We start from the raw sequence: 72089 nt of genomic DNA on the forward strand, positions 1-72089 counted from the left end.
CATTTGAGTTTAAAGTTCAAACTAAAGTTTTCTTTCTACTTAATGTTTTGATTAAAATGTGTATTGGATTGAAATAATTGTTTTTTTCCAAATTCTCTTGGCATAATTGTTCAAATTTCCAGTTTTGGTTTGAATTTAACAATTAAAATCAATAATCATAATTAAGTATTTGTGTTCATATTTTAAGATAATCTAGTGTGACAACTTACCTGCCGATGGGGCAAATTGTCACAAGTGCACATTCTCCATTCAACAGTCTACAACTCCGTAATGAGATAAGATATGAAAATGTAATGAATACATCATATGTGCCCGAGACTTCCGTCTTTCATTTGGTGAAACATTTATTACGTTGTGATGTATGGTGCTCAGTAAAAGTTAGTCAGTGTGAAGAGTGTGACAACTTACCCCGCTCTCCCCTACTTACAAAGTCAAAGTTTTTTAATTATGCTAGAATACTGGAAGACAATCAACTTTTAGTGTTTTCCGCATATTAATTATTCTGAAATAGAGACGGTGACCCTAACTGTACAGAAGCACTAAACAACTGACAATCTAACAGACATCATTGGCCTGAGCCGTCATGCACAGTGAGTCTGATCCTTTGCTGTGAGAGTCTGACAAGCATGTTTCTGGTCAGTTTGGAAGAAATAATATCACAATGTTGATCTTTCTTTCCAACATTCCTTCTCTTTTACAACATAAACTATGATCAAAGGTACTTATGTTCACAGCATGTAATAATACTGACAGTCCAGGGCATTGTGGTCTGTTGAGCTAGGGTTAGGGTTAGCAATTCAGACATATGTAATCAATATTAAACGTCTCTGACGTGGGCCACTGTCCGCAGTGTTGGGAAATCCATACCGGGCTGGAACGAGTCAAGGTAGGTGAGCATACACGAGAAGACACGGCAGATGCATCCTACTAATACTGACAGGACCAGGAGACTCCAGAAACCGAGCATCTTCTTTTCAGTGCCATCCTCTCCTGTCACCCTCTCTGCCCGCAGCTCTTTGAGTATGGGGTAGATAAGGGCGCAGAGAAACCCTTATTACTAATTTGTATTATAATTCAATTTTCATGAAATATTCATATTCAGTATTGGTCCTTTTATATTATAACCACGTATCCACCCAGGCTCACGGTGGGGCAGGGCTCTGTCCTGGGATGCTTGAGTACAAGGTAATGTACACCCTGACGAGGTATCCAGTCTGTCAGAATTGTTTTCAATATTTGGTTAAAAAACATGAGTGACAACAAAAATCCAACTAGGATTCTTGCATATGATGAATGAAGTCTGTCTTTGACTGTATTGTCCAGCTGATCCATCAAACCCCCAGCAGGTGAACCTTATTCATGACATAACACCGCAACAATGTAAAAAATGAAACAGCAACAGTCTAAATGTAAAGTGCATTCTAAAGTCCTCTTCAATAAATCATATGCAAAGAGTCATTTGGGACTGTAAAACGTGAACTACAGAACCCAGAGTCTTCATCATTAAATCTCTGGTTGCTTCATTTTTCTATCCTATATCAGATACTTTAAGGTTAGGTTAGGTAAAGTTGCATTCTCATGGTGAGGCAAAGTGCTTTATGTGTGTGTGTGCGTGTCATGAACGGCTATAAAAGGCCTATAATTAAAGAAAGCGAGGTTTGAGTTCGAGTTGCGGCAGACTGTCACTACTTGTAAATGGAACGCAGCCTCCCTACGGCGGACAGCTAATAACAGGAATCGGACGCGGTCCACCCAAGTCCACAGCAACCACCATAGCAACCGCCTAGCATGACCTTAAAAACATATTCTGTCTTCATAACTATCAAAAACATGAAATGATTTGCAAAGTGTGAAAGTGTTACAGCTGCAGAGAGCTATGGCGGTATCTTTGGAAGCTGTTTACATAGCTAATAATATACGATGTAACCATGGAGACAGTCACGTGAGCTAGCGGTGCATGTTTGCTACAGTGAATAAGGTGATTGCGTGCACACGCTGCAGAGGGTAAAGACATTACTTCAATATTGTTTTATATTGATATATATTTGCCTTCTGTTGACCATCACCTCAGGTTCACCATTACAGTTTCAGCATACAGATGCACACTGTCTAAATATGAACACATTCAAAAACTCATGTCTCAGAAATAAGCACAGCTGTTCATGTTTGTCATTAGAGTTTTATTTGTAAGAAAATTATGAGCTTCATATTGTGCATTAAATAAAAGAACATTTCACAACTCTGAGTCAACAGAAACAGGTAACAGAAATGTCTCTAATGTAGACATGTACAGTGTAGTGTAAGCATTAAAAGATCATGAAGGAAACACTAACATTCATGTGAAACTAATTGTAATAAAAAAAATGAACAGGTGGTTTATAGATGTAAAAGAAAGAATCTGAAAACAACACTTTTTTGGTCTAAGTGATCAAAGTAGAAAACAAAACTGGTGTTCAAGAACAAACCGTAGCTGCACTAATATTACACATCTCCATTGTTGTGGTGAACAGACATGTTGCTTTTAAAACCACATGCAGTGTGTGACCGTGACTATTCACTGAGACCATGAACGCCACTTCGCTGAAGCCTTCGCCTTCTTCTTCTTCTTCTTCTTAATTGGAAGCAGAAGGAGCACGAGCTGCTCTGATCTACTGAAAGGAAAAAGCAGAACATCTGAGTTGAAACCAGTCAGCTGAAATCATTAAGACAGGAACAAATTCAATGCAGTGTCTCAAGTGGCTTAGCCTGTTACAACTGTTGATACAAGCTAAATACGGTTAACACACAGTGTCAGGGAGCTCCAGTGTGGGAACTAGTGGCTTTAGGTTTGTAGTCATTTAACTTTCATCCATTCATTCATTTAATTCAGGAGGAAGAAATGCCAGGTTGGTGCAGGCTGGTTACATGCATTTGGTCCCATGCTGTCTTTAACTAAATGACTTGGTTCACTTTATGGCTGGGCTGTATGTGGGGTTATATCATGTTATTTGGGCAGGAGTACCTGTCCTCTGTTAGACTTAGAAAGTTTCTCCATAAGTAGAGTTTGTAACTCTTATAGCACATCTGTGGCTGACAGCTTTTTGGTGGCTCTTTTTACCCCACACTGGTTGTGAGTGTGTAAATAGCCCCACTAGTTCTTTTGGGTTGCAGTTAACTTGGAAGGAAGAGGTAGTTCTGCCATGACTAGATGATTAACAATTATCTGGGATACATAAATTTCATAATGCATGCATATATCTCTATAAACCTGGCCTGAGGGCTGCCATTTTTTACATTCAGTTATTTCTTTGTTGAATCTAAATAATAAATGTGTCACAGTTAAACTGACACTGGTCAGTGTAAATGGCTCATTGGGAAACAGACAGAGGTGGGACCAAGTCATTGTTTTGCAAGTCTCAAGTAAGTCTCAAGTCTTTATCCTCAAGTCTCAAGTCAAGTCTCAAGTAATGTCAGGCAAGTCAGAGTCGAGTCTCAAGTCACTGGTGTAAAAGTCCGAGTCAAGTCACAAGTCTGAAATTTTGAATTTCAAGTCCTTTCGAGTCATTAAAAAAAACGAAAAAATAATGTTGCAGTTATGCTAAATGTAAATATTAGACCATGTAATTTTTAAATCTGTTTTTCTCAACACATGACAAAATAGTGAACTTAGAAAATATACACAAATTGTGAAATTGCACCTCTTTAGAATGCAGCTCAATTAAACCTAGCTCCAAGAATAATTTTCACCGACAGTTCTGAGATAAGCTGCATGTTATTCTTGGATGCGGTTGTAGGACCGGCTTTAAAATCGCATGACAAAAATATCATATACATTAAAAAAAAACTGCATCACCAACGTAGCCTGGAAAACATTTGCTAGTTAGATGAAGTCAGCTATCTCATCGTAGCATATTTATATGCATATTTATAATCATACGGTTCTTGGAGTGAGTGCATACACTCATGAAGTTTAGTAACTTCAGGTCACTGCAACAAGCCCAGGTACAGTTTACTGACGGATGGGTGCAGGACCTTGAAATGCACCGTGTAGAACGAAAGACCATCGTACGTATCATATAAGTTTACCAGTCTCACAAATCGTCTTCATAAATACACATTCCTTAACCGTTTATTAATAGGACCTTTGAGCTCAACGGTAATTAATTAGCAGTGGAAATAATTTCTGGTAGCATCACAGAAATGTAGCAGTGACAATAATACTGTATGCTGTAATCGTACTGGGCAATTAGTGATACAAAACAACTGTTTTACCCTGTGAATAAAAGTATATGTTTTTGTCAATGTACCATAATAACAGAAGCGAAACGCAATATTGTGTCAGGACAATTCACTATTTATGCACAATAAATAAAGGAGCATAGCGCGACCATTTCTGTTCAGCGCCAGACTTGCTTGTAACCTATATCACCAATTATGTTAAGAAAAATGACGTATTAACTACTAAAAAACACTGACCTTCGTGTAAATGCTTGGAGCAGACTAACCTGTGAGCTGGAGTGTTCTGGGACGTTATATTTGGTCTTTGAATGGCTGTAATCCAGGCCATCCGTCGCCTGTTTGTCACTTCGGAAACATGGCTGAACAATTTCTCTTCAACGACATAATCCGATAACAACCGATCTCTTTACCCGTCGGCTTCCCGTGGCTGTCATGCGACCGGCTATTGCAGTTAATAATACAACAGCTTCTTGACATTTTTGTGTTTCTTTTTATCGCTGTATAACTGATTTCAATTGAAAGCCTGCGTGCGCTAGTACCTCTTGCCACGAGTTCCCAGAATCCTTTGCGGTTCTACCCGTGAATGACGTCACATTTTCAATCTCTATATAATATGCATGTTAAATTTTATATTTGGGGTAAAATATCAAGTCTTTTCAAGTAAACCGGTTCAAGTCCAATTCAAGTCCCAGGTCATTGGTGTAAAAGTCCAAGTCAAGTCACAAGTCTTAGAACATTTTTTCAAGTCAAGTCTAAAGTCATAAAATTAATGACTCGAGTCCAAGTCATGTGACTCAAGTCCACACCTCTGGAAACAGAAACCTTTAAATTAAACCCTATCACCTGATATCGAGTGTCAAACAATATCAAAGCTGTAAAAGCTGTTTACAGTCAGAATTTATAAAACTATGATTGTAAATAAATTCAAACAAGTGAGCTTTTCTCTTTGTGCTGAATATCAACACTGTGGTTTCTTAGACTGTAAGCTTTACTTCAGCACAACCAGTTGCAGAAGCTGCCACTCCAAATGTCTTTTGATAACACGAAAAAAATACCTTTTCAGTCCACGGCCTGAAGTTCTTCTCTGACATCTTCTGCCATCAGCTTTGTCTGCTGGTTTGAAGACAATAAACCACAAAAAAGATGATTTAGTCACTTTGTCTGCATCATGCAGCTCGAATGTGTCGTGTAACGATGTTGAATAGCCGTCGTTATCCCTCTGCTGTGTCAGTAGGATTGTATTGTACAGCATCTCATTGATATGTGAGGAATGCTAATGTAACATGATAACAGACTTACATCATTAAAACATAAAGGACAGGAGATATTTAGATATTTTTATATTTATATTACATTTTATAGCTGACGGATATTACTAAATAGATAGAATTTACTAAATAGCTGGATGAACATGAAAAATATGTCTATAATAACAAATGACCATGAGAGCCAGTAGAATTAATTCAACTAGACACTCGAAAGACGTCCTTAAATGCTCTTTAAGTGGCAGAACAGATAAACAAACAGTTAATTGCTTACTTGAGATGAAATCTGCTCAGCTACTTTGAAAACAGCTTCTAACTGGTTCCTCCTTTAACAGGATGACTGCTCAGGGGTAAGGCCATCATGTAGTCCAGCAATCTTTATGGTTCTGCTTTGATTCACCTAGAATTATTAGGGAAACCTTCCAGCGCCTCCTGTGAAAGACACAGGCATAAACACACAAACATTTATTAACATGTTCCACAGTCTTCCAGTTTGATTTTCTCATCCTGTGGACAACAACGTACAGGGATGCAGGTTTATTGTTAACTTTTGTAAGGTTTATTTAGTGAACATATCCAGCTGCAGCTCCACTGTGATCCTGAACTGGATAAGCACTTAAGAAAATGTGTCAATAAATGGACATACATCAACTTACTATATTTATCCAAACAGACGGGACCAATAATGCTTCACTGAGTTAGAGACTTTAATGTCTCTTCTATGTAAGAATGTCTCGTGCTGACATACTTGCAAACTTGACAACAAAGGTTTTTCAGACTGCATGTAGCTGTCCTCTATGTCAGCTCACACATTTACATTTATGTCACACTTATTTCTGCTTTCCCATTTTATAATTATTACTTACATTTTGATTAGATACCTTGAGTTTGTAAATGATCAGATTACATAATTGGAATACAATGTATCCAATTCAGGGTTGCGGGAGGATGAAGCCTATCCCAGCTGATACAGGACAAAGACAGGCTGCCAGTTTATTGCAGGGCGAAAACAATATGTGTAACAGAAAATCCACTTAAATGTTTGATATTTCTTATAATAATCATAATTATGACTATTATTTAAAGGTTTCTTTATAAATACATTTTGATTTTTTATAACCTCTAAAATATAAACCTGAGCTGTTTCAGATTCTGACCTCTGACCTCACTGCAGCTCCCTCTTGGAAGTACGTCTGCTTCTTGTCTACCCCCAGTGTTGACCGCCTGCCCTTGATATCACGTACTGTACCTGAGGAACAAAAAAGGACAAACACTTGCCTTCATTTAAGAAGTACATTCATACAGAGGTAATCTATGGAAACACACTAGTTGACCCGTCCCATCCTGGCAACAAACTGTTCCAACTTCTGCAATCCGGTAGAAGGTTCCGTATCTTCCGGGCAAGGACAGAGAGACTCAAGAGGAGCTTCTATCCCCAAGCCATCCGTGCCCTAAACACACACACCCGCCCTCTCACATCATCTATAATTGACTGAGACAGGACTCTCTTCCAGACACTCTAAACCAAGGCACAATGTACATTTCAATTCCTTTAATTTTAAATATGTTTATATTGTCTATCCTGTAAAATAGTCAGATGTCTATTCATATTAATGTACAGAATTCACCTGCTTGCTGCTACTACTGCACATTCACCCAGTGTATATACTATATGTATATATATACTATATGTACTAATATATATATATATATATATATATATATATATATATATATATATCGTTCTACCTGTTTTTCAGGTAGTTGTTTACATTATATAATTTATTGTGTTCTGTATACGTCACTACAATGTGATTTGGAAAATGTCTAAATATACCGACAACAGGCACTTCCGCGGCAATCTCTTCAATCGGAGGACCCTTCACGTCAATTCCCGAGGCGAGAGGGGTACCCTGCACGTCCATAAGTGAAGCAGAGGGAGCCTGACCATGCGTCACACGTTTGACGAGTTGGGAGTGAGAACGTGTTGTCTGATCACCACCAGTAGTCTTGCCCAAGGACACAACGACCGCGACTGTCCAAGCCGGGGCTCGAAATGGCAACCTTCTGATTACAAGGTGAACTCCCAACTCTTGAGTCACGATCGCCCTTGCCAAAAGGTAAACAGACCGGTGTTACATAATACACAACCTGAGTAGTACTCAAAGCGCTTTAAACAATTTTCTTTATTCATCCATTCATGGAAGCATTTTTTATGCTTAAGTCTTTTCTATCTAACATTCACACATTCATGGAAAACAACTTTGTGTTAGTAGTTTGCCAGGGTGCTTGGAATGCAGGCTGGCGTGACCAGGGAATTAAAATGTTCTTGTGCATGTTTATCCCTTTGTTGTGTGATAAAGGCACAAACGTCTGATGACATTTTGTGTATGGGTGTGTCTGCTTCTGAATGAATTTGTTTGCTTTGGATTTTGTATTGCTCTTTCTATGGCAGTTGTGCTATAGTCCTGCCCTGCTGCATCAGTGCCAAGGTGTTGGGTGGCTCTTCCACCTGTGAGCAGGTGTACACACGGGTGCTCACACACACAAACTACACCCTTTTTGGCTCCTACCTCAAAGCACACTGTGTTCTGTTGATCTTATGTGCTGCACAATAATGTTTAATATTTAGTATTTACAGTTATATTCCCATAGATCATCGTGATGTTGTTTATTATGTTGCTCTCGTTTTCTTCTACTTGTTTTCTTTTTTTCATTCTTAACAGGTGAAATTAAAAAAGTATCTACTGTTATCTATTGTTAGCTAGTTTATTGTGATGGTGTTGTTTTTATTATGTTGCTCTTTGTTGTTTGTTTGTTTTCTCTTCTGGTTTTTTATCTCCATACAGTTGATCCAGGTGTTTTGTCTTTTTTTTTTCTTCCCCCCTTTCTCACCATCTCTTCTCCTCTCTATTTTTCTTTCTCTCCCTCTCTTTCCTTCATTCTTTCTCCCTGTCCTATCCTCCAGTCATGTCTGTCCCGTCTTTAAAAAACGAAAATAAAATAAATACATAATTATAATAAAGGTCAATCAAATGGACCAATATGGCAAGGCCATGATGATCCACTTGGTAAAGTAAATCCACTTGGGATCTTTCTTGGCCTTCAGACAACAATTCTGATGGCTAAAGATCCAAACGGGACAGTCAAAAAAAAAAAAAGCAAACTAACAAACCTCTTCTACTCATACAGCAACTTTTGGTTTGCAGATGTGATGGATTCAGTAAAGCTGATTCCAAAGCCAAAAGAGCCACTGCTTCTCCCAAAACCAGGTGGTGATGGCTGCGTGCGCTGTGCTGTGGTAGGTACTGGAGGAATCCTGAACGGCTCAAAGAAGGGGGTGGAAATCGATGGCCATGATTACGTTTTTCGGTAAGACAAAAAAAAAAAAAAACCCAAGCAAACCTCTTGGCTTTGTTTGACAGGCACTAGGCCAAGTGTAGAAAAGATAAAGCAGTGTAAAGCATACTGCTTTATCTTTCTCTGTGACTTTCATATAGGGCTGGGTATCGTCACTGATTTCTAGAATCTATTTGATTCTGATTCACAAGGTCCCAAATCGATCCACGATTTGATTCAATTCGATTCACGATTCGATTCAAATTGGGGAAATTTTGCCTCAGACAGTCAGAAAAATTATAATTCAGATCATGCATCAGTACATTTCCATATTTTTATATCTATAAAAAGAGAACTGACACTTGCGAGACTTTATCAAAGGTGTAAGCATCACAGCAGATGCTGTGATGTTACTTGTTAAGTAGCTGAGGATGAAACAAAGAAAAACGTGAAGGTGATTTTCCTGACCTGGGATTTTATAAAAATATTCTGCAGTAGATCAAAAACGAAAGAAAATCATTAATCAACATATAAACATTACCTGATGCTGCTGACCTGAAGCAGAGCAAAGTTACAGAGGTTTTATTAGAGACAGAGCTAAGTATTTTGCAATTTTGCATAATTTAAAGTTTAAATTTGTTCAGTATTGAACAGCAGAAATGAGGCTTTCCTTTTGGAAGTAAGTAAAAGGAAAAAAAACAGCGTCCCACAGCGCTGTAAACAACGGTAGACTTTTGCGTAACAAGCAAGCGAATAATCAGAAAACAGAAACTCTTCTTGAAGTATACTGAGAGCGAGAGAGAGCTGTGCATGAAGTGTGATTTTATCATGGTGGAAGCAAAACGGCAAAAGTCAGAGGGAATTCACGACGATGTTTAAGTGAAGCCTAGTTTGGATCTTCTTTTGCTGCTGGTTTGGTCAATATTGTTTGGTGAGTGATGAAACCTGCAGCTTTTTGTGAGGTTTAACCTGAGATTCTGGTGTTTAAATTTATATTAAAAAGTCGATTCAGGATTTTAATGAATTGATATCACGTTATCCAAGCTAGAATCGATTTTAATCGATAAATCGATCATCAAAACCCACCCCTACTTTCATACCATAATTTACAAAATTAACTTTATTTTGTATTCAGTAACACTTTAAACTCGTGAGAGGTAGAAATTAGACAGCAGGGGACCCAACGGTTGTTTTTTATCATAGACTTCTGTACAACTGCTGTCATTCACGAAGAATGGAGGCTTCCATATTCATTCACTTCCGTACTGGCTTTACTCTTTCGATGTCCAACCTTTATATATAGTCTATGGCTATATAAATCTCGTATCAAAGAAACTCTTGTATTGATTTTAAAAAATCTAAATAAAATGTTTATAAAATTCCACAAAAACAACATTTTTGTTTATTTTCTAACTACAAAAAGTTGGAACAGGTAAAAACAAGGAAAATGAAGTAGGGCTACCCCCCCCCCCCCCCAAAAAAAAAAAACAAAACAAAACAAAACAAAACAAAACAAAAACACCTAGCTGAACATTCAGCTAACTAAAAAGGTCAGTGACATAATTGGGTATAAAAAAGAGCATCTTGAAGAAGATGGACAGCAGTTCAACAACATACAAAACACCAAGTCTACAAATTATGGAAAAATGTTCCTCAACAAAAAAACATAAAAGGTTCCTAGACTTACATCATTGTTTCTATAGAAAAATAATTTAGTCATTATTTGAATTCAATTCGATTAATTTTTTCATATACCAACTATCATCTGAAGGCACTTTTTATTGTAAGGTAAAGATGCTAAAATAATACAGAGAACAAGCCAAGGACCCCTCCTGAAGGGAAAATGTCCTATTTAACAGAATATCCATCTACTGTGACCAGTTAGGGGTGATGGTTTACAGTACAATGTTTACAATTTGCAGTATTTACTGTGAATAATATCATAAAAAGATCCACACAGTCTAGAGAAATCTCTACAAGAGAGAGGGCCACAAATCAATATTGTGCTTGATGTTTGGACCCTCAGGTGGCCAAAATCATTTAACCTCCTAAGACCCGAACCCTTTCATAGCATCCATTTTTAATTTCTCTTTGCTGTTTGGGCTGACTGGGACTAGATAAATGTAAAAACAAAGAATTAGCTGATTTGTATTTTTTTTCCTGATTTTTGTTTTTGACAAAAATGAGATCCACATATGAGGAAATGTGTTTTAAATATCGATTCAATAGTGACAGCATAATGTCCTCGTAAGTGGATATCAGGCCCTTGTAGAGTAAAATGTAGTATTTTGGTCTAGACCAGCCAAAATATGATCTCCACATATGTGGACGCCAGATCCTAGGAGGTTAAAGTAACTAAGGCAGAGTGAAAAACTAGTCAGAAAAATTGAAAGTTGAAACTTGTCAGAGATTTACAGTTAACAAACGGTCAGGTGAATAAAGAAAACTGAGACACTTGATACTGATAACGTGCGGCACGGGTGAATCTCAGACAGAGAGACACCACGAACTGCAGTATTCGTTTATTTTTATAGGTTACATCGTCAATATGCAAATATAATCACATTTCCTGTTACGCAGGTCCTGATGCTGTCTGTGCGTAAGCTGTGTTTGTGTGTGTGTGTCACAAAGTGTGTGTGTTGCAAGTCAATTTCTAAGAATAATATAATGCAAGTCAACTTCTGCGGATGTGTATTTCTGTACTGATCTCTTGCGGTAAATGAACACAGAGACACAGGGTCAGCTTCCTGTTTCTACAGAAAACTGAGTCTGGTGAAATATGTGAACATAAGTATAACATAACATTTGAAGCATAATCAAATAAAACAATAAAAACTCCCTAACAAAACTCTTTTTAAAATTATAGTCTTTCTCTCTCTTCTCTCTATGAGAACACAATGTCTATCTATTTATGGTTTATGGTTATCAGTGCTTAAGGAATTCATTACATGTTTCAGCAAGACATACTATTACATCTATTTCAACAACAGTTCTCCACCTGCTGAACTGGCCTGCCTTCAGTCCACACCCTACAATTACTAAAATAACTTTGTGAGATGTGAAATGATGAATAGGATAGAGATGACACAGAACACCACAGTTCCCAAATAGTTATGGAGGTTTATTAGAATACAGACAGTTGATGCACAGTTGTAAATATGGACAAATCTTTTTAAGAGGTGTTGGTGCCATCAAAGTGTAATATTCTTCTTAAAATGGTACATTTTTTTTCTGTGTTCCATTGTGTATAATATGTGTGTTTATCCGATTTGCAAATAACTGCAGTCTGATACACTTTACACAATGTTCCAGCATGTTTCGAATTAGAGTTGCTTTATGATGATACTTCACATGAAATTGCTCACTGTCCCACAAGCAGTTTATATATGGCAGATATTTGTAGTCAACACCTAGACATTGGTATTGCACTTTTAGCTAGCAACAACTGATAAAATGTATTCTTGTCTTGTCTGGCAGGATGAATGGTGCCATCACTAAGGGTTATGAGGAAGATGTAGGAAACAAAACATCGGTTTACGTTCACACAGCCCACTCCATCACGACATCACTTTACTTGCTCAAGAAGTACGGGTACAAATCTGCCCCTCATGACGAGGTACTTAAACTTCAAAGACAACAGTGTTGTATCGTACTTATTTTCCCTGCACAGAATAAACATAAGGGCTCCCCTTTTCCTTTTGACAGGGTATAAAATATGTGTTGATTCCAGAGGGGATGAGGGATTTCCAGTGGCTAAAGGCTCTTCTGAGAGGAGAAAAGGTCTCTGCTGGCCCATACCGCAATAAACTGTGAGTATAAAATGCAAAAAAAAGAAAGAAAATTAATCAAGAAATGTTTTCACCACTTTCAAAAAGTTGCAATTATCCCATTAAGGAATTAAGACTCCAACTGTATTTGTTTACGTTTTGTTTTGTTTTTTGAATCATGATGTAAATGTTTTGTACTCCCAAACACATATGTTTGTTTATTTTTCAGTAAATAAATAAACACTATAACCTTCTATTTTTCTATTTCTATTTTATGGGACACATAATGATGCCACTGAGGAGAAAGTTATTAAGATTATTTGTACTATCATACATTATCCTTTACAGTATTTATACAACAATTGGACAAAATAAAATATTAATCAATACAAATATATATATTTAATCTATTAATTTATTCAAAGTCTGTTATCTTAGGTCAACACTGTAACATAATATAATATAGAAAAAAAAGAAATAAAAACAACATGAATTTAACAAATTAAATTCAACCAGTTGCCATTTGTTTCACAAATGCAAATTTTGAGTGTACATGGAAGCTTTACCTGCATACATATAAAATGTTTGTGACATGTAATTTAAATGTATCTTTCTAATATAATGTCTTTTACAAATCAAAATATCTTCTGTGGCATATATGTGACTAACAAGTGTGCCATATTTCGTCTTCTAACCTCACCAGACCAAGGACCTACTATTCAGGGCAATACAATGAAAGTCGTTTCTACGTTCTGCACCAGGACTTCCTCCGATATGTGCGGAACAGGTCAGCCTGCAATTAACACCCTGTACATAGTATTTTTGTTAAAAAGGCTATGAATAGTTAGAAGAAAGCTTTCATGGCTACTGGATGGACTCACGCGCAGACAGTTCTTTCTTTGAGAACAAAAGGAGATTATTTATTTACAACAGGGATCACCTCAGTGCTATATATATGTGCAGTGAGTTGGGAGGGGGTCCAGGGAGAGAAGGGGGGGGGGGTATCCACACACATGCTTCCTCTTCCACACAGTCACCGCCACAGCTCCTCCGCACACACGCACTCCTCTTCAGCCACACTCGCTCTGAAACTCCACACACGCTGCCACACCCGTTTGTTGTTTACAGCTCTACCCCAGGAATGCAACCTTGTTAGCTAATTCAACCATACAGTTGGGATTCCTATTAGAAATGAACAATAAGGATGAGAAACAAGCAAAACATCACTGGAATAACTGTTATAAGATTGTAACTCAGACATGAATGTCAGCATGAACAGAAGTCAGCATGATCTGAAGTCCAGTCTTCTTGAAGAACATCAAGTAATTTACACTGAGTAATTTTCTATGCATGTGTTCTTTTACAGTGTGTTTGGGATTTGGAGGTTGCCTATTCTGCTGTCATAGAAGTGTAGCTCATTTTCCCCATGTGTATGCTTAATTGATGCTTCTTCTTCACTCACAGGTTCTTACTGTCACCTAATCTGAATAAAACATCCTGGTCTTTAGTCAGACCAACCAACGGGGCATTCACTGTCTTCTTGGCTCTGCACACCTGTGACATAGTGAGTTAAAACTACTTGAAATTTGTGTGCTTATTGTTGGTATTCACAGCTTTAGAAGCATTGACCTGGCAATTAACTCTAGAATGAGCAAGTCAACTTTCAGGATTTTTCTCACACAGCCCAGATGAATCAGAAATAAGATGAAGAGTCAAAGACACCTTTCATGAAAAAGCACATTTTTGCTCTGCAAGTTAAACAAAAGGTCCGAACCATAGGGATTAATACAGTGCCACCCACCACATACTTCCCTTCATGAAACATAAGCGTTTTCACTGTTCTTGGTGTTTTAAATCCAAGAATAACTGGGATGAATCTGATGGATCCCAACCATCATAGCCTTTGCCTCTCTAACTTTGTCCTCAACCTGCCTTCCTCTTATTTTAATAAAAAGACACACACACACACACACACACACACACACACACACACACACACACACACACACACACACACACACACACACACACACATATAATTATAATATATTTGTCCTACTCTTTTCCCCCCCTTTCTGTCTTCCTCAGGTGGATGCATATGGATTCATGACTGACGACTACGTCAAATATCCTAACTACTATGTTGAGAAAAACATGAGCAAAGTCATTTTCTACCTCAACCATGACTACATTTTGGAGAAGAATACATGGAAAGACCTTCATAACAGGAAAATAATCAGGCTGTATGAAAGAACTGAGTCAAAAGCAAAGAACTAAAAGCAACACTGACATGATCAAGATTTCTGATTACCAGATTTAAAAAACAACTATGTGTACTTTCCAAAGACTGAGACAATATGTGATGCTCAGTTTTACTCATTATGGTAGCTGGTTTTATTTTTCTGCAACTCCTTTTGTGGTTTTATCAAAAGCAAAAGACGATCGAGCAGTAATATCTCATTAATGATGCAAACTAAACCATCCAAAGCAAAGACGCTATGATTATTATCACTCATGTTATTTTATTAATGTGCATCTCTGTGGGTAAATTTCCATAGATTAAAATCAAGCATCGACAACAGCTGGGATTGAGTCAAGAGCATTAATGCAGATGAACTCTTTGCCTCTTTTTTTTTTTTTTTACTATTGGTTTAATTTGGTCACATTGAAGGGTTTTCAGCATAAATGGCCTGTTTTAAGTTATGCCAACATTGTAGTTTAGAAATTAAGTAGGAAACTCTAAAATCTTGTAATCTCTAAAATTTTTTGGACATTCAGATGTGGAGTTGGGGTGTGTTTTGGATCTTTGTCCAAATTCTGCATAACCAAAGTGTGCTTGAGCTCCAGAGCATTCATAGCTATATCACTTATTGGCTCTGACAATCACGTTACCACAACTATGTTTGCCTGTTAATTTTATTGAAGTGCTGTGTTAGTAGCTTGTCAGATGTGATGGGACGCAAACCTTCCAAATATTTCTGATTTTCTCTCATCAGTCCAAAAAATATTTTCAAAACAACTCTTGGGGCTCATCAACATGTTTTTGGCAAATATGTGATGAGGCTTTTTTTTTTGGTCAGCAGTAGTTTTCTTGATTCAGTAGGCAGTAATCGGGCCTTGGTCTGGTTAGTAAATTTGTGGTTAATCAAAGTTAATTCATGATTTAAAAAGCTGGGGCAATTCCTTTTTTACTTGGGACCAGGTAGGTTTGGATATTTTTTCCCCTTTAATAAAATATTTGTATTTAACTTTTGTTAATTTATTCTATTAGCATCTTTGTATAATAATAAAATGTGTTCAATGATCTGAAGTAAGGCTGACAAATATGCAAAAAACAAAATCAGCAAGAGGGCAAATACCTTTTCATAGCACCGCATGCATAGCTGGACTGGCCATCGGGCATACCGGGCATTTGCCTGGTGGGCCGATGGTGATTTTTTTGTTTTTATGGGCCGATGTTTTTTTTGTTTTGTTTTTTCCGTAACGGTATAAACACTGAAAGGTGGTGGATTGGCCAGATGCTGGGAGATGTGTAAAAATAACTCAGTTGTTTGGTGGTGGCTATTGCGGAGCTTCCACAGATTCAGTAACATTAGCAAGTGGTGGAGGCCAGCAGATGCAACACGCTGGCAGGTGGATGACGGAAAGGCAGGAGGAGCAGAGACCCGCAGAGGCGGTGAACTGAACTTCAGGTAAGAAGTTATGACCTGCAGTCTATCTGGGTCAGATATAAACCAAGTTTAGGTGGAGTTTATTTTCGTTATGCTGACTTTTTACAGTCAGTTGCAATAACTCGTACTGCGTACTAGCTAGCATGACGGCGTTTATATACTGCTGGGCGGGTGCTTTGATATTATTGATGTTGAACTTGTTTTATCTTATTTTATTTGTAAGGTTAGTTATTAGAGTTTCCAACCCTCCTGTTAAAAAACGGAATCGTCTGGTATTCAGAGAAAATATCACGCGTTTCGTATTGAGCTGAAAAGGAGCAGTTTGTCTTGAACTTCAGCTACAATGAAAAAGACACAAAGCTGGAGTTTTTCTGTGTCTTTGCTGCACAGCTGCCTCTTCTTCTCTCATTCTCTCCCCTCTCTCTCCTGTTGCTACTTCAATCATGAAACTGATCAATGATCAGCTGATTGGGTTTTCTCTCTTGTTTGTTTATCGCTCACTCTGTGCCAGAAAGGGGAAACCAGCGGATGTCGCGCTAAACAACAGCAGCACGTTTAAGCTTGATCAGCTGTTGGTAGAATTTATTTAATATAAATTTCTAGTATCAGCTGATGTTTGCTGGAGCCACAGCTGCAAAAGCAGCTGGTCATGATGTCGGTTTGGTTATCTGGTGAGAGGGAAACATGAAGATGAAACCAGGAGATGTCCTTACTGAATCATCAGAGCTGAACAGGTGATGGAGAAACAGGTTTACCTTTTAGGTGACATAAATGAGTTGAAGGGAAGTTATGAACTGTTTCTGACAAATAACACCAGGATCCTTTTCTAAGTAGCTGACAGCTGGTAACTGTGCAGGGGCGGATCTAGCAAAGTTTTGCCAGGGGCCCAGGTAGGGCATTAACAGGGAGAGGGGGCACAAAGAAATATTTTCTTATTCTCATTTAAAATGTCTCGCTTTTAACAAATAATTATCTGAATCTTACAACAAACGTTTTCATCTGATGTAAAATATATAGAAATCCATTATTGTACATAGTAATTTATTTTATGGTCCCATCATAATTTCTTCAGAAGTAGTGTACTGTATTGTATAAGATGCCAGTATTTTCCCACATTTTCTAGATACTGTACCAGTACTGTGTGTAAAATGCCATCAAAAAGTCAATTAAGTTTTATTCTTTCTCACCTGTCTTTCTGTCTCCTTTCACTTTTTAAAGGTTGCCATGTTAGAAAAAATATTTTGCCCTGCCATGCTGTTTGTTGATGTGGCAAATGAATGGTTTATGAAAATATATCTAAATCTGTCATCAGTATTCAGTAATGATCATGTCTCACCTCTAGTCTTCTCTGTCTTAATTTCAGGTTTTCACCATGTGTTGTAGATAGTTCAGGAGGTTAACTCGACCAAGCAGTCTACTTTCGGGTACTGTTTAGAATACCAGAATAGGGAGGATGGTGTAGGTTTAAGTTTATTAGACTGATACATATATATCAACAAGACAGTGTACATCACTGTGACAACAGCGTTTGTTTTCATTCAAAGGCTTTATGGTTTTTCCTATAATACCTGGTGGGCCAGTCTCTAGTCAAAATGCCCGGGCCGATTTTTTGTCCCAGTCCAGCCCTGACTGCATGTATTGCAAAATTGAAACATGGAACTGCACTGACAGTGAAATTAATCTGTTTTAAACTGAAGTGTCAGTATAAATGCTTTCCAGACAAAATGTAAACTTCTAACATTAGCAGAAAATGTAAATGGTGTGAGGTAATCAAATGTATTTTCTTGCATTTGAATACTTCATATTGTTTGGTTACTATTGGTTGCAGATTTTCAGTTTTCATTTATGCTTTTTCAGCTTATATATCAAATATTGACAAAAGAGTAATATGTAATCCAGGTATATCTGTATAATTATTTACGTCTGATGTGTTATTTAGCTTTAAGATAAACGCTGTTAATACCTGTTTGTGACAGCTGTAGTTACAGCTTTTACTTGTGGCACAATATCTTCATGTTGAAACCAAATAGCCAATTATATAGTCCACCCCTGGAAAAAGGCATAATAACAAGATTATATTATTATCCTTTTTTTTATTTGTTTGTTTGTTGGATTTTAGTGGTTGACTTTGCTTTTTATAGTCAATTTAAATTTCTAGAGGTTTAATGGAGAAATAAGCTGTGATTTTATTGTGGTGGTTTGTTTTGATGTTACAGTTTTTCTCTGTTATTTTATTTTCTTAATTAGTTCAAAAGTTGTATCTTCCAGAAAAATTATTTTTTGTGAAACACAAAATGTTCAGTCAAACACAACAAGTTTTGTATAGAGTTGTTTGATGTATCAATGACATCCAAAGACAGCTCAAATGATCTGTAACATCTGTGTACATTGTGCATGTAATTTTATGTAGGAAATAAAGCTGACTTTTGTGGGATGTGTTAATTTTGTATTTTATAATTTACTAGCATAATGTAAACATACTTCTATTTCTAGTTTGCTTAAAAGTTTTAACCTAAAATCACTGTGCCCTGTAGCATCCCTTATTTATACTTTATCTTTTGCTTTATGATTCTTTTCTTGCTGCTGCTCATTTCTGTTATCATCTCATCCTATTCACAGTTCTTCATCCTGCAATTCCCCTTATCCAGTGGTACATTTCCTCCTTTCCAAAATGTCCTAATAAGATGATGTCTCATCGTTAGATATGTCTCTGTGCAGAGTCTGTGCCTTAAAATATAAAGCTCCTTGGGATCACTGGCATTGTGAACAGGTGCTAAATAAATTTAATGAACTGAATGTTAACATATTAGTCCATTAATTTAATGCATCTATGCTTTTCTTCTTTTCCCTTATGCAAGAACAGAACACAACAAGAACACGCAAGATGGTTACATAAATTCAAGAGATGGCCAATCCCTTTTTTTCAGTGTGTCCATCTGCCACTTGCATTTCCTTACCTGGATGATTGAGCATGCATCAAGACATGCCTACTTATTATTATTATTTTTTTAAAACTTAACTTAAACATCTTGAACAAACTTAACATAGCATTTTGTTTGATGTCTTTGGATTAGGGTCAGTTGCACTCTTACACAGATATTCTTCCAAACTTCTGTAGTTGATTGCTTTTCTGCTTATGATTTTTCAGCTCATTGCAATAGTATCAGTTTAATCAAAGAACATTAACAGTTAATATTTTGTTCAGATAAAAAAGTGCTTCATATGTTTTCGATACAGTAAATGTATTGTTTATGAATCTGATATCTGCCATTGAGAGTCATTTTGTTTTAGTGTAAAATAAAATGAAAAATAAAATCTATTATTAACAGACTTCTTGAGATGTAGCAGAATTATAAAATTAGCATATAAAGTTTTGGGTTTTGTTTTTACTGATGACTTATTTACGTAGATGAATACAAATTTATTCATTATTTAAGTAAAGGTATTACTTTAATTAAGCTATTTATTACTATAAATCAGGTTTTCATCATATAAATAACTCCTTTAGACAGCTACTAAACTGGATTTATGTGCAATATGATGGAATTTTCTAAATAAACAATGTTTCACAGCAACATCTGTTTGTTTTAAAGTTCCATCTAGTAAAACCTAGCTTGACATGGCATTTTTGACACTGGTGATATATTTTCTGAGCACTTGAAAAGTCATAAAACTGTAAACCTGCTGTAAATATAAAATTAATACAAAATTTACTGTTTTTATTTGAAAGTGCTCTGTCAACAGTCAGTGCTGAAGGGGAACATCTTTGGTACAGCTGTAGTAACAGTGAAGTGACTAAAAGCAGATGATAAATTTGGTAGTGGTATTCGCATTCCTGCAATTTTTTATTAGTATAGATAAAGCATGTATGAATGCAGCGTTTATAGCCCCTTTAATGACAATGACAATTTAATTTGCATAGTACATTTCATTACATGGAAACACAATGTGATCACCAATGTAAAGAAATAGGCAAATTTACAATGGCAGGGAAAACAACAGAACAAAATAAAATAAAACAGAATAACAAAACCTATTAACTGTAGACCTGTGTGAATGGAAAGATTTAGAATCTGGTGTTGAATGTACGGACAGTAATTGATCTCAAGTCAGGTAGCTTGTTCTAAAAAAAACACGACTAAAATAACTGACACTCACATTTAGATCTAATTCTTGAAAAAGTTTTTTAAAAATGAAAAGCAAACAGATATTGTTTTCTTAATGTTCAATGTGAGATATTAAATTTCTTGATATACACTAGAAGCTGTGAAGCTCAGAGAAATTCCCGCGAGTCACCAGTTCCAGGATTAAAGAGATTTGGAGATATATTGTAAGACTTTTAAAGTAAAATGTAGCCTACTTCTGACTAATACATATTGATTTCAGTGAAAATGTCTTGGCTTCGCAGTTGGACACTTAAGCATTTTTTTTTATTCCATCATTTAAACTAGACCTGACCTGATTTGCAGTCTCCAAGGTGAAGCTTGAGCACACCCTTATTGTGCAGCTGTACCCAGTGGTAAAACTCATTTGGCATTGAATGGACTCTTGCATTATATGGTACATTATCATAGTAGTGGTTAGTTAGGGGAAAGAGTCTATCTGGGTGATTACTAAAGGGCCAGAATCCATACAGATGCACTGTTTCACATAATTCCAGGGCCAGACTAGTTATATATAATCCAGTGCTAGGTCGATATTCCTTTAACCCCTGGGATTTCCAGAATTTGACCAGTCTTTCAAGGTACAGAGGGTTTAAGAAGATTGGTTGAATAGGGATTTTCATGTCCTCAATGGCATACACAGCCCGCTGACACACACCCCTACTAAAACCAAAGGAGAAGCAAGGAAAGAGGAGCAGGGAGTTGCCATACTGGTGGAGGCTGTCTGCAAACGGCCGGCGACGTCCCGTCAGTGACCCATACCTGCAAATTAAACAACAACGCTTAAAGCAACAAGACAAAAAAAAAACCCCCAATTCAGTTCCATGTTAGAATAAATGTTTGCTCACTTATGTATGAAGATGGTTGGGTTTGCTGTCACAAGGTTAGTCTTTATGCCAACATCATTCTTAAATTCATTTTCCAGAGGAGGTAGGTTGCACCTGAAAACACAACAAAATATTTCTTACAGAGAGATGAGTTGTCGTCATGATTTTGGTGCTATACACATGACATATTTCTCACCTAAAAACAAAATCAGCTGAATCAATTATTTTTCCACAGCCGCTGTTTGTCAGAATCCCACCACTCCCAACAACTGAACAAGTGTTCCATCTCTTTTTTGAGAAAGGATTTTCCTGGAATTGACATCAACAGATTACACATTACAAAAAGAGCAAGATTTATACTGTTTCTAATGTATTATGTGTGAGAGACAAGTGCTCATTGTATTTAAGGAATTATGTCAAATCTGTAGGATGAGAACAACAAAGAAAAAGGTCCAAAGTAATGTGAAATTCAGAATAGCATTCATTACATGCCTATGTATTGTGTTAGGGTTGAAAACTTTTGATTTTTTTTATTTAAATTATTAGATAAAGCTGTTTTAATATTTTATTTATACACAATGCAAATATGCTCATAAACTGGCTCAGGAAATGCGAACGAGACCCCCAAGGCTCTTGAACTGGGCCTTAGAATAATAAGCAGATAGCCAAGGCTACGCAGGGGTTGTTTTTCTTCTCTGTTTCTCATTCCAGGACAAGCAAATACGAGGTGAGGTCGGACTGAACGGGGAGGATTCACAGCAAACTGCCACGTTTGTGTTGGGAGAAGATAATCTTTGTTATTGTCACAGTATAAACCTGTACAGCCCTGATCCAGGGTCATCTTTTCTGTGAAACAGTTCGCTGGTTCACAAAAAAGTCCAGCGCTGTAACTTGTAATTTCAACTGCTCAAACAAATTACATTTTTTAAACTACAAATATTTCTCCTGAATTCCTTCTGAAAAATCTGAACATAACAATTGTAAGTATAGACATTGGCAGTAAGAAACAGCTGGATAGAGCATAATTATCACTTTGACTTTGAATTTGATATGTCATTTTAAATCTTTATGTGTTACTTTCAATATGTTGACAATACAAACCACACTTATATGAACCATAGTCAAGTTAGAAGGTTTTTTGTCCTTTTTAAACCAATAAATAATTAAGAGACAGAACTCTGACAGAACTTATTAAGACAGATGAACTGCTGCAAAAGTACTCTGGGCAGCTAATGTAGGAATATGCTAAAGAATTTCATTTGATTCAATCCGTTAAGGGTGCAGGTCCCCAGATTTAGCACATGACTAAACATGTGATATAAGAACTTAGTAATACTATGTTAGAACATTTGAAGAATAATTAGGACATGAAACATGCAGCAGATTTTGTCTGAGTTCATTCTAGCGCATTCATAAAGAATACATTTCAAGGCATGTTCCCATCTTTAAGAAATACATACTTTGATAAAGGCCTTGAAAAGCACTGGGGTCACGGGAATGACAGTCCTGTCCTTATCACAGACAATCTTAGATCCCACTGGAGTGTTTTCCTGAGTGATAATGCCATTGTTGGATCCATTGCAATTGATGTTCAGCTGTAATCTTGAAAAATAATAAATGAATAAATAAATAAATAAATAAATAAATGTTTAAAGTTAGCTTTAGTGTTAAGGTGAAAGATTTGTGGTTTAAAATACAGTACACCTGTATTGTAAGTGTCATTTCTGCTACGTATGTATAAAAAGCAAACAAATCCCACATGAATTCAGTGTGTTATTTAAAACACTGATTTTATTTTATTTAAAACACTGAAAGCAATACAGTTTTATATTAGTTAATTTCATTTTAATTTCCAATGATGAATTTCAGCTACAGCAAATCAGGCTTACCAGAGAGGGAAAACAATTCAAATAAATGTTTTCATTTATGTAGTATTTGAATAGGCTTCAGTGGTTTGAATGGAAATGATTATTTAACCATAATGAAAGCCATTTAACTTCAGGCAGCTACAGATACAGCATACATGTAGGACAGACAACCTGTCTTTTGTCTTTAGATTGTATTTCATATTAATTTGTCTATTGTTGTATATTATGTTTACAGTTAGTGTTTTTTATGTTTAGTTTTTTCTTTGGCAATATTTGGCTTAACTCTTCAGCAATTAAAGACATTTTTATACAAAGTTCCCTATTCTGAGTGGTTCAAATGTAATTTGACAGTTGAATGATAACCAGTTTCATGTCCTGCTGAACCCCTTCTTAATTCATAAAAAATTATGCAGATGTAATATCTGAAGTTAATTTAAAGTCTCGATTTTATATTTTGTAACTTTTTCTCTGATTCTAAATATAAGAAATGTCAATGCAAATGAAGGAAGCCATTATTAGGTTGGAAAAAAGAGAGCAAAAAATTAACAGACTGATTCTTTCTTTAAAAGAAAGACTGCAGTGAATCAGCTCAGCAGCAAAAAGACCTGAAAGACCACAGAAGTGCAGGATAACAGAATTATTTACATAGTCAATGAGAAGAATTTTACAGCATCTTACCAATTAAGGAACACTCTCAAGTGTACAATCAATAAAGAGATGCTTTCATGAATGTAAATACTAGAGTTGGGAATTGGTAAGAATGTAGCAATTCTGATTCTATCATCAATATCACTTATCAATTCGATTCCTTATTGATCTCCTTACTGATTCTCATTGGCTCCATTTTGGGAGTTACTGCCATCTCTAAGCAGCATATCAAACACATTACATTCATGGAAATTAATTAGATGCTGTGGGTCAAATATTTGTGCATGTTGGAGGTATTTAAGCTCCTTGTTGCAATCGGTGTTGGGTCTGTGTTTCCACAGGCCCCGCAAGTTTAGAGACTTATTCCTCATGAGAACGAAAACAAGACAGAACATCTTCAACCGGTCTTTAACTCGCTAACAAGGGAAGCTTTGGTCAGAACCAGGCGGTGGAGCATAATGCTCATCACCTGTCTCTAGCCCAAATCCTTCAAAGAGCAGCTCTCCTCGTAGCCTTTTTATTGACAAACTGTTACAATATACAATAGTTTACACAATACAACACAACACAAGCACCTTCCACTGTAAAACCCACCAATGGTTCTAAGACAAGACACTATGTGTGTGTGTGTGCACGTGTAAGCATGTGTGCAAGAATGTGTGTGTGTGTGTGTCGTGGGGGTGCGTTTGTGTGACTTCCTGCTCACCAAAAGGATCATAAAAGCAGGAAGCTTACAACACAAGAACCAGATCTTTCAGATAGGATGTATCTACAATAAAACCTCCCCCAGCACCAGAGTAGCTGGAGAGGTGGTCAGAGACAAAAGAATGTCTTTGGTCCTACTGCTTGAAACAATGTAGAGATGGTAAGCATAAAAATGACAACATTTAACAATTCAATTTAACAATCGGTGTTTAAGTCATTATTCGAAAAAATAATGTATTACACAAAACACTTTTATTAAAAGTAATTCAGTACTTTACTTCAGCGGTCCCCAACCCCCGGGCCTCGGACCGGTACCAGTCCGTGAGTCGTTTGGTACCGGGCCGCGAGAGTTGAGGCTCAGGTGTGAAATGTATGGTTTTCAGGGTTTTTATCGGTTTTCAGCGTTATTTTGTTATCGTTTTTATCGTTTACTCGGTTTTCCTGGGTCTTTTCATGTGTGTTATGAATTTTTTTTCGGTACCGGTACTAGTTTTATTTTGTTGTATTTATCCGCGACACCTTAAAGGACGGTCCGTGGAAATATTGTTGGGCATAAACCGGCCGTGGCGCAAAAAAGGTTGGGGACCGCTGCTTTACTTAATTAGTCCTAGGAGGAAGTAATCTGTTAAACTATTGTTTACATTACAATTGCTTTTCTCTGTAAAATGACCTGTAATTCACTGTCTAATATCAGGATGTTAGAAGGCTTGAAGTGTATGATCTTACCTGAATCTGTGGTAATTCTCCTCCTGCTTTTTCCATGTTTGATTGTAGAGCTTTTTTACTTTATCGATGGCTTCCCTGTAATGCACAAGCATTCATACACACAGTTAGAAGTATCATGCCTGCAGGTCTGACATGACTCAATCTTGGCAAAAATACTGTAATTTATTAAGAAAAAAGTTATGACAGTGCTCGCTCTTACTTGCAGCCTTTACAAAGTTCAGAGGGCTTTGAGGCACTTCTTTGAGGAAGTGGTCGGTGAAATTCCAAACTGTGAGAAATAAATGAGACAGATTAGTATGTGCACATAAAAAAGTTACCTTTTCTTGTACCCATTTTTTCCCTCAGCTTCATTGCTGTTGTTCTTTTCTGTACATGTGTTGGAAGGTCATGATCTTAACTCATTGTGTCTGAACCCTGTTCTTATGCTACCTGCAAAAATTCCAAAAGTTACCTACATATTCAATATAATATTAGATCAGATATCTGCGTTATAAACAACTTGTTACATGTTTTGTTTTGTTTTTTCATGGTGTTAAATGTCTTGGAAAACAAACTAATTCCACTTCACAGTTTGAAGTATCATCGCTGCAGGGCTGACATGGCCAACTCTGTGTTATTCAAAGGTTGCTAGGAAGTACTGGTGGTTTGTGGCAAGTTAGATTGATTAGTCTAGTCAGTATTGCGGTGAAGTTTAGAGTAGTGCCATTGATGATGAACTGGTGCAGAGCAGCTTTACTGCTTCCTGTCATAATTCAGTCACATCAACCATACCAGAGATCAATTTGAATTTAGGTGGATGATCGTGTTTGGATTTACTCACTCACTAATGTGTGCTTCAATCTCGTTGAATTTAGTTGTGCAAATCAATAAAGAGCAGTGAATTCTATTCCCAACTACAACCAATCTTAGGTTTCAAACTAAGATTGGCTGTCAAATCTCACTTTAGACCTTACATACTCTTTTTTTAAGGCAAAGCCAATTTAAATCACTCTTATTTATTATTTCTTTTATTTTCTGCTTTTTTTTTTTTTTTTTTTAAATCAGCTTGTATTTATAAACAAGAAACACTCCTAGAGTGAAAACCTCTGCCAAGGAAGCTCACTCTCTGGGCACTATTAAAGAAACAGCATTGAATTAGGATAGGCTCCAGCCCCCCTGTGGCCCTGATAAGGATAAGCGGAAGAGAATGGATGGATGGATGGATAAACCAGTATAATGTCCTAAATGTTACCAACACAAACAAAGACAGGAGAATTTTAAGTATAGTGTTCAAGATAAAAGATATTTTTGGTAAATTGACTTTATCTGACCTTGAAGAAGATGTCAAAGGTCCAACGTAATTTGATATTTAGAATCCACATACATCTTTTCCTATGTGCCTATATGTAGTGTGATGCTCATTCTTCTTTGTTGGTGAGGGGTTTTTTTGCACCATATGTTTGCAGGGAAGCTGAAATATTTTAATACCTGTAAAGTAAATAGTGAAGAGGGAGTGAGTTTCCTTAGTTGGGGTTTGTAGTGACGTGTGAGAGAATAATTGACATGTAGGCAAACACATAATAAAGTTGGCACACATAATAAAGTTTGCCTGGCAGAGAGCTGGTACAAATGTCCTCCAAAGACCTAATTTTTATTTTTATACTTGAGTGCTGGGTCTGCGCTTCCACAGGCCCCGCTGGTTTTATTTATTCTTGTTAACGACAAGCAAGACGAACATCTTTTACTTGCTAGCAAGGGAGACTGGTCGGAACCAGGCTCTTGGAGCTGAATGCTCCTCACCTGTCTCCTAGCCATTCAATTCAATTCAATTCAATTTTATTTATATAGTGCCAAATCACAACAACAGTCGCCTCAAGGCGTTTATATATTGTACAGTATATCCTATAATAATAGATACAGAGAAAAACCCATAAACCCCTATGAGCAAGCACTTTGGCGACAGTGGGAAGGAAAAACTCCCTTTTAACAGTAAGAAACCTCCGGCAGAACCAGGCTCAGGGAGAGGCGGCCATCTGCAGCGGCAGCCTACACCTATTGCAGCATACCTAAGGGAGGATTCAGGGTCACCTGGTCCAGCCCTAACTATATGCTTTAACAAAAAGGAAAGTTTTAAGCCTAATCTCAAAAGTAGAGATAGTGTCTGTTAGAGCAGGGCGATATGACCAAAAATATTTATCACGATAAACATTTGAAAATTTGCGATAACGATATAACTGACGATATAATTGACACTAGACAAAATACTTCACAACTCCTCAACTTTATTAGTGCAAAAAATAAAATCAATGTATTTTCACTTAAACAAGCAGCTGTTTTTTATGTGCATTAAAGTTATATAAAAAATTAACAGTGCAAATGCAAATTCCTTGCTGACAGTTTAACCAAAAGGCATTTCCAGTGGAAATTGGCTGACATATCCTCAGCATAACCATGTATAATATCCACAAAACTTAAAAAGAGGTTATACACACAATACAGTAATATTATGTTGAAGCACATTACGTATCACTCCGCGAGGCTCCTGCCTACAATAGCCACAACGCTCCGACAATCCATCAAGCAGTGCGGCTTCGTAGCTTAGCAAAGTCGTACTAAAACATTTGCCAGATTTTTGAGCGCCGTGTACCACATAAAATCGTTTCGAGGTCAGTAAACACAACCAGAATCCAAACATAAGGCACACGGGATTATAAGGGGCACTGTCGACTTTCAGAAAAATCAAAGGATTGATTTTAAGTGTGCCGTATTTTCCAAAAAACACGGTAATAACGACGGCCCGCTAGCATGTGCTACCAGAAATAGTGCTTTTGTGTATCTGACAGACGAAAGCTAAACCAGTTCCACACCACTGAAGTTGCAGCATTTTTACAAACCAATTCTGGTTCATCCGTTTCATTCAACATCCGCTTTCGTTCTTCTCATTCTCCGTCGCCGGCACGCTTTTTCCTCCATGTGCGTATGAAAACAAAGGTACTGCGCATGCGCGTTTTACCCATATTCTATCACGATATTTCAATTTCTTATCATTGCCCGACATTATACCGGTATTACCGTAAACGGTATGATATGGCCCAGCCCCGGTGTCTGTCTCCTGAATCCAAACTGGAAGCTGGCGCCTGAAAACTGAAGGCTCTCCCTCCCATTCTACTTTTAAATACTCTAGGAACAACAAGTAGGCCTGCAGTGTGAGAGCGAAGTGCTCTAATAGGGTGATATGGTACTACAAGGTCATTAAGATATGATGGGGCCTGATTATTTCAGACCTTGTATGTGAGGAGCAGGATTTTGAATTCAATTCTGGATTTAACAGGAGAAATATGCTCTCTCTTTCTAGTCCCTGTCAGGACTCTTGCTGCAGCATTTTGGATTAGCTGTAGACTTTTCAGAGAGTTTTTTGGACATCCTGATAATAATGAATTACAGTAGTCCAGCCTGGAAGTAATAAATGCATGAACTAGTTTTTCAGCGTCACTCTGAGAAAGGATATTTCTAATCTTATAGATGTTGCGCAAATGGAAGAACGCAGTCTTACATATTTGTTTAATATGTGCGTTGAAGGACATGTCTTGGTCAAAAATAACTCCAAGGTTCCTCACAGCGTTACTTGAGGCCAAGGTAATGCCATCCAGAGTAAGAATCTGGTTAGATACCATGTTTCTAAGATTTTCAGGGCCGAGTACAATAACCTCGGTTTTATCTGAATTAAGAAGCCATCCAGGTCTTTATGTCTTTAAGACATTCCTGCAGTTTAACCAAATGGTGTGTGTTACCTGGCTTCATGGATAGATAGAGCTGGGTGTCATCTGCATAGCAGTGAAAATGTATGCTATGTCTTCTAATGATGCTGCCTAAGGGAAGCATGTATAATGTAAACAGAATTGGTCCTAGCACTGAACCCTGTGGAACTCCATAACTGACCTTAGTGTGTGAAGAGGACTCTCCATTTACATGTACAAACTGGAGTCTGTTAGACAGATATGATACAAACCACTGCAGTGCAGTACCTGTAATACCTACAGCATGTTCTAATCGCTCTAATAGGATATTATGGTCAACAGTATCGAATGCTGCACTGAGGTCTAGCAGGACAAGCACAGAGACGAGTCCACTGTCAGAAGCCATAAGAAGATCACTTGTAACCTTCACTAAAGCTGTTTCTGTGCTGTGATGAGCTCTGAAACCTGACTGAAACTCTTCAAATAAGCCTTTCCTCTGCAGATGATCTGTTAGCTGTTTGACAACTACTCTTTCAAGGATTTTTGATATGAAAGGAAAGTTGGAGATTGGCCTATAATTAGCTAAGACAGTTGGGTCTAGAGATGCTTTTTAAGTGAAGGTTTAACTACTGCCAGCTTGAAGGCCTGTGGTACATAGCCGGTTATTAGAGATAGGTTGATCATATTTAAGATTTAAACATTAATTAATGGCAGGACTTCTTTGAGCAGTTTTGTAGGAATGGGGTCTAAAAGACACGTTGATTATTGAAGTTAACTCAGAAAGATCAATTAGAGAAAAAGAGTCTAACTTAATATCAATGGTACTAAAAGTAGCTGTAGATAATATTACATCTGTGGGATGATTATTGGTAATTTTTTCTCTAATGTAAAAATTTTATTTGTGAAGAAGTTCATGAAGTCATTACTAGTTAACGTTAAAGGGATGGTTGGCTCAAAAGAGCTCTGACTTTTTGTCAGCCTGGCTACAGTGCTGAAGAGAAACCTGGGGTTGTTCTTATTTTCTTCAATCGGTGATGAATAGTAAGATGTTCTGGCTTTGCGGAGGGCTTTCTTATAAAGCAGCAAACTTTTTCTCCAGGCTAAATGATGATCCTCTAAATTTGTGACACAGGATTTCCTCTCCAGCTTGTGAGTCATCTGCTTTAGGCTACGTGTTTGAGAATTATACCACGGAGTCAGGTACTTCTGATTTGAGACCTTAGTTTTCACAGGAGCTACAGTATCCAGAGTCGTACGTAGTGAGGAGGTGAAATTATTAACAAGATAATCGACCTCTGTTGGGGTAGCGTTCAGATAGCTGCTCTGTGTTGGTACAGGGCATTGAAGATGATAACAGTTGGTGGATTATATTCTTAAACTTAGTTACAGCGCTTTCAGAAAGACATCTACTTTGATAAAGTCTACTCTCCACTGCTGTGTAATCAATTATTGTAAATGTAAATGTTATCAGGAAATGATCAGACAGGAGAGGGTTTTCAGTAAACACTGTTAAATGTTCAGTTTCTATGCCATATGTTAAAACAAGATCTAGAGTGTGATTAAAATGGTGGGTGGGTTCTTTTAAAGTTTGAGAGAAGCCAAATTGAGTCTAATAACAGATTAAATGCTGTGTTGAGGCTGTCATTTTAACATCTACATGGATGTTAAAATCACCCACAATAATTATTTTATCTGAGCTGAGCACTAAATCAGATAAAAAGTCTGAGAAATCAGAGAGAAACTCTGTGTAAGGCCCAGGTGGACGACAGATGATAACAAGTAAGACTGGTTTCTGAGTTTTACAGCTGGGGTGGACAAGGTTAAGCATTAGGCTTTCAAATGAATTAAAAGTCTGTCTTGGTCTTTCGTTGATTAATAGGCTGGTGGGAAAAATTGCTGCCACACCGAAAACCGGTTCTTGTTGAGAACCGGTTCCCACTGTTTCAATTCCTTGGAGTTGTTTGCCAATTTTGCAAACGATTCCCTTATTGATTCCAGTCGCCCCGAATGACGTCACCACGTTGCGGAGCGTCATTTACCTGGCAGGAAACACGGCGCGTAAGCGGCTCAAACACTAAAAAGTTTGATTATACTTTACGAGAACGGATGACAACAGGGCAACTTGCAATACTTGCAAAGTAGATATTTCATTTAAGGAAACACTACGAATATGCAAAAGCATTTGCTCACAAAACACGTGATAACCTTAAATGAATGTTGTGTTTTTAATTCCGCTCCGGACTCGTGAATCTCAACCCAGCAGCACCGGTAACGTTTGCACATCCTCTCCCATTAATGCGGCAGGTAAATAATCAACTAACAGTGCATATTATGTTAGTGAGATCTGCCTTATTACAAAACCTGCCATTACTGTGTATTTAGGTGACCATGATGAGAGAGACAGACAGAGTCTGGCTCAGATGCTGGCAGTTCTCGCTGCAGTCTACCGGTAGCATCTCCTTTCAGGCCAGGATAGACAAATGTCACCGAGCAGTGACTAAATTTGTGGTAAAAGGCTTGCACCCATTTGCCACAGCAGATGCCCCGATTTTCGGTAAGTGAATGTGTTTAATTGTAGGCAGGGACATTACTGGATATTCTTGTGTAATTGCTACAGAATAATTTATGTTATACTTTGTTATTGCTACAGAAGAATATTTATTTTATTTTATTATTTTACATTTACAATTTTTTTCCCCGGGGACCCTGTGACACCCCATTGAAGAGCCGTAGGCTGGATCTTCTAAGATCACACTGCTGTAAGGCCATGTTACTCCTAATTTCTATCTTGTTCAAAGAGAAGATATAAAACAAAGTTCTAAGCTAATCGACCTTAGTGTTCTCCTTTAAAAAAAAAAAAAAAAAAAAAAGAATCAATAACAGAATTGATAAAGAATCGAAAATGGAATCTGAATCGTGAAAATCTTATCAATACCCATCCCTACACACCGCCCCCTCGGCCTGTGCTTCGAGATTTCTGGTAGTTAGAATGACTCGGGGGTGTTGATTCATTTAAACTAACATAATCATCCTGCTGCAACCAGGTTTCTGTAAGGCAAAGTAAATCGATTTGTTGATCAATTATTAAGTCATGTACTAACAGAGACTTGGAGCAGAGAGACCTAATATTTAATAATCCACATTTCACTGTTTTACTCTTTGGTTCAGATGTGGATACTGTATTGTTCTTTCTTTGTGATTTTTTTATGTTTAAGTTGTTTATTGCTGGTTTTTAGTTTGTTTTTTGTCTGTTTGGGAGCTGACACAGTCTCAATGGAGATGGGTTTTTAGGGGGGGTAGCAGGAAGAGAGAAGCTGCAGAGAGGCTTGTAAGACTGCAACTCTGCTCTAGCCAGCATCCAATAAACAGCCTTCCTTGCCTCCTTTTATTCTGTGAACACAAGCACCACCCATTGTAAAACCCCCCAATGGTCACAAAAGATAAGGTACTATGTGTGTTTGTGTGTGCACGTGTAAGCACGTGTATGTATGTTAGTGTTGTGTCAGTTGCGAACGAAACGGCTCGTAGAGCCGACACTTTGACGTGAACGATGCGAGCCGGCTCGTGTTTTTTCCCCCCCCCCCCTTTCTCTCACCCTCTCTCTCCCACTTTTTTTCCCACTTCACTCCGCACGCGACTTGTGCTTTGCACTGGGAAGAGGGCGGAGGGATGGTAGTAATATTCTCAGTAGAACAGAGCTGGAGGGAAAGAGAGAGAAAGAGAGCCATGTGTCTTGGAATTTGTACAAGCTCTTTGGAGTTTGTACGTGCTTTGTCTCTTAGGGGCCACCGTATATATTTATTTATATATAAACATATATAAGTAAAACCACATTTTTTTTACATTAGTAATTCGTTTTGTGCATAATTTTATATTGTTGTTAATAATAAATTAATTAAAGCAACAAAACAACCTGAAGAGCCGGTTGGGAGCCGAAAGAGCCGGCTCTTTTTAGCGCTACTACTGTATGTGTCTGAACATGCATGTATGTGCAAGAATATGTGTGTGTGTGTGTGTGTGTGTGTGTGTGTCCTCCTGCCCAGAAAAGGGTAATAAAAGCAGGAAGTTTATGACACAAGAAAACAGAACCTTCAGATAGGATGTGCCTATAATAAAACACTTCAGCCTCCCCCACCAACAAACTGGCTGGAGAGATGGTCAGAAACACAGGAATGTCATTGATCATGCTGCTTGAACTAAGACTTACAAATTTAAGTAACACAGTGACAACATTTAACAATTTGACTCCAACATTGAGAACCTTTTAGAGCCTGCACTTCTTCACTTTTTTTTTTTAATTTGAGGAAAGAAGTTGAATTAGTACGTTTACTAGAGTATTTTTTGTCACGGCTGGGGGCAGTCGTGTGGTGTATTGAAAAAAAGGATCTGTTGGGAAGCATTTAAGTAACAAAGTGTTGCAGGTTACCTTTGTGGTGGCCATCTTGTTTTCCCAGTAAAGAGGAAGCCTGCCTCAATTGCAGCTCTTTTATAGGCCAGTCTGTATTAAGAAGGTGTGTCTTTAGAGTATTTAAAGGGAGCAGGAAATGGATTGGGGGCCATTTTGAAAAGTTGCTGTCTACATGTGTATGATGTTGGCAAGAGATAATAAAACAATTACTTTAATCAAGATAGAGTGAAGTCTGATGTTTCCCTCACCACCCCTCACTGTGTAACAGTTGGATCCAACTGTTACACAGTGAGGGGTGGTTGGATCCAACTGTTACACAGTGAGGGGTGGTTGGATCCAACTGTTACACAGTGAGGGGTGGTTGGATCCAACTGTTACACAGTGAGGGGTGGTTGGATCCAACTGTTACACAGTGAGGGGTGGTGAGGGAAACATCAGACTTCACTCTATCTTGATTAAAGTAATTGTTTTATTATCTCTTGCCAACATCATACACATGCAGACAGCAACTTTTCAAAATGGCCCCCAATCCATTTCCTGCTCCCTTTAAATACTCTAAAGACACACCTTCTTAATACAGACTGGCCTATAAAAGAGCTGCAATTGAGGCAGGCTTCCTCTTTACTGGGAAAACAAGATGGCCACCACAAAGGTAACCTGCAACACTTTGTTACTTAAATGCTTCCCAACATGATCCAAAATGCAGGTACTGGCTGGGGTGCGAGTGAGTGTTTAATTTACAGCGGTGAGAAGGTGACAAAACAGGAAGAGCAGAGCGGGGAGTAAACAAACCTAAACTGGGAAAACTAAAGAACAAAACTAAAACCAGACACTCACGGGAAGAGGAGCAAAATGCACAAAGAGAGATGGCAGAGAGACGCAGAATGAATACCAGGTAACAGCATAATGCAGACTGACATGGAACTAAACAGACCACGCAACAGAGAGCACAGGAAAACACAGGGCTTAAATACACGGGGAGTAATCAGGGAATGGGCCACAGGAGGGAGACACAGCTGGGAGCAATTAGGCTAACGAGACAGGGGAGAGGTAAAACTGAACACACTGACATGAGACATGAACTTTCAGAATAAAACAGGAAACTAACAGACACAGAGAACCAGACAGGACACTGAACTTGACAGGCAGACTCATGAGCAGACACAACACCATGGACAGACAGAGGGAACACAGAGAAGTGGGAGCAGGCAGGCAAAGAACAGAAACCTAACAAATGGCAAAATCACAACAGAATACACACTCGGAATGAACAAAAGCATAAGGAAACACAAAACCCTGAGTCCTCAGACTCAGGACCATGACATTTTTAAGACCGAAATGTGTAGTTCTACTTATGTGAAGCATGTGTGTATTTCTTCCACCTCTGGCTTGCATTTGCATTTTACACAGCTTCCCAAGTGTTTCAGAATTGGGCTTGTATAATAAGAGTAAAACACTAACAGAGCTTGACTGTTTTTTTTCTGTAATAAAAAACAGTTACTTTTTTGTGGTTTCACAGTGATCAAAATATTTGTTTTACTGGCTTCTCCCTTTTCATTTGTAAGTACAAAGGTAGTTACTCACCTTTCTTCAAATGTGTACCAGATAAAAGCGCTCAGCAGACACCCCAAACAGAGGAGATTGGCCATCATCGAGAGCTGTTTCCTCATGTCTCTCCAGTGGTTCACATTTCACAGCACTCAATTTCATTTCACCTTATATATTTTTCCGGGTACTTCCTGTCTGTCTGGTTTGGCTGCCTGTTGCTGCTGTTGCTCGTTTCCATGTTTGTGTGTATGAAGGGGTGTGTGTGTTAGTGATGTGTGGAGCCGGGTTTTTGTTTTCTTTCTCTCACCCTTTCTCTTGCACTTTTGTCTGATTCTATCCAATCACTTAAATCACGGTTAAAAACCTATTTATTTAACCTTGTCTTTCCTGCTCGTTAATCTCTGTATCTGATCCCTAGACTTACTCTATTTTACCGTTTATATACACTTTTTTATGGTTTTGTGCTTTTTTACTTGATATTCATTTTATGCTATTCCTGTGTATTAGTGACACTGACCTGTTAGCAAACTTGGTACTTTGCTATGGTCCTATAATATTTATAATATTTATGTCTTATTTTCTGTCTTTTATGTGAAGCACTTTGGTATGCCGTTGGTTTTTAAATGCCGGTTAATTGTTTGAAATTGTTCAGGATTGCAAAAGCCTTGCTGTGCAAGTTTAAAACAATGAGGGTGGAGCACGCAGTTGCTGAGCTCCGGTGTAACTGGCCAAGATAGGCCTAAGGGTCCGCTGTTGCTGGCTACTTCAGAAAATAGGCGCGACCCTGCTCGACTGGTACATCTGCGGGGCTTTTACCTTCTCGGGGAATTACAAATGCTTGCATCGCTGCATGAGGAGACACAGTGACGGTCCTAGCCTGTTTGGCGCCCTGGGCGAACACTCCCTCTGATGATTCTCATGTATCCTGAATGTTTCAGGATACATGAGCTGCCATTATCCAATGACACATCTGCTTACCTGTATCTTTTGCTCATTTCTCCTCCTCTTCTTTTCTCTTTTTTCTAAACTGAGCACCTGATGGCTTTGAACTTTTCTTGTCCATCTTCAATTGGCTTCAATTTTGCACTCCAGTATGAACACCCATCCCCCAACTCGAGGATCACCACAACATAACCTAATAAACCTACGCCTTATTTCACAGATTTGCTTTGTCTAGAGTTTATTTCTGGGATTTCACACAACCCGGGATTCAAATCATGAATCCATAATGGACTTGGATTTACAATATTATGAATGAAATGTGCTGTATTTGGAAGCAGGGCAAACCGTCCGTGTCGCCCGTATCAAAAACCGCTACTGGCTATAGCCCTGCCCTGCTGCATCAGTGACAACTTGTTAGGTGGCTCTTCCACCTGTGAGCAGCTCTCAGGAGGGAGAGCAGATAGTTTTTGAGCTTAACTGAGCAGCAACAACTCCACAAACCAGAGATGGCAGAGTTAATTTTAAAGTTTTTTTCTTTGCTTTTTTTGTCATCGTGTATCTTGATTATTTTGAATTTATTAGACAATAGGATAAAAAGCATCAGGTGGGTTGTGTTTTTATATGTTGACTCATGAAAAACCTATGATTGATTTAATCTGTTTACTGGTAAATTATTTTTTTTATTTCTGTAAAGTTTTTCAAAGAAACACACACTTGTCTCACTAATTATCTTATGTTGCTTCTGTTTCCCTTTTGATTCAGCTGGTCAACCTTCATAGAAATAGATGACAGTGAATCGGAAGACTTTGTGCTTGAGAGGTACAGGGCATACTGGGAAAGAAAATTAAAATCAGGACCACCACATCCTGACTTTGAAGCAGAAATAGCAGAAATAGCAGATTCAGCAAAAAACAACACAATACAACGCATTGTAGCTGAGACCCCCATGGCTCTCCTCTACAAAAAAGACTTCAAGAAGCTTCCTCGGTGGGATTTTGAAGATGTTTACAGCAAAGATACTCAACATAGACGACCAGTAAGCATGTTAAGACAAGATATAGTAAAAACAGTCGAACGTATTAACTTTATGGATGTGAGCCAGCATAGCTGGAGTCATACCAGCCATCTGCATGATGCCTGACATTTCAGTTTCTGTCTTTTTGGCTTCTTGACGTATTGCTTTTGCTTTTTCATGATTTGTTTCAAGTCATTCATTTTTAACTTGTTTCATCATTTCATATTTTTTTTATGATTTTCAGACATGTGCTCAGTCTCTACGAAACACTCAGGATGAGAAATTCAAGAAGGCTTTTCTTCCTAACATACGTTTGTTTCTGCACAAAGACAACATTAACATGAGCGAGTGGAATCGCCTTTCACATTTCAACAGTCCTTTTGGGTTTATGAACTACAAATATGATGGTAGGTCTTTATGAAGCTGATATTGGGTCAGTATTGTGTGCCAGACTGAAGAATGACAGAGTAATATACATCTATTCTCTGACTGGATTTTTAAACACATATGTAGTTTTATGAGATATGTTTAAACAGCCAATGAAATAACAGCACGTCAATGCATTTAGGAATGGATGAATAGAAAAGATGGCGTGCTGATATAAACCTAACTCTGGACTACTTAATAAAAAAAACATGAAGCAATTATTTTAAGTGAGATACAGTTAAAATATATTAATTCAAATATTTATTTATTCAAATAATTAATCATTAAGGAAAATGTGATTGGTATAAACTGAACATATACCAATCAAACAAAAGCTTACATTTAAAATCTACTTAACTAATCTAATTAACTAATGTAAACAGATTAGTTAAAGTATGCATTTTAGGCATTTTTTGTTATTTTGAGTGAATGAAGACTTATGAGAGACAATCGAGCGACTGTTTTGGTAGTCGCTCTATTGTAATTTAACAGAGAACTATTTTGTCTGGAAATTTTCAAGTGCCGAATTTAATGTGGTTCGATATGAAAGAGTTTACACATCATGAGAGTGTTGGGATGAATCATGCTATTTTTCAGGTGATGTATTATATTTTCTGATGGTGGCTATAAAGATTTAGTTGTTAATATCCATCGATTCAAACTATATGCTACCTGCATCATATTGTCTTGTTTGAGACATCGTTATAAAGACATACATCTTTTAAATATGAAACATTAGTTTAAAGCAAACTAACAAACCTCTTCTCTACTCATACAGCAACCATAAAACAATCACAGAATGTGTATTCATGTTTTTCTTTTGGTTTGCAGATGTGATGGATTCAGTGAAGCTGATTCCAAAGCCAAATAAACCACTGCTTCTCCCAAAACCAGGTGGTGATGGCTGTGTGCGCTGTGCTGTGGTAGGTACTGGAGGAATCCTGAACGGCTCAAAGAAGGGAGTGGAGATCGATGGCCATGATTACGTTTTTCGGTAAGACAAAAAAACCCCAAGCAAACCTGTTTGTTTTGTTTGACAGGCACTAGGCCAGGGGTCAAATTCAAATTCAAATTCAAATTTTATTTGTCACGTACACAGTCATACACAGTACGATATGCAGTGAAATGCTTAGACAACTGCTCGTGACCTAAAGAAAAACAAAGGAAAAGGCTATGAATAAGATCGGAAATAAATATGAAAAATTAAAAAGGGTAAATTTAACTAGGAAGGAACAAAATATAAATTAAGGTTAAAAATGAAATAACTGTACAACACAAATTAGAATGAAGGGTAAATTTAACTGGGAAAGAATAACGGTGTGTTCACACCGAACGCGATGGACGCGAATAAAACGCCCCAAACGCCCCTAATTTGACGCGTGTACATTCGCGTCTCAACGCGTGTCCAAGAAAAATCCATCGCGCGTCAAAATATGATATTTTGACGCGCGTGAACCGGAAATGTGGGAGGAATGTGGGAGGGAGTTGTGCCAGACCGGTATCTTTGCAAGATGGCAGCTATCGAGCTAGCACTTGAAGAGAGAGTCTCCCTTCTCTATGTACTGTGGAGAGCAGAGCAGCAGCGTAACAGACGTCCTCGCCGTACCTGGGTCCATCAGGTCCTCCAGAGGCATGAGCAGTTTGGTGAGTTTCACCACTTGCTCCAGGAGCTGCGCCTGGATGACGGCCGATTCCAGCGCTATCACCGTTGGCCAGTTTGAGGACCTGCTTTCCCTCGTCGGTCCCAGCATTGCCCGCCTAGACACCAACTACAGACGCTCAATCCCACCTGCAGAGCGCCTGTCCGTCTGCCTGAGGTTAGTAAAACTATTTAATACGGTAGTCCTTTATTGATACCTGTGCTAATATGCTAATCCATCCAGTTATACACTGCTAACATGGATGTGCTATGCTAACAGTGAATGCTGTCGGTGTTTACTGAAAGCAAACTGTGGTACAGAGACGACTCTTTATAATATTTCTAGTGATACTCAGAAGGTCTCATCAAGTCCCGATTTAATTCGATTTATGCTGTTATCAGTGTTTGAATGATAGCATGGCTGTGGTGTCACATCAATGTATGCGCTCGGTGTTTGCTGATATCAAACTGTAGCATTAGGACCACTGAGTTAACCTTTGTAGTGATACTCACTCCTTTTTATTTAGACCTGGTTTAATTCTGGGATAGTTGAATGTTTGTATATAATCCCTGCAGCTGTCAGACTCTATAGCAGGGGTCACAGCCTTTATTAAAACAGAGTTAGATAAAACTGTGAACAGTTTGATTCATCTCTAGTTACATGGTTCTATCTTGATAAGCTGTCTTATCACAGATTAATTTTTCAAAAATATTAATGATTTAAGCAAGGAAAGGGCTACATGTCAACATACAACTCTTTATTTCTATTAATGTCTTACTTCATTCCTACCTGATTGACATGTTTAGGAATTATGAGTGATTGGCTCACTGTAGTTGTGAAAGTTGCTACCAATCAAATTATGATATGTTAAAGTTAAAACAAAACAACTGTTTTAGATATTATCTAATATACATTTTGTAATTATCCTTATAATTACAAAATGTTTTATGTAAGATTTAAGTTTTGTGATTTATATCTGACATCACAAAAGTATTTTGGAATTTGAATAATGTATTTTGTAACTGCAGTACACATAATACTGATTTTGAACAATTTTGTCCAGGTTCCTTGTCACCGGGGACTCCTTCAGGACCATCGCGTTCAGTTTCAGAGTCGGTGTGTCCACGGTGAGCCAGATCACCCCCCAGGCAGCGACGTCCATCTGGGACTGTCTAGTGGACGACTTCATGGCTGTGCCTTCACCTGGAGACTGGCGGTCCATCACAGAGGGATTCCAGGAGCGCTGGAACTTTCCTCTGTGCTGTGCAGCTCTGGATGGGAAGCACATCCAGACAAAGGCACCCCATATATCATATAGGAGACACACACATTGATATACACTAAATATTCATTTCATTTCTTTTTTGTGGTGCCCAAATTGATGCACCTGCTTGATTTTGTTTAAACAATTATTGCACACTTTCTGTAAATCCAGTAAACTTCTTTTCACTTCTCAAATATCACTGTGTGTGTCTCCTGTATGATATTTAACTGACATTTTTTATTGTAACAACCAACAATTTATACAGGAAAATAATGTCTATTAACAAGGTTGCCCAAACTTCTGCATCCCACTGTATCAGTATATTTTGTCATTAGTATAATATGAAATAAATTCTACATGTGTCAAGTCGTGTGCCAACATTTGCTGTGTAGTAGAACTGAGACATTAGTCATTATAAACATTTATTTGAAATAATATTAAAAGTCTCAAACAGAAAAACATTAAACATAAATATATAAAATATAAGAATTTACAGAGAGACAGGAATAAAAAGGACCAGCTGCTCTCCAGAGCAGGAACAAGGCTGAGGAGGAAATGCTCCATTGGAGACTGGTGTGGCCTCTTCAGGGACTCCAGGATGGCCAGCTCCACCGCCGATGGACCGTCCTGGGACCCGTCCCTCATCTGCCTCGGAGCCGTCCTCCTCTGTGGGCCTGTAAAACAGCACAAAACACAAAGAAATGAGAAGGCTGCTACTAGATTTTAATTTCAACATTGGAAAAAAAAAAAAAAAACAATAACAGGATATAATCAGATTGGTTGTAGATATTTAGTAAAGGTGATCACAAGGGAATCCCACCGACTAAAAAGGTATCAGTGCTTGCTGTACATATCTGTGGGTGCAGCAGCAGGAGCTCAGGGACTGGGGATGCTCTGCTGCAGAATCAGTTGGTTCTATCAATACAGTATTAAATGTTAACAGGTTGGATATAATAATCGTAGAGTAGACAGTGGTCCCTCATTTATTGCAGGGGTTCTCAGAATAACTAGCCCCTGGTCACAGTTCTCACAATTGATTCTCAAAGTGCAAACCTTTGTAGATTGCAAAACGTAAAAGTATTATTATGCCGCGGTTTGTCTTCATCTGCCCGCCACTTTCGTGCGCCTTTTTCCCTCACGGTGCAGGTGTCTATTTCCGAATGAGGCTCATAGTTATGGGTGTTTTTGTGCTGTTTTTTCTATTGGACGTGATGGTTATCAAAACCAAACGTGATAAATTTGGCAAGCGCAGGAGATTTGTCAATCAGGCTGCAGAATGCAATGCTGTACTGTGCAATAAAAAATCAGCGAAAAAGCAAAGCAGTGACGGATGAACAGCGGGACCACTGTGTGCTGTTTATTAATAAACAATAAAATATATTCCTAAATGACAACATGCATAAAAGCAGAACGGTATTTGTACGTCAGTGGGAAAATAGCGGTGGCTTGCTAGCTTTTGTGCGGCTTCCCCGGGTCAGTGAAAACTTTCAAAAGAGAAATGAATGAACTTACCAGGTTGCCCGATCTCTTCACATATCTTCCTCCAAGCTCAGTCCTTTTTATTCCTGTCTCGGTACTGAAAGCAGCTGGTGTTGTACAGCTCCGAGTTGTTTGCTACCGCATTGATTAGCCTTCCCCTCCATTGAAGTATGAAAGGCTTTGGCTGGATCTGCCCCTTTGACCTAGGTAACAGCCACGTCACCAGGCTCCTGATTGGTTGTCGCGGCGCGATTTGACGCTGGAGTTCAGATTTTTCCAACTCGAGCGGTAGACGCGAAACGCGCGTATGCACAAAATGCAACACAAAAACTCACGCGCGTGGTTTTATTCGCGAGTCAAACGCGCCAGACGCGCTACACTGACGCGCGTTTCACGCGTTTTGGCGTTTTCGCGACGCAAATATGCTTCCGAATTTTCGCGAGACCCGCAATCGCGCGTCATCGCGCCTTTCCATTGACTTTACATGTAAACCTGACGCTCTATTCGCGTCCATCGCGTTCGGTGTGAACACACCGTAAGATAAACTAGAAAGCGAAAATTTAGTGTGCCTATGCCGCTGCCAATGAGTGCAGTTTGCCATTCATACGGCTCAAAAAAAAAAAAAAAATCCAAATAAGGGTAGACAGGCCGTACTACTGCTGGCATACCACTAGAGTGAGCCAACACACCACTAATTAAGTGAGTGAGCCAACACACCACAAGTTAAGTTTCACTTCCCTTCCCATTCATTTCAATAGGCAAAAACTAGCATTAAAATATTCATATTTAAAAAACTATAGAAGTAATAACCACCAAAAGTCATAGCAACTCATTCCAGCTCCAGCCGCACACAATCATATGTGAACCTTGTCTCAAAACTGTGGGGCGAGTTACGGTCCAAAATTTCAGGCGGAATAATAATAATAATAATAATAATAATAATAATAATAATAATAATAATAATAATAATAATAATAATAATAAATCCGAGCAATAGTAATAAGTGTGCCTTTTGGCATAGGCACACTTAAATATATAAATTAAAGTTGAAAATAAAATAACTGTACAACAAAATACACAATACACAGTATAGAACTATATAAGAATGTATGAAGAAATATAAATAAATAAATATATACACAATAACAGCAGCTGTACAAGTATTAACTGGAAATGAAGAATATAGTGACCAGTGTTGTGCAATCCACATTATGTCTTGTGCAGTGCAAATATGCTTAAAGTGATTTAAGTGATGAAGTGAAAACAATGTCCAGATTGTCCAGTGTGTGTAAGAACTATATGTGTGGGTCAGTACTGTGTAGTGGTGTGATTGAGAGACCGTATCGCCTGCGGGAAGAAGCTCCTCCTCAGTCTCTCTGTGTTGGTCTTCAGGGAGCGGAATCGCTTTCCTGACCTCAACAGAGAGAACAGTCTGTTGTTGGGATGACTGAGGTCCTTCACGATCTTCCTGGCCTTGGTCCAGCACCGCCTGCTGTAGATTGAGTGCAGGTCAGGGAGCTCGGAGCGGATGGTGTGCTCAGCTGATCGCACAACCCTCTGTCGAGGGTCAGCAACCTTTAACACCCAAAGAGCCATTTGGACCCGGTTTCCGCGCAAAAAAAACCACTGGGAGCCGCAAATACTTTTTGAAATCTAAAATGAAGATAACACTGTATATATTGTTTTGTTTTGTTTTTTACCTTTATGCTTTGTGTGAACAACTAAAGTAAGTAAAGTTTATTTATTAAGCGCTTTTCACAGACAGGCAGTCACAAAGCGCTGGACACAAATATTAAAATAAACAATACAATCAATAGACATTATACACAATGTAAAAGATCAAATGCAAATAATGTAAAGAATATAAAATACGTAGATCAACAAAAAGCTTGTTTGAACAGAAAAGTTTTTAACTGCTTATTAAAAGATTCCACAGAGCAACTAAGGTGTGTTTCTTATGAAATCCATGAAATGCTACAGAGAAAATTACATTTTATTTATGTAATTAACACATTTTGAACTCTTAAAGAAATATAACAAAAGGAAAGACACCCAGCTGAATTAAAATGATCCACACATTTAGACTTTTCATCACCACTTTACGGTAACATACTGGCGTCACTGTTGCCAGCGTCATACCGTGACGCCGTGTTACGGTAGCTTACTGTTCTGCAGGATGATACCGTTTTTTGCTGGAGTAGTATAATACTCTTGGACAAATTATGGTAACGCACCGTAGCCTTTTTTAATAATAATAATAATAATAATGGATACTTTATTGATCCCCATGGGGAAATTACTTGTTTTTCTCTGCATTTGACCCATTCACTCAGTGAAGCAGTGGGCAGCCCACTAAGCAGGCGCCCGGGGAGCAGTGTGTAGGGACGGTACCTTGCTCAGGGGTACCTCAGGGTAGCCGTTAAGTGGATTCGAACCGCCGACCTTCCGATCATGGGGCGACCACTTTACCTACTGAGCTATCCTTTTACGGTATCTCACTGGCGACAGTGACGCCAGTGAGATACCGTTATGTCGTAAATTACGTCAACAAAGTAACATCATACTGTGATACTACCGTTTATTCACGGTATGTCACTGTAAGCCCGCTGCAAGGTAATAAACTGCAACATATTAACCAGTAACTCACCGTTATCACGCATCATCAGTACCAAAAATATTCATCTCTGCTAGAGGATACCGTGTCCCAACAGGCGGTCATTTACTGTTTAACAGGTAATTTACCGTAATTTCAGTTAACAGTAACATACTGTAAGAGACTGGAGGGTTCCAAAAAAATTGGATGGATGGATAGATAGATACACACACACACAAAATATAATTCATGTGCTTTACACCACTTTATTTCAATTCTGATTTTTCCCTGCTGAAATACACATTTCCAAAATCAAAAACTGAAAAGAACTGAAAACATATTTTCATTGAGGAAGCACTTGTTTTTACTAAACCATGTAATCCATTATTTTCTCAGATGGTTGTACAAACATTAACGATATTATGTCATATCCATATCATGGCAGACAACATATGCTCAAGTGTTGGGTTTTCTTAGTTATATTTTTTAGGGTCTTAAACCTACAATGTGAAGTGCCTTGGCATTCATTTTGGTGGCACCATACAAATAAACTGAATTGTAATGAATATAATATCAAGCCCCACACTTCTGCCTTTATATACACTTTGTCCAAAATACTGGCTCACACCACCAAATCATTGCACAAAACAGGGTCCACAATGACATGGATGATCGTGTGTGGTGTGAAGGAACTTGACTGACCTGCACTGAACCCTGATCTTGCTTTGTGGACTGAGTTCATTGATTTGTAGGGTGAGCCAATACATGTGACAATTAAAGTGTAAGTAGCTGAAATAATTTTTAACAAACGGGTAAAAGAAGGAAAAAAAATCAAAACTGTTGCACTCAAAAAACCTATTGGACAGAGACAACGTCTTGCAAGATGGCAAGAGAGCTTGTCTTCATTGTTGCTGGTCTTGTGTAAATGTCCAGAAAGCATGGGCCATGGATCATCTGTGGAGACATGGGTAACAACACATTGGTCACTTAAATTATACAAGAAATTCACTAAAAATGGCAAAAACAGTTACCTAATTTGAAGTTCTCCACTCAAATTCGGTAAGCCGCTGGAGGAAAGTTGTGACATGAGGGTTAATGTGAACAACCTTTCGCTTTACAGTGGTCCCAGTCCTTCTGCTTGTCCCACACTTGGAGGTACATTTTGTTCCCTCTTCAGGGTTTATCCTTACAAAAAACCTTGCACACGCTGACTCCTGGTATTCCAGGTTCAATACATAGAATGAACCAAAGAAGATTACACGCCCCTCTGGACTCACCATCCAGCAGGTGGCGGTCATTGAACTTTGTCCTTAAATGTATAGGGGCAACATGTTGTCATTATGCAACATAAAATAATTTCAATACTTCACTTCTTCACACTGTCTAGATAGTCATAAAGCAAATAGCTATGTACAGTTAATTATTAATGGCCTTATGTACATAAGTCCGTTTTAACATATTATAATTGTACATAATTGGGAATTATTCTGCACATTAAACACACCTAACAAACAGTCAGCCCAGTTAAATTACCGGAGATGAATCAACTGTATGGTTATTTTGGAGTTTATAGTTTGTGCTGCTGTTAAACTTTACAGTATTGACTTCAGTATTTCTGCTGTTGGTGTAGCTAGACTACTATGTTGATCAGTAATATGTAATGTGAAATTTGATATTGTTACTTTGCTGGATTCACTGAGACACATGTCCAACAACCTTGGTTTATAAAGGAAATTACATAAATTTGAGCTAACAAAACAGAGACTGGATACCTGTGTCCACGAAAAGCTCCTGTGCCAAACAGAAATTTTAATATGGTCTAATCAGCTGTATTTCATAAATGACTTCTTACCAAGAATAATCAGCCTTGGGGTGCTTGGCAGGCTTTTAACGTGCAAACTGAACAATATAAATTTGCGTGCACTGAAGCCACAAAATTTAGAAATACACATAGTTGCAAAAAGTTCAGTGACCAATTACCTTTCCTAAATGACAAATGCAATGCAAAAAATAAGAGTATTGTCAATAGGGACCGATTCCCAGTTTTTACATGATCAAAATTATTCACAAAAGGCTTCAGTAAACAGAAAATGTGTGCCGACAAGAGAACAGTGCACAAAAATAAAAAGATATTTGAGCTCGACGCTTTAATGGGTTTAACATGACTTAGTCAGCACTCCGCACCGTACAGGTAGTACAAGCACACCTTAAAACACTGACCAGCTAACAGCTTTAAGCATTTGGGCGCAACCTCGGTAGTTCACCGATACACCTGTTGCAAACGTCCAAGTTTCTATCAAGTCTCATAAATCCATCGGCAACTATTACCTAACTAGTCTTTTGAGTCTCCACATTCATAGATATTGACATTTTGTCTTAGCATTTGAATGAAAATATCCTGGTAGGGTAGCTTAAAAGTCAAAACAAACAGTAATAAGAACGCATTTCGGACTTCTCTCGAATAAGTGAAAAAAACACTTACCTTCACACTGATTAGCTGGTTCCGATCCAACTTTAATGTGTCCCATGTCAGTCCGTTTTAGGGAAAAAGTGTTAAGTGGTTTCATTTAATTTTGAGATGCCCGCATGGACGAGTAATTTGGAGTCTAGCAGAGTTATCACGAATAGCATATGATCTTCAGATATAATCCAATCAACCTTGCATTTAACCCGATTGAACATCCAGTTACCTCTGACTACTTCTAAGTTGCACATGTTAACGGTCTCATCATCACTCTGTGCTGCAGCGAACTGGATCTGTGGCACAGAATAGTTGATGGTGATGTTGTTCTCCTGCTTTGCAGCTTTGTTTGAGTCTGAATTGCGTCTTATGCTGGGCAGACACTGTGCGAAGAGAAGCAGATCAATATTTTCTTGTTGTTGTTATTTTTTTATTTTTTATTTTTTGCCTGGTAGTGACCGAAAGAACGAGATCGCGGATACAAGCGGCAGAAATGAGCTTCCTCCGAAGGGTGGCTGGCCTCTCCCTTAGAGATAGGGTGAGAAGTTCGGCCATCCAGGAGGGGCTCAGAGTAGAGCAGCTGCTGCTCCACATCGAAAGGAGCCAGCTGAGGTGGTTCGGGCATCTGAAAAGGATGCCCCCTGGGCGCCTCCTGGGTGAGGTGTTCCAGGCATGTCCCACCGGGAGGAGGCCCCGGGGCAGACCCAGGACACGCTGGAGAGATTATATCTCTCGGCTGGCCTGGGAACGCCTTGGTATTCCCCCGGATAAGCTGGAGGAGGTGGCTGGGGAGAGGGAGGTCTGGGCCTCTTTGCTTAGTACAACTGCTGTCATTCACGAAGAATGGAGGCTTCCATATTCATTCACTTCTGTACTGGCATTACTCTTTCGATAGTCTATGACTATATAAATCTCGTATCAAAGAAACTGTTGTATTGATTTTAAAAAAATCTAAATAAAATGTTTATAAAATTCCACAAAAACAACATTTTTGTTTATTTTCTAACTACAAAAAGTTGGAACAGGTAAAAAAAAAAGGAAAATGAAGTTGGGCTAACCCCCCCCCCCCAAACAGCTAGCTAACAAGTCAGTGAGATAATTGGGTATAAAAAGAGCATCTTGAAGAAGATGGACAGCAGTTCAACAACATACAAAACACTAAGTCTACAAATTATTGGAAAAATGTTTCTCAACGAAAAAACATAAAAGGTTCCTAGACTTACATCATTGTTTCTATAGAAAAATAATTATTTAGTCATTATTTGAATTCAATTCGATTGAGATGTGAAATGATGAATAGGATAGAGATGACACAGAACACCACAGTACCAAATAGTTATGGAGGTTTATTAGAATACAGACGGATGATGCACAGTTGTAAATATGGACAACTCTTTTTCAGATGTGTTGATGTCATCAAAGTGTAATATTCTTCTTAAAATGGTACATTTTTTCTGTGTTCCATTGTGTATAATATGTGGGTTTATCCGATTTGCAAATAACTGCAGTCTGATTTGATTTACACTTTACACAATGTTCCAGCATGTTTCGAATTAGAGTTGCTTTATGATGATACTTCACATGAAATTGCTCACTGTCCCACAAGCAGTTTATATATGGCAGATATTTGTAGTCAACACCTAGACATTGGTATTGCACTTTTAGCTAGCAACAACTGATAAAATGTATTCTTGTCTTGTCTGGCAGGATGAATGGTGCCATCACTAAGGGTTATGAGGAAGATGTAGGAAACAAAACATCGGTTTACGTTCACACAGCCCACTCCATCACGACATCACTTTACTTGCTCAAGAAGTACGGGTACAAATCTGCCCCTCATGACGAGGTACTTAAACTTCAAAGACAACAGTGTTGTATCGTACTTATTTTCCCTGCACAGAATAAACATAAGGGCTCTCCTTTTCCTTTTGACAGGGTATAAAATATGTGTTGATTCCAGAGGGGATGAGGGATTTCCAGTGGCTAAAGGCTCTTCTGAGAGGAGAAAAGGTCTCTGCTGGCCCATACCGCAATAAACTGTGAGTATAAAATGCAAAAAAAAGAAAGAAAATTAATCAAGAAATGTTTTCACCACTTTCAAAAAGTTGCAATTATCCCATTAAGGAATTAAGACTCCAACTGTATTTGTTTACGTTTTGTTTTGTTTTTTGAATCATGATGTAAATGTTTTGTACTCCCAAACACATATGTTTGTTTATTTTTCAGTAAATAAATAAACACTATAACCTTCTATTTTTCTATTTCTATTTTATGGGACACATAATGATGCCACTGAGGAGAAAGTTATTAAGATTATTTGTACTATCATACATTATCCTTTACAGTATTTATACAACAATTGGACAAAATAAAATATTAATCAATACAAATATATATATTTAATCTATTAATTTATTCAAAGTCTGTTATCTTAGGTCAACACTGTAACATAATATAATATAGAAAAAGAAAGAAAGAAAAAAAACATGAATTTAACAAATTAAATTCAACCAGTTGCCATTTGTTTCACAAATGCAAATTTTGAGTGTACATGGAAGCTTTACCTGCATACATATAAAATGTTTGTGACATGTAATTTAAATGTATCTTTCTAATATAATGTCTTTTACAAATCAAAATATCTTCTGTGGCATATATGTGACTAACAAGTGTGCCATATTTCGTCTTCTAACCTCACCAGACCAAGGACCTACTATTCAGGGCAATACAATGAAAGTCGTTTCTACGTTCTGCACCAGGACTTCCTCCGATATGTGCGGAACAGGTCAGCCTGCAATTAACACCCTGTACATAGTATTTTTGTTAAAAGGGCTATGAATAGTTAGAAGAAAGCTTTCATGGCTACTGGATGGACTCACGCGCAGACAGTTCTTTCTTTGAGAACAAAAGGAGATTATTTATTTACAACAGGGATCACCTCAGTGCTATATATATGTGCAGTGAGTTGGGAGGGGGTCCAGGGAGAGAAGGGGGGGGGGGGGGGTATCCACACACATGCTTCCTCTTCCACACAGTCACCGCCACAGCTCCTCCGCACACACGCACTCCTCTTCAGCCACACTCGCTCTGAAACTCCACACACGCTGCCACACCCGTTTGTTGTTTACAGCTCTACCCCAGGAATGCAACCTTGTTAGCTAATTCAACCATACAGTTGGGATTCCTATTAGAAATGAACAATAAGGATGAGAAACAAGCAAAACATCACTGGAATAACTGTTATAAGATTGTAACTCAGACATGAATGTCAGCATGAACAGTCCTTGAACAATGTAATTATACAGTACTTTCCCCATTTACTTTGAAAATGGGAAATATTTGCAGCAATTTATTGAAACATGTGCAAACATACATAGACATACAATATATTAGACAAAATATATTGGTACAATTCTAACCAATCAATGTTTGGTGTGACCACCTTTATTTTTCAACACAGTCTGAACTCTCTCAGACAAACTTTCCTGTAATTCCTTTAAGTGGTCTTCAGGAGTAGGACTCCAGTCTTCTTGAAGAACATCAAGTAATTTACACTGAGTAATTTTCTATGCATGTGTTCTTTTACAGTGTGTTTGGGATTTGGAGGTTGCCTATTCTGCTGTCATAGAAGTGTAGCTCATTTTCCCCATGTGTATGCTTAATTGATGCTTCTTCTTCACTCACAGGTTCTTACTGTCACCTAATCTGAATAAAACATCCTGGTCTTTGGTCAGACCAACCAACGGGGCATTCACTGTCTTCTTGGCTCTGCACACCTGTGACATAGTGAGTTAAAACTACTTGAACTTTGTGTGCTTATTGCTGGTATTCACAGCTTTAGAAGCATTGACCTGGCAATTAACTCTAGAATGAGCAAGTCAACTTTCAGGAGCTTTCTCACACAGCCCAGATGAATCAGAAATAAGATGAAGAGTCAAAGACACCTTTCATGAAAAAGTACATTTTTACTCTGCAAGTTAAACAAAAGGTCCGCCCCATTGGGATTAATACAGTGCCACCCACCACATACTTCCCTTCATGAAACATAAGCGTTTTCACTGTTCTTGGTGTTTTAAATCCAAGAATAACTGGGATGAATCTGATGGATCCCAACCATCATAGCCTTTGCCTCTCTAACTTTGTCCTCAACCTGCCTTCCTCTTATTTTAATAAAAAGACACATACACACGTATAATCATAATATATTTCTCCTACTATTTCTCCTGCCTTTCTGTCTTCCTCAGGTCGATGCATATGGATTCATGACTGACGACTACGTCAAATATCCTAACTACTATGTTGAGAAAAACATGAGCAAAGTCATTTTCTACGCCAACCATGACTACATTTTGGAGAAGAATACATGGAAAGACCTTCATAACAGGAAAATAATCAGGCTGTTTCGAAGAACTGAGTCAAAAGCAAAGAACTAAAAGCAACACTGACATGATCAAGATTTCTGATTACCAGATTTAAAAACAACTATGTGTACTTTCCAAAGACTGAGACAATATGTGATGCTCAGTTTTACTCATTATGGTAGCTGGTTTTATTTTTCTGCAACTCCTTTTGTGGTTTTATCAAAAGCAAAAGACGATCGAGCAGTAATATCTCATTAATGATGCAAACTAAACCATCCAAAGCAAAGACGCTATGATTATTATCACTCATGTTATTTTATTAAAGTGCATCTCTGTGGGTAAATTTCCATAGATTAAAATCAAGCATCGACAACAGCTGGGATTGAGTCAAGAGCATTAATGCAGATGAACTCTTTGCCTCTTTATTTTTACTATTGGTTTAATTTGGTCACATTGAAGGGGTTTTCAGCATAAATGGCAGTTTTATAAATTTTCTTGCATTTGAATACTTGATATTGTTTGGTTACTATTGGTTGCAGATTTTCAGTTTTCATTTATGCTTTTTCAGCTTATATATCAAATATTGACAAAAGAGTAATATGTAATCCAGGTATATCTGTATAATTATTTACGTCTGATGTGTTATTTAGCTTTAAGATAAACGCTGTTAATACCTGTTTGTGACAGCTGTAGTTACAGCTTTTACTTGTGGCACAATATCTTCATGTTGAAACCAAATAGCCAATTATATAGTCCACCCCTGGAAAAAGGCATAATAACAAGATTATATTATTATCCTTTTTTTTATTTGTTTGTTTGTTGGATTTTAGTGGTTGACTTTGCTTTTATAGTAAATTTAAATTTCTAGAGGTTTAATGGAGAAAAAAGCTGTGATTTTATTGTGGTGGTTTGTTTTGATGTTACAGTTTTTCTCTGTTATTTTATTTTCTTAATTAGTTCAAAAGTTGTATCTTTCAGAAAAATTATTTTTTGTGAAACACAAAATGTTCAGTCAAACACAACAAGTTTTGTATAGAGTTGTTTGATGTATCAATGACATCCAAAGACAGCTCAAATGATCTGTAACATCTGTGTACATTGTGCATGTAATTTTATGTAGGAAATAAAGCTGACTTTTGTGGGATGTGTTAATTTTGTATTTTATAATTTACTAGCATAATGTAAACATACTTCTATTTCTAGTTTGCTTAAAAGTTTTAACCTAAAATCACTGTGCCCTGAAGCATCCCTTATTTATACTTTATCTTTTGCTTTATGATTCTTTTCTTGCTGCTGCTCATTTCTGTTATCATCTCATCCTATTCACAGTTCTTCATCCTGCAATTCCCCTTATCCAGTGGTACATTTCCTCCTTTCCAAAATGTCCTAATAAGATGATGTCTCATCATTAGATATGTCTCTGTGCAGAGTCTGTGCCTTAAAATATAAAGCTCCTTGGGATCACTGGCATTGTGAACAGGTGCTAAATAAATTTAATGAATTGAATGTTAACATATTAGTCCATTAATTTAATGCATCTATGCTGTTCTTCTTTTCCCTTATGCAAGAACAGAACAGCATATCTCATTTTAAAATCAGCAGCACCTCAAAGGAAATCTAGGCAAAGGATATTATTATTTGAGCACGAGAAAGGGGAAATAAATTTGTCATATTTGTAAGCGATCTGTCACTCAAAGACTAAATGCATGTAATGTGAAAAGAAAATAATCCAGTCCATTTTTTTTTTTTAGATCAGAAGCATAGTGTTATTTTTGTGGCGGTGTTAAACTGCACTGTGCATTCACGGAGCTATAACTGATAGTTGATCTTTGGAATGTGGTTTTACTTCCCCATTAACAGGGTTGGCAAATAAATGGTAAAATGGCCTGTATTTGTATAGCGCTTTTACTAGTCCCTAAGGACCCCAAAGTGCTTTACACATCCAGTCATCCACCCATTCACGCACACATTCACACACTGCTACATTGTAGCCACAGCCACTCTGGGGCGCACTGACAGAGGCGAGGCTGCCGGACACTGGCGCCACCGGGCCCTCTGACCACCACCAGTAGGCAACGGGTGAAGTGTCTTGCCCAAGGACACCTGTGTCAAGGTTACTGTGTGCCAAGCCGGAAGTATTTAAATAAATTTGCTATTGTCGTAAGTGGAAAGTTCCACAGCTCTAATGGAAAATACCACATTTCCATTTGTAGTGATGTGGGATGTGGGAACAGAACATATGCTCACATTGGTTACTACTATAGTTTTAGGACCCTTACATAGCATAGTCTCTGTTATAGTGTGTACACTGTCATTATTATAGTCTGTTCAGAGCGCTATGCTTCCACTACTGTAGATATATTTATAGCACTGTGTAGATCTGTTTACCACACACTAGTACATCTGTATATATGTAGCACATCTGTATGTTATACAGATCATCTCTGTATATGTATATCTATACATATGTATACAAAAGTACATCTGTACATTTGTCTGTAGTTCAGTCCAAAGATGATTAATTCATTGACACCCTAGCCAGGACGAGGACCCCAATTCTCACCTCCAAAGTACACAGTCCTTTTAGAAAGGTCATTTCAAGAATGATTTTCTGTGTTGAGTTGGGCATGACCAGTTCAAAAGCTCTCGTAATATCTATAATACGAGTCACTGATGTCTTGATGCATTCTCAATCATCCAGGAAAGTAAATCTCCACAAAGTTGATTCTGTTCATCTGGATGTAGCGTTTTGTGGGAGAAACGTTTCGTCACTCATCCATGTGACTTCTTCAGTCTCAGCTGACTGCAGGTTTCCCCAATCTTATAAACAGTACATTTGCATAATGACTGAAACCAGCCCACTGAAGGAACAAAGGGCTGGGAGGTCAGTTCCTTAATCTTAATTATGCAAATTCTCATGGCCATTGATCAACAACCAATGACCAAAACCCACTGATCAAAGCGATCAATGGCGGAAGATGTACCCTGTAGGTGTAAATAGACTGCAGAGTCCTGGCCTGACGAGGCTTACACCTACAGGCCAGTGGACACTCTTTCAAGGATGAGGATGTACACATCTTGGACAGGGAGGAACGCTGGTTTGAGCGGGGAGTCAAGGAGACCATTTACCTGAAAAGGGAAAGACCTGCTCTGAATCGAGGAGGGGGCCTAAGGGTACATCTTTCGCCATCTTACAATGCTGTGATTGCAGCCATTCCCCAACTCTCTGTGAATGGTGCTCACGGCCATTGAACAGTGGGCTTTGAGCAGTGGGTTTTGGTCATGCTCCGGCTCGCTGAGCTCCTCTGGCTCAGGCTGAGCAGATCCGGGTGGATTCCTTGCATCCTTAACATAGAATGTTCCAATGCAGTCTATGCCACAACCAGTCTGGCAAATCCGCCTTCTTTGGATCTTGTGTGTTCCTTCTATACTTCCTGCATGTGATGCACTTACAGATGTGTGAGGCAACTGCACTGCTGCATCCAATGACTCATATCCCATTAGATCGCAATTCATTTACAGTCATACCTCTTCCCTGATGCTGTACTTTCTTATGATAATGCTGGATCAGTAAAGAAGACATGTGGCTTGCTTTTGGAAGAATGGCAGGATGTTTCATGTGTGGATGAAGATCAGATCTTGTCAAGTGGCCGCCTGCTCTCAGCACACCCTGCTTATCCAAAAATTGACTTAATTTGCATAGCGTGTTTGCTTTGTCTTTGGATATTATGTTGTTGCATTGCCGTAGATTCTTGATTTCACTGCTGAATGCTTCTCTTTGGACCAATCTGATTCTGAAAAGTTTAGTTTGTTGTCTTTCCTCAACACTTGTACTTCCGTTGGGATTAAGACCTTTGACTTGCTTAGCACAACATTTAAGACAAGCAACAGCTCATTTAACAGCTCTTTTCCAGCCAGAAAACTTAGTCAGGCGGTCCAACAATGTTCTATTTACCTTTGTGCTGGTGTTGAGCACCTGAGCCTTTTAAAGTTCTGGATCATTGTCACTAACCTCTCTCACCTTAGCCTCCCTTATGGGTAACTCCGTTTCCCGCAGAGTCTGGCCCTGATTTGAAGCAACGAGCTGATCTGCCGATAACCCTCTCAATGCATGGTCCACCGGATTGTCTTCGGCTATCAGCAGCTCTCCTCTAAATTCGTACACTTAGAAGAATACGCCCGACCCATTGTTCAAATTTGGGGAAATGAAGGATGCATTTGTCGGCCGCATTTGGTGCAGGCTTCAGATTGGGACAGCCTTTGCTGCCTGGCTGTGATGTAATCGGCCTTCAAATGCAGCCTCCAAAGGATGCAGCCCCTGAATTGGGACCTAGCATATATGACTGGTTGGTTACAGGAGGACAAACCTGTCATATCAGACAGTATCAGTCGGAATCTGGAATAACTCTAAACCAATAAAATATAGGAAACAGATCAACTTAAAATTGGAATTAATTAAATGGTTCATTAATAATTAAATGCCCATTCATTTCATTTAAAGCTTTTAATACATTATTTATTTATTTCCAATTTTATTTATATTATATATTATACATATAATTAATTATACAATTATATATTCAATTAATACAAATTTGACATTTAATTGAATTTACATTTAATCAATTATTTAATGATGCATTTATTTAATTCATTTTGGTACACCTGGCCTTGCGGCTGTGTTCATGAATTAATTTTATCTGTCAGTCTCACCCATCAAATTCAGGGGTGGGGTTAACACTGATCGAGTCAAAAGCATTGCTTTTGCCTGGTGGCCATTGTTTTAGTGGGCCTTTCTCAGCATCAACAACAGACATGTGGAAACTTACTAAACTATACTTAGAAATATCCTGTTTTTGTGTCACCAAATACACTTTTAATATTGTTATTGGCTGCAGACAGAGTCAGGTTGAGAGTGGATGCAAGGCGAGCTATAGGCTAGAGAGGAGGTAAGAATGCAAGATGAATCCCTGAGTAGTGGGTAGTAGTTTTTTAACATGATTACTCTCTTCCTTGTTGGCTGCTGCGCTTTATTTTATTTTTTTAAATAACACAATGTGTACATATATCCTCTGGTATGTCATGTCCTTTCGCATATTGTATAAATAATCATAGTGGGCCGCCATGACCAATAAATGCCAAGGTCTGGTTAAATCTGACATCAGCGTGGAAATAAAACATGGCTGGTAACAACTATAGAGTAGGGAGAAGTTTTCTTTCAAAGCACAAGATCCCTGTCAGTCCCTGCATCCTTAAATGTCTCCAGTTGTCCCGAGTTCCCTCTGACTGTCTCCTTGGTGCATTTAAACCCGTGTTCCTCCCTGTCCTCATCGTCTGTTGTCTTCATCTCCATTATCAGTCATCATAATTTTACCATCTCTGTGCAAGTCTGCAAATTTCTTTATTAAATAATAAGATTCTTAAATTCATCAAGTCTCTCTGTGCCTGGGTCCTCGCCACAAAACATGACATCACTGTTTTGTACATTTTAACAAAATTTAATCCCCAAATTTGTGAAAGAAAAGCAAAACACTTTTTTGAAAAGTCTGTAACAAAACCATCAAATCTGATAAAGGTTATTTAAATGCTGCTAAAGACTACTACTGCCAAAGAAGAATGGATTGGAATTTAAAAAAAAATACATATCCTAACCTGCGGGAGAATAATGAATGATGCTCACAGTGAGTAAAAAGTAAACTCAGTGCATTTTTTGGACAGAGATTCACTTTTAATGTGTATGTATAATATAATATATATACATAAAAATACACTCCAAAAATAGAAGAGTCCTTGAAATGTACAAAATATTATTAAAAAATTGAGACACCTTGGCCTATGGTACAATGTATACAATGTATGAAAAGATCTTTACTGCAGATACTTCTATGGCTCTGCAGATTTTTTCTTTTATTTTAACCTCACCTTGAGGTTGGCAAATCTGTCTATCACATTTTGGTGGTCAAGTCTCTCAAGCATCTCTTTCTCAACTGACATCACAGCCAGGTGCTGAAGTCTGCTTTGACCCATGGTCCTTCTCAGCCAGGTATGGAGCTGAATCAAGACACTAAAAGACCTTTCACAGCTACAGCTGCTAACTGGGTTTGTTAGGTCAACCTGAATAACAGTTTTCACAGTGTGGGGAAGATCTGATTATCCAGCCTCCTACCTAACTATATAAAGAGTAACTGAAGGTTAAATGCAGCTAATATGTCCTGTTTTAAGCCAGGCCACCGTAAATGTACTTTTATTTATTCACTCCACATAAAATGTAATAAATAAGTCATATAATACAAAAACCAACTATTCACATTTCAACTTTTAACTATTTAAATTTTTAGCTTTTTCCTTTTAAACAAATTTAAAGTGAAACAACACAAAACACTACAAACCAGAACACAATTAAATATAAATTAAAATATGAAAACAAAAAGAAGATGCACATTCTCTGTCATATGGGTCTGCATGAATAAACTTTCTGAATCCTTTATCATCCGTAACTGAAAATAGTTGTGGATGATTACTATACCTTTCTAATGTGACATTGTTGTCCCTGGCTCTCTTTCTCTCTCCCTCCCGCTCTGTTCCTGTGCTACTGCGAGTGTAATTACCGCCCCGAGAGAGAGGGTGAGAGACCAAATGAAACAAAACAAAACAAAAACCCCACAGCTTGCAATAAGGAGCCAGCTCGCATCGTTCAAGTCAAAGATGCGGCTCTAAGAGCCATTTCGTTAGTGACCGACACATCACTACTGGCTAGTCCAACTTCAGTAACCCTACAGACGTCACTGCTGTTTAGTTTTCTCTCTTCATTTATGTTGGAAGTGACAGCAGAGCTGTACGTTTTTATTTTTTCAGAAATCTCTTAGTCAGAATAAACAGTATATCGCGACAATGACAAACTGAAACACAGGGCTTAAATACATAGAGCGAGCAATCAGGGAATGGACAACAGGAGGGAAACACAGCTGGGGCAAATCAGAACTGACCAGACAAGGAAGCGTAAACTGAACACACTGAGGTAAGACAGAGACCTTCAGAGTAAAACAGGAAACACATAACACAGACTGAACAAAGACACAGACTCGCACGCACTGCAACAGAGGGAACAGAGACGTGGGACCAGGGCAGACACAGACACTGACTGGACACGGGGATATAGCAACTAAGGATACACAGAGACGCGAACTAGACAAGGGGATACAGCTGACAGGGGAGACAGAGCAACTAGAGAAGGCAGAGACATAAACCATAAGACAGAACTCAAACAAAAACTCAAAGACTAGAAATAATAAATAATATAATAAACTCAAAAACCCTGGGTCAACGACCCAGGCATTCTAACAGTTTGAGACATCGTTATAAAGACATCCATCTTTTAAATATGAAACATTAGTTTAAAGCAAACTAACAAACCTCTTCTCTACTCATACAGCAACCATAAAACAATCACAGAATGTGTATTCATGTGTTTCTTTTCATTTGCAGATGTGCTGGATTCAGTGAAGCTGATTCCAAAGGCAAAACAGCCACTGCTTCTCCCAAAACCAGGTGGTGATGGCTGTGTGCGCTGTGCTGTGGTAGGTACTGGAGGAATCCTGAACGGCTCAAAGAAGGGGGTGGAGATCGATAGCCATGATTAAGTTGTTCGGTAAGAATAAACAACCCAAGCAAACCTTGGTTGGTTTTGTTTGACAGACACTACTTCTGACTCACAGTAAAGTGGTGAAGATTTACTGCCATTCATGTCAAAGTTATTCTTATAGCTTTTATCTTGATGGTAGTGTGAAAATGTAAAAATACTACTACAGACAACCTTACTAATTTTCTGTTGTTAAGAAGTAATAAGTATCTTTTTCTGTTCTGGTAGTCGGTCTGGAAAAATGAGCATGGGTAAGAAGACTCCAGGTTAACGAAGGATGTCAACCTTTTAGTATTTATCACCCATACCTAATTTCTTGAAGCAAAGAACAAGTATTGTGAAAAATACTTGACTTTGATGGGGAAACCTAGGGACACTTCAGGGTCATATGGCAGGCCCAGTGTAACGAAAGATAAAGTAGTGTTAAACATACCCTGCTTTATCTGTCTTTGTGACTCTCATAATTTACAAAATGAACTTCATTTTGTATTCAATAAGACTTTAAACTAGTGAGAAGTAGAAATTAGAGAGCAAGAGAACCTAAGGGTTGTTTTATCATAGACTTCTGAGCAACTTCTGTACAAAGAATACAGGCTTAAATTACTTCCATATTGGCTTTACTCTTTAGATGTCCAGCCTTCATATACAGTCTATGATATATCTCATTCTAGAGAAATTCATTTCATTCATTTTTTTGTATACTGCCAAATAACAACAACAGTCACCTCAAGGAAGGAAAAACTATTCTGCAGTCATAACAAATGTTGTTGTTTTTTTATCAGTGCATGAGGAATGCCTTGTATGTTTCAGTAAGACATACTATTACGTCAGTGCATACTATTACATCTATTACAACAGCAGTTCTCCACCTGCTAAACTGGCCTGCCTTGAGTCCACACCCTACAAAACCTGAAATACCTTGGTGAGACATGAAATGATTAATACGATAAGGAGGTCAAGTCAAGTGGCTTTATTGTCATTTCAACCATGTGCAGTGGTACAGTACACAGTGAGGTGAGACAATGTTCCTCCAATAGAAAACCGCAACAATGGCAGTGGGATGTGGAAAAAGACTGAGCATTGTGCAAAAAGTAAAAGTATGAAGGTAGGTGTGTGTGTGTGTGTGTGTGTGTGTGTGTGTGTGTGTGTGTGTGTGTGTGTGTGTGTGTGTGTGTGTGTGTGTGTGTGTGTGTGCGTATGCGTGAGATTGTGCAGATAAGTGCTTGAGGTAGTGACGCATATGAAGGTATGTGTGTGTCAGTCTAGTCACTTAGTGTTCAGGAGTCTGACGTCTTGGGGGAAGAAACTGTTGCCCTAGTCTGGCAGTGAGACGCGCAGGGTACCCCCCTCGCGTCGATAAGTGAAGCAGAGGGAGCCTGACCATGCGTCACACATTTGACAAGTTGGGAGTGAGAACGTGTTGGGTTATATCTTTCACCTCTGAAAGAGGGGTATGTAAAACAAGATCACATATTTTCTTTTAATGTTTGTTGGATCTTAGTGGTTGGGTTTGTTTTTCAAATTCAAATTCAAATTCAAATTCAAATTTTATTTGTCACACACACACAACCATACACAGTATGACATGGGGGTGAAATGCTTGTAGCTGTACAATGCCCGACCATTAAATGACAGAAAAAAAGTTTTACAATATTTACAATTTACAGTTTACTACAAAAATTTACAAATTAACTTAGGAATTTACAGTAAAGAATGTGCAAATAGCAGAAGAGATTATAAAGATAAGGATTATAAATTATAGGAATTATAGGATTATAGGAAATGTGTGGTGACGTGTGTGAGAGTCCAGTCTTATAGTGACGTGTTTGGGAGAGTCCAGTCCTACACCTGGTTCAGGCCCCGAATAGCCTGGGGGAAGAAGCTCCTCCTCATTCTCTCTGTTTTGGCCTTAAGGGAGCGGAAGCGCTTCCCAGACCTCAACAGTGAGAAGAGTCCATTGTTGGGATGGGAGAGGTCCATCATAATCTTCCTAGCTTTGGACTTGCACCGCTTGGTGTAGATGGACAGCAGGTCAGGGAGCTCTGATTGAATGATGCGTTCTGCCGAGCGCACCACCCTTTGCAGATCTCGTCTGTCCTGCTTGGTGCTGTTCCCAAACCAGGTGCAGATGTTTGCCGTCAGGACGCTCTCGATGGTGCAGGAGTAGAAGTTCTTGAGCACCTTCAGTGGCAGATGGAAGTCTCTAAGTCTTCTGAGGAAGAAGAGACGCTGACGGGCTTTCTTAACCAGGGTGTTGATGTGACAGGACCATGACAGGTCCTGAGTGATGTGGACACCCAGGTATCGGAAACTGTCCACTCTCTCCACTGGCGTGCCACTGATGATGAGGGGTTTGTAATTCCTCGCCTGCTTTGTAGTGAAGTCCACGATCAGCTCCTTAGTCTTGCTGATGTTTAGGAGGAGGTTATTCTCCTGGCACCAGGTCTCCAGGTTCCTAATCTCCTCCAGGTAGGCCGTCTCGATGTTGTCGGAGATCAGGCCCACAACAGCAGTGTCGTCAGCAAACTTGACAATGGAGGTGGTGTCGGATGTGGCTACACAGTCATAAGTGTACAGTGAGTACAGCAGGAGGCTTAAAACACAGCCCTGAGGCACTCCAGTGCTGAGTGAGATGGAGGGGGAGACTTGTTTTCCCACCCTCACTGATTGGGGTCTGTCTGTGAGGAAGTTGAGGATCCACTGACACAGTGATGAGCTGAGTCCTAGATCCGTCAACTTGGTGAAAAGCTTAGAGGGAATTATTGTGTTGAATGCTGAACTGTAGTCCACGAACAGCATCCTAACATAATTCCCTCTGCCAGTGTCCAGGTGACTCAGGGATGTGTGGAGCAGGTGAGATATGGCATCGTCTGTGGAACGATTAGTCCGGTAAGCAAACTGAAGTGAGTCGATGGTGGCAGGAAGTGAAGAAGTGATGTGATCTCTCATCAGTCTTTCAAAACACTTCATCACAATTGAAGTCAGTGCTACTGGACGGTAGTCATTGTGGCAAGCGGGCTGTTGTTTCTTTGGAACAGGGACAATAATGGACTGTTTGAAGCACGTGGGAACCACAGCTTGGGCCAGGGAGAGGTTAAAGATCTCCGTGAACACCGGTGCTAGTTGATCAGCGCAGGCTCTAAGGACCTGGCCAGGGATTGCATCTGGTCCTGCTGCCTTCCTGGTGTTCACCCTCCTGAAGGTGTTCCTCACGGCATGCTCTGTGATGACGAATGCATTTTCTTCACTGGTGCACTCCGAGCGCGCGCCGCAGCCGTTTGTTGTTTTAATTGCTGCGGCGTCGAAGCGAGCATAAAACGTGTTCAGCTCATCAGCCAGTGAAGCATCTGCATTCATCATTGAAGAAGCTGGTCGTTTATAGTCCGTTATAGTCCGCAGTCCTTTCCACAGGCTCCTAGAGTCGCACTGTCGTAGCTGTGACTCTAGTTTTTCCCCGTAGCTCTGCTTTGCCTTTCGGACCGCGCTGCGCACGTTGTAGGACGCAGCCTTGTATAGGTCCATATTACCGGAGACAAGCCCTTCATTGTAGGCAGCGGTGCGTGATCTCAGAGCGTCGCGGATGTTTTTATCCACCCACGGCTTCTGGTTGGGAAACGTTCGGATGATAGTTCTTTCTGCTGTGTCGTCCGCTAGTTTCCCGATAAATCCCACAACCGCTTCCGTAAACATGTTGATGTCATCAGAGCTGTGCCGAAACATGTCCCAGTCTGCGTCATCCAGTGCGTTTTATAGTACACTTTAATTTCTAGGGGTGTAATGGATATAGCATTTGGCTGTTTGCCTTAATGTTATGGTCTTTTTTGTCTTTTAATTTTTGTTCTTTATTGTTTCCAAAGTTTTACTTTCCAGAATTTGTTGAACTTATGTTTTTTACAACTCTTCTGTAGATGTTTTCGACGTTGCCTCAAATTCCTCTATCACTTCTACCTCTTCTTAAAGTCAATAAAGAGTTCTTTTACTGATGGCATGAAGTTGGCTTTAATGTTAGTTGTAAGATCTTGGGGTTGTTACAGCTTCACCTTGATCACAAACTACGCCACCGTCGAACTAAAACATAACATAAAATCCAATGAGATAGTAAGACGAGTGAAGTAAAGACATAAAATGATCTATATAACATACAAACATACCTCGCTGGCTGACCCATGCTTTGAGGCAGAAATGAGCACTTTACAGATACTTTTAAGAAACAACTTTCTCTGAATTAAATTGGCTTCTCTTGCTTCAACTTGCCATGCTCACACATCAACATGGCGTGCATCTCCCTCAGGTGCACCAGTGGAACCAACATGCAGTACAATAGTTCCTACATGAGAATTTTCACAATAAATGACCTAATGGCATATAAAATATGCATAGTGCAAAACAAAATACATTAACTGAAAGTAAGGCAGTAAAATTCCTCAACTACATCAGCGATTACTGAAATGGTCTCTAACATTTGTAAACATTGTGCAACATCTGCATGTAACATCATCTATAAAGCTATATTATGAATGAAATAAAGCTGACCTTTGTGGGATGTTTAGTGTTTTTATCATTGCATTCAATGTCGCAAACTCACAATAACAGCGTCAACGCGTTAGCGCGGTTAGCTCATTAACGCGTTAGCGCCATCCAGCCCCACACTTGCTAACGGAGATTTGCCGTGTTAATGCGGTTATGCCGTTAACATCATTTTAATGAGATTAACGCTGACAGCACTAGTTTATTTTTATTTTTTTATTTTATGTTCTTTTGTTTGAATCTGCATGCTCAATTTGTCTGTCACTTTGCAGCGGGAGTTTCCCCAATAAGGGACAATAAAGGGTTATTCTATTTTATTCTATTTTATTCTGTTCTATTCTATTCTATTTGCTTCTGCATAGAATAGGACATACAGCACATCCCAAACAAACTGGTACAAACCAGATACCCTTTATTCCATACTTTGCACCAGTACAAACAATTTGGCAGTCACATATTTTAGTCTCTAGTTTTCTTTGATGCAGCTTTTTTTATTTTGCTTTGGTGAAATGCTTTTTTAAATATGATCTTCTCCAAAATGTAGTTGTGGGCATAAATTTTAATATATTTCTCAAAACAGTGGTTGGTGTATTTTATGTAATTGTGTTTTTATGAATCTATATACATCCCCCTGAGGATGCCAGTAAGAGGACATAGTTTTCGCATTACCTTAACAACAACAATAAAAACCACCACCACCAACAAAAAACGTTTACTTGCACAGCACTTACTTACTCCCAGAGCTGAAGTGAAAGAGTCATGAATCTTGTTTATTATAGTGACCACCTGGCACTCTCTCCACAAATGTGTTAGTTCGTATAAGCCTGAAGCCATGGATGTTCTTGTGTGAGTATTGATGTTACTATTTTTCTACTTTAAATGGTAAATGGTAAATGGCCTGCATTTGTATAGCGCTTTACTTTGTCCCTAAGGGCCCCAAAGCGCTTTACACTACATTCAGTCATCCACACATTCACACACTTTATGAGAGGTAAACAAATTTATACAGTGTCATGTCACACTGAACATTGACATTATTCATTTCAACATTATTCAGTGTCATGGCCTCATGCAGGAGATCAAGAAATACTTCTCCTATTGCTGTTATTCTGTGGCAGGCCAAACTTTTCAAAAACTTAATGAAGCACCATCCATTCAGGCAATCTGGAACAACAAAACAATATCACACCCATTCCAGCCCGCACTCACCAGCTCAGTTGCTTATGAAGCGTAGCATGAACTAAGTAGAACATTTAAGCGTGTCACAACATCTCTGTTTACATTTCATGATTCATTCTAAGTATTTCCTTACTCATTGTAACCTTTAAACTTTCACCAGAGGCAACAAGTGAGTGAATAAAATGTAGGATAAAAGAAAAATAAGGATGCTGGATTTGTCTTCATCATTAAAACCCTTGGAGAAATACGGATATGTTGGATATATGTGTAATATATTGCAGATACTGTTAACATGTTTATATGAAATATTAGTCTTTACCACTAGATGGCAGTAAAGGATTCGCTAGGCCAATCCAAAAACCTACACCTGCCTTTAGGCAACAGTCAGTTAAAAATAAAGAGATTCGGTTTATCCACACTGTGCTTTTATGCAAAAATAAATCTAGTGTTTCAAGCTGCCTGAGTTACTCGTCAAGTGAATAAATGTTACATTTGCAGTATTTTTGGTATAGAATTCCTTTAATTAGAGTGGGATTGCAGCAGTTGTATATATACAAAAAAGCATATTCAAGAAATCAATATGATTTGATCAATTTTGACAACAAATATTATTATTTGTGCTTCTGACGCAATTAAAAACAATTAACCCTGCTTATAAGTAATTCTGTACTTATTTAGTACAGTTGAGCATTTTATTTTTAATTAATTAACTTAACACTATCATTGCATTGTACAGTAACAAAAATATACTAAATATTTACTAAAATAAAATGCAAATTGTTATAGTATCAGAATCTGAAAATGTACGTGTTAAGAATCCAGCATTGAAGCTATTACTTTGAAAAGGTTAGGTTGCATGCACTCAAAGAAGGGGGTGATCGAACGATTTTTCAATAAGAAAAAAACAAACAGAACAAACATGTTGGCCATGTTTGACAGACACCACCTTTTACTTGTAGTAAAATAGTGAAGGATGCGATACAAAGTTGTTCTGATGATTTGAATCCTGAAGGGAGCAGTTCTTTTTTTATTTGAATTGCAAAAAGGAATGTGATCGAGGGGATTTCAGGCTTCTAAAACGTTGGCTGAGGCTTTCAGTATTCGACAGTGCTATTGCTGTTTGCACATTTTATTTGAATTTACTTGAATATCTGAATAAGAAATGAAAAAGTGCTTTGAAGGGAAAACGCTATCAAAAAACTGAAAGCAAAAATTAAGGATTTACTGGGATATAATGGGAATGGAAATAGTAACAAACTGTAGGAGACTCAGAAAAAGAAGGGAACACACAATAATGTGGGGCAACTCAACACAAGACTGAAACAATAAATACAAAAGATGTCTTGCCCTTTTCACTTTTTTCCCTTTTTACGTAAATGGCCTCCTTGACTCCCCACTCAAACCAGCATTGCTCCCTGTGTGTATCCTCATCATTGACAGTGTCCACTAGCGTGTAGGTGTGAATAGACTGCGGAGTCCTGGCCTGACGAGTTAGCTTTTCCGTGTTGTCCCATCTGCTTAGCCAGGTCGGGTTCCCCGACGTATAAATCATGACAATCCTCCTGGCACCTAACAACGTAATCTATGTTACTCTGTTTGTGTCGAGGAACCCGATCCTTGGGGTGGGCCAATTTTTTGCGCAGTGCATTTTGAGGTTTGTAATCCAAAGAGTTTAAAGAGAATGTGTCTCAACTGCTGCAATACTCCTGACACGTAAGAGATCACTAAGGGTTTTCGCTCAGTCAGCGGTTGTCTTTCTCTCCTGGATTGGCTGAAGTTTTCATTAGGCGCCTTCCCAGCTTTAACAAATGTCCAGCTGGGATAATCACGATATGTTCTTCTGCTTTCCTGGCCACTGTAACTGTGGGGATGGTGTTCGCTCCATGTTGTAGTGTCCTGATGACACCCAATTTGTGCTCCAGTGGATGATGAGAGTCAAACCTTAAATACTGATCCATACGTGTTTGTTTACAGTATCATCAACTTTTCTTTGCATATGAGTATGCATGTACTCTAAAGAGTGCTAAAGTCTTCTCCATTAAACTTTTTGATTTTTTGCCCTGTTTTAATCTTATTTATTGATCTTTTTTGTATTTTCTTTATCACTGAGGGCACCACTGAAATTTTTGTTACGTTCTTGTAACATAATGACAATAAATAATCTAAACCTTGAGACAATTTAGTTACAGTTTAGAGTTATAAACCTTGGAGGAGTCCTTTTACCTTCAGCTAAAAGCAATCAGGTTGTCTCATAATATAAAAAATAACCTACAGACATACACTTCTTTTTCTTTTTTTCAAAAAGTCCCATGGAATAAACCTTTAGGCTGACAAGATGTTTCAATGTCTTTAATTTAAAGATTTCTGCTTGTGATGTTGTTATATACTGGACTGAGGACCCCTTTAGGATTGGCAAAACATCCCAAACAAATTAGAACAAATCAGATCACCTTCATTCTATCCATCCATCCATCCATCTATCTTCCACTTATCCAGTTGAGGGTCACAGGGGGGCTGGATCTTAGTCCCTGGCGATATGGTGGATTTGAACACAGGACTTTCTTAGGCTAACCACTGCACCAACGTGCTGCCTGAAACAAGCTTTGAATATCAACAGAGCAGTGGTGTGGGTTCTGTCATTAAGAGGGAACTCAGTGTTGCTTCGGGTTTTCTGTCTTTGTTTCTGGCTCCGTTCTTTGAAACAGCTTTATTATTTTTCTTTTGTGAAAGTTTTTCCATGTATTCTTCTCCAAAATGTAGTCATGGTTGGCATAGAAAATTACATTACTTTTAATGTACTTCTCAAAATAGTAGTTGGAGTATTTCATGTATTCATCAGTCATGAACCCATATGCATCCACCTGAGGATACAGAAAGAGAGAAAGAAAAAAAATCTTTTAGTACAGCACTTTTCAAAACATATTTTGCAGAATACCTTAATACAGGATCAATCTGGATCATGCACAGCACAAATCTACAGCAGAATGTCTATATATACATACATGCAGTCAACATTAAAAACATTAAAAAATATCAGAAATGTGTGTGTGTGTATATATATATATATATATATATATATATATATATATATATATATATATATATATATATATATATATATATATATATATATATATATATATATAAATTCCCCACTCGCCCCTGTGGGCGGTTTATCCTTCAAGCTCGGGTCCTCTACCAGAGGCCTGGGAGCTTGAGGGTCCTGCGCAGTATCTTAGCTGTTCCCAGGACTGCGCTCTTCTGGACAGAGATCTCCGATGTTGTTCCCGGGATCTGCTGGAGCCACTCGCCTAGCTTGGGAGTCACCACACCTAGTGCTCCGATTACCACGGGGACCACCGTTACCTTCACCCTCCACATCTTCTCGAGCTCTTCTCTGAGCCCTTGGTATTTCTCCAGCTTCTCGTGTTCCTTCTTCCTGATATTGCTGTCATTCGGAACCGCTACATCGATCACTACGGCCGTCTTCTTCTGTTTGTCTACCACCACTATGTCCGGTTGGTTAGCCACCACCATTTTGTCCGTCTGTATCTGGAAGTCCCACAGGATCTTAGCTCGGTCATTCTCCATCACCCTTGGGGGCATCTCCCATTTAGACCTCGGGACTTCCAGGTTATACTCGGCACAGATGTTCCTGTACACTATGCCGGCCACTTGGTTATGGCGTTCCATGTATGCCTTGCCTGCTAGCATCTTGCACCCTGCTGTTATGTGCTGGATTGTCTCTGGGGCATCTTTACACAGCCTGCACCTGGGGTCTTGCCTGGTGTGATAGACCCCAGCCTCTATGGATCTTGTGCTCAGAGCTTGTTCTTGTGCTGCCATGATTAGTGCTTCCGTGCTGTCTTTCAGTCCAGCTTTGTCCAGCCACTGGTAGGATCTCTGGATATCAGCCACCTTCTCTATCTGCCGGTGGTACATACCGTGCAGGGGCCTGTCCTTCCATGATGGTTCCTCGCCTTCCTCCACTTTCTTGGGTTTCTGCTGCCTGAGGTATTCACTGAGCATGCTGTCAGTTGGGGCCATCTTCGTGATGTATTCTTGGATGTTCCTTGTCTCATCCTGGACTGTGGTGCTATATATATATAGCACCACATAGCACCACATAGCACCACACACACACACACACACACACACACACATACATATATATATATATATATATATATATATATATATATATATATATATATATATATATATATATATATATATATATATATATATATATATATATATATATATATATATATATATATATATATCTATCTATCTATCTTCAGGGACTAAGATCATGCTCCCCTGTGACCCTCAAAAGCTAAAGGGTTGTTAACTAATTCTAGTGCCAAGTAAAAACCACAATGATTAGTGGTCATTAAAACTGATGATTTTCTCATAAATCACAACACTTGGGTGGGTCCTGGGTCGTGTGACCCAGTGTTTCAAGTTTCATGGTATTTGGTTTTTCATTGTTTATGTTTTGGTTCATTTCAAGTTTTCAAGGTTTTCATGATTTTTGTTCTGGGCTTGTTTCCGTTTTTGCTCCAGTTCAAAATCATGTTCATAGTTGCTATAGTCATTTCTGGTTTCCCATTTTAGGTCCTAGTTTAGCTTTTGCCACTGTCCTTGCTGCCTAGTTTTGCTTTTATGTAATCAACCATAATAAAGGCTTGCTTTTGTTTTTTGAAGGTCAAGGTCAAATTATATATAGCACATTTTCAGACAGACGATGTTGCACAAAGTGCTTAACAATATAAAAATGCCATTAAAAAAGAAACAATGTAAAACAATAATAACAATATAAAACAATTATAGGACAATAAAAGAATGAAAACAATAACTAAGACTGTCAAATAAGACCAAAGTCTTTGGGTTATAGTGTGTTAAAAGCCAGGGCATAAAAATATGTTCCGTTGTCCACAGTGTCTGCTTTTGGATCTCCTTCTCTAATCTCCAAGCAAACCGTGACAGACATACTTCTCTCTCCTGGATAAACTGCCTTTATAGGTTTAGATGCATTGTTAGGACGCATTGTCATCGGCAGTACTAACCCTAGCCCAAATTTTGATATCAGATAGATATCAAAATTTGCTGTATCACACAGAACTGCCTTTTGAGGTGGTTTGAGCATTTGATTCGGATGCCTGCTTCACACTTCCTAGATTACGTAGTTTGGGCATTGAAAGAGGACCCAGGGCAACTTCAAGATACGTTTAACAGATTACATGTCCCGCCTGGCTTTGGGGTCCCTTGATGTCTCCTCTAATCTCCAATGAGCTGCAGGAAGTGGCTGGGGTGGGGGGAAGTATGAGGATCTCTGCTCAGACTGCTGTCCGGAATAAGATGAGCAGCAAAAAAAAAAAATGGACGGACAGATGAGCTTGGATGAAAACAATGCAATGCTTTCTGCTATGCAAACAGAGTAGCGTTTGTACTGATATGTTTAAAATATGTGATGTTCAGTTTTAACCAATTTGCAAAATTGTGTTAAATAATTTCTTTTAATGAAAGAGCTGCTCTGGGGTTCAGTGCCTGTCAGTATCTGTATTGTGTGCTTTGAAATCTGTGACTCTCACAATGAAATGTAAAGGTGATAGTAACTCACTGTATCACATGTGTGCAAAGCCAGGAAGAGAGTGAACGCTCCGTTGGTTGGTCTGACTAATGGCCAGAATGTTTCATTCAGATTAGGTGACTTTAGGAACCTGCGGATAAAAAAAGCTTCAATGGAAAATGAACAGAAAACAAACCAAACATATAAAAAGAAGAAGAAAAAAAATACTGACAAGTAAGGAAACACTGCATCCTTCACACTGACCTTTAAGTTAAAATAGCTTCAGGAAAGGCTGTAAATGATTGTTGGCTGTAAATGATCAAATAGCTGATTGTTGGATTTATAAGAATTAAATGATTTTGAGTTCAATCACCAAAAATAATATTTTATGGTGATTGCGTGGCCCAGATATCTTACATTTTTTTAATTAGTTATTTCATAATTTACTGGCTTGGAAAAAATTTCTGCTTTCCATGAATGATAAAAATAATTATTTTTTGCTTCCTAATGTCGTTTTACCCATTTTGGCAATTCGACATTACCTTTAAATGTAAGCATCTTATTTGTCATTATTATATTTAAATAGGATAAAATCTGGTATTTTAATGCTGGGTTTTTTGGGGGTTTTTTTCAGTTTTTGGTGTGTGTGTGTGTGTGTGGTTTTTTTTAAATCTAATTATTTATTTTTACCTCCGATAACAACTGACCTGTTCCTCACGTATCGGAGGAAGTCCTGGTGTAGAACGTAGAAGCGGCTCTCATTGTACTGCCCTGAATAGTAGTCCCTTGGCCTGGTGAGGTTAAAACACAAAAGACAGGAGGGATAATTTATATTATTAGTTTTTTTTCTTTTGTTTGTTTCTTCTTCTTTTTTTATAAATTGCCTATTAAAACCTAAAACCAAAGTGGATTACAACCCAAGTTTCATGTTGTTTTGGGTGTTTCAAGAGGGTATTTGTCATTTGAATCTGTTAAGCAAGACACCTGTGCGTCTCTCACTTGGTTGTTGGTGCACTCAGCAGTGACATCTGGGAGCTGTGGCCATGGATTTTTACTAGCTAGACAAAACCACAGCTGCTCTTAAAAAGTTGTCTAATGTCAATTTAAAGCAATTAGAAAATCTAAATTTGTTAAAGAAAGAGAAAAATAACCAGTGTATGTAACAGTCATGTACATCAATGAGAAATCACAAATGAAAGCTAAAAATTTAACAATGAGCATACATCAAAACTTTCAGTCAATTTCCTGCAGATGATAATCACCATTCCTTGTCGAATTGGCCACCAGAGATCTGCTGTCCTTTGAGAAGACCCCCGAGCCATTGAAAATCTCTTATTCCCTCAGGAATCATCACATATTTTATTCCCTGCCAAGAGAAAAATTATGCAGAGTAATCATCTTTATTTTGTGGAGATTATAAAAAGTATCACAATCCTGTCTAAGCTTTAGTACCTCATCATGAGGGGCAGATTTGTATCCATATGTCCCAAAAACAGAAGGTGATGCAGTGATGGAGTACGCTGTGTGAACGTACACTGATGTTCTATTTCCTCAAAACCTTTGGTAACGGCACCGTTCATCCTGCCAAACAGACGCAATTCAGAAAATTGATCTTTGGTTTGGTTTATGTTGATTTCATTGCAATGTTCAAGTTCAGTCACTATAGTTCAAGCGACAGCATTCACACTGAAAGCGGTGTGATATGCCTTTCATCTTATTGTGCTTTTCCTTAGTTTCTGTCTTATAGCAGCATTTGTTCAAGGATTTCCTTGATGCCTTCCCATAAAGTACAAGAGAATTTTTTTAATGCAAGTTTATTTACATCAATAAAAAATGTTTTCAGCAATTAATTTCTATATTAATTTCTAGTTATTAATAACCCTTTTTGTCAGTTTTGAGTAATTTTCCCAGTATTTTGACTTAGTGGGGGAAACAAACTAGTTTTTCAGCTCTTGGCCCTGTATGATGTCACTAAATGCTCATATCTCAGGAGTGTTAGTACAAAAGCCTCATCCACCTGCCGTCTAGTTGTATGCAAGACTGGAAATAAGGATCAGCATAATATTAATTAGCTGCAATAGCGCCATTGTTTAGTAGGTTGCGGTACCAAAAAAATCGA

General features: G+C 38.3%; 3 protein-coding genes, 1 long non-coding RNA gene and 1 pseudogene across 8 annotated transcripts in view; 2 read left to right on the forward strand and 3 right to left on the reverse strand.

Annotated features, from left to right (window-relative positions):
- Nucleotides 1–7873: 7873 nt before the first annotated feature.
- On the forward strand, nucleotides 7874–14866 carry LOC308391152 (alpha-N-acetylgalactosaminide alpha-2,6-sialyltransferase 1-like; the record flags this gene model as incomplete). Its single annotated transcript, XM_080873619.1, has 7 exons — nucleotides 7874–7877; nucleotides 8693–8855; nucleotides 12300–12438; nucleotides 12528–12631; nucleotides 13293–13376; nucleotides 14054–14153; nucleotides 14678–14866. The coding sequence occupies 7 exons, from the start codon at nucleotides 7874–7876 to the stop codon at nucleotides 14864–14866; spliced, it is 783 nt and encodes a 260-aa protein (XP_080729745.1).
- Nucleotides 14867–20133: 5267 nt separating this feature from the next.
- On the reverse strand, nucleotides 20134–35088 carry LOC308391357 (alpha-2,8-sialyltransferase 8F-like). Its single transcript, XM_080873990.1, has 7 exons — nucleotides 34906–35088; nucleotides 25397–25465; nucleotides 25198–25272; nucleotides 22711–22852; nucleotides 21447–21559; nucleotides 21272–21364; nucleotides 20134–21185 (listed from the first exon to the last, which is right to left on the reverse strand). Exons 1-7 carry the CDS (start codon nucleotides 34989–34991, stop codon nucleotides 20708–20710), a joined length of 1056 nt encoding a protein of 351 aa, XP_080730116.1. The 5' UTR covers nucleotides 34992–35088; the 3' UTR covers nucleotides 20134–20707.
- A 1130-nt stretch (nucleotides 35089–36218) lies between these two features.
- Nucleotides 36219–52202, forward strand: LOC308391356 (alpha-N-acetylgalactosaminide alpha-2,6-sialyltransferase 1-like). 4 transcript variants are annotated; one of them, XM_080873987.1, is made up of 9 exons: nucleotides 36219–36415; nucleotides 36574–36847; nucleotides 37071–37233; nucleotides 38147–38246; nucleotides 48397–48535; nucleotides 48625–48728; nucleotides 49391–49474; nucleotides 50376–50475; nucleotides 50934–52202. In XM_080873987.1, exons 1-9 carry the CDS (start codon nucleotides 36318–36320, stop codon nucleotides 51120–51122), a joined length of 1251 nt encoding a protein of 416 aa, XP_080730113.1. In that variant the 5' UTR covers nucleotides 36219–36317; the 3' UTR covers nucleotides 51123–52202. The 4 variants fall into 4 exon arrangements, with proteins under 4 accessions (XP_080730113.1, XP_080730112.1, XP_080730114.1 ...); XM_080873986.1 differs by having other exon boundaries at nucleotides 36220–36415; nucleotides 38084–38246; XM_080873988.1 differs by lacking the exons at nucleotides 48397–48535; nucleotides 48625–48728; nucleotides 49391–49474; nucleotides 50376–50475; nucleotides 50934–52202 and adding exons at nucleotides 38872–39069; nucleotides 39956–40522 and having other exon boundaries at nucleotides 36225–36415; nucleotides 38084–38246.
- LOC308391358 lies at nucleotides 40566–48385 on the reverse strand. The gene is made up of 2 exons (XR_013970592.1): nucleotides 41669–48385; nucleotides 40566–40830 (listed from the first exon to the last, which is right to left on the reverse strand). It is a non-coding gene; the product is annotated as an uncharacterized lncRNA (long non-coding RNA).
- A 14657-nt stretch (nucleotides 52203–66859) lies between the features above and the next one.
- LOC308390545 (alpha-N-acetylgalactosaminide alpha-2,6-sialyltransferase 1-like) overlaps nucleotides 66860–72089 on the reverse strand; it is an 11400-nt pseudogene continuing 6170 nt past the window's right edge. The window contains exons 5-9 of the transcript XR_013974745.1: nucleotides 71423–71551; nucleotides 71233–71336; nucleotides 70678–70761; nucleotides 70022–70121; nucleotides 66860–67256 (exon numbers count right to left, since the gene is read on the reverse strand). The product of XR_013974745.1 is annotated as an alpha-N-acetylgalactosaminide alpha-2,6-sialyltransferase 1-like (transcript). The remainder of the gene's footprint in view (nucleotides 67257–70021; nucleotides 70122–70677; nucleotides 70762–71232; nucleotides 71337–71422; nucleotides 71552–72089) is intronic.

This window comes from Rhamphochromis sp. 'chilingali' (assembly GCF_963969265.1).
Source record: "Rhamphochromis sp. 'chilingali' genome assembly, chromosome: 22".
NCBI classification, from domain to species: Eukaryota; Metazoa; Chordata; class Actinopteri; order Cichliformes; family Cichlidae; genus Rhamphochromis; species Rhamphochromis sp. 'chilingali'.

Bases quoted from the DNA above. Each gene is read 5' to 3' on its own strand.
- LOC308391357 (XM_080873990.1), bottom strand. From the start codon at position 34,991: ATGAGGAAACAGCTCTCGATGATGGCCAATCTCCTCTGTTTGGGGTGT. The intron at 21,365-21,446 runs GTGAGAAATATG...TTGTGTTTTCAG, and splicing joins TCAGCTGATTTTGTTTTTAG to GTGCAACCTACCTCCTCTGG. The intron at 21,186-21,271 runs GTGAGCAAACAT...TTTAATTTGCAG, and splicing joins CCAACCATCTTCATACATAA to GTATGGGTCACTGACGGGAC.
- LOC308391356 (XM_080873986.1), top strand. From the start codon at position 36,318: ATGGCAGAGTTAATTTTAAAGTTTTTTTCTTTGCTTTTTTTGTCATCG. The intron at 38,247-48,396 runs GTAAGACAAAAA...CTTGTCTGGCAG, and splicing joins GGCCATGATTACGTTTTTCG to GATGAATGGTGCCATCACTA. The intron at 49,475-50,375 runs GTCAGCCTGCAA...CTTCACTCACAG, and splicing joins CTCCGATATGTGCGGAACAG to GTTCTTACTGTCACCTAATC.